The following is a 72089-nucleotide window of genomic DNA, read 5'->3' as shown; positions in this document are numbered from 1 at the left end:
AAAATAAATTCTCATTGTTTTGTGTATGAGTTGCTTATGACTTTTTAAAAAAAATCATCTTTAATTTACTTTTTAAAAGAAAAGGAAGTAGATTTTATTCCAAAGAGTAGAAAGTCAATTTCAGTTTTTTCGGTTATTGAAGCAGAGATTAAACATTTGGAGGAGGAAGTCGTGTGTGGCACGGTGCTGGGTAAGCCTTGGTGCTGACCGGGCAGGCCTGCAAGGCGTCTGTAGTTGCTTCTTCATAATTTCTGATGACGTAGCTTGATATTTCCTTTAATAGCAATGATCACACAGGCTGTTTTGATGATTTTCCACCAGACCCTTTACAGACAGGTTTTCATCTGATATAATACAGCCTTGTGTGGGTGCCTGATCTTTATCAAACGATGATAGCGTGAACTTTTATTCGCTTTAACTCCGGACGCTACATAGTAATGAACGAAGGGGAGAGTCTAAAGGAGAAGCTCAGGACTGCATAGAGCATACAATGGAATCTGCCTTTAACCCTTAAGGGGAATATAGTCGGATGCGTCCTTTTCAGAATTGACTATAAACACTGATGTCTGCTTTGGTTGATTCATATCACCTGTGGTAGTGGGCACTGGGCAGCTGCTAAGGAAATGTGACTGGAATTGCATTAACAACATTTACTAGTATGTATGTATGTATGTATGTATGTATGTATGTATGTAAGTATTTAATGTGAGACAGGTTTCGTTGTGTACTCTTGCTAGCCTAAAGAATGACGCTTAAAACAAATCCCACACTAGCTCAGAATTGAGTATAATAGAGGGTTATTTATTTAGGGGTAGACTCACAGATCAGAATCCTCTGTTCCAATGGGGGACAGCAACCGAGTCCAGCAGCCGGGAAAGAGGCCGGATGTGCACTTTTCATTGGCGCTTACAGTATAAGAGGCCACGCCCAAGTGGGCGGGTAATTTAAAGGCTACTGGCAGTAGGGATTTCTACAGCCTTAGCCTGCAGCTTGCTTTATATATCTACCTGGCCTCGACTTTGTGGGGATCCTCCTGCCTCTGCTTCCCATGTATTTAGATTATGTAGGAACTGGGCCTTGAAACACGGCTTAGAGGTGCGGGGGCGGAAGGATTTCCACGTGGTGCTGCTGACTCACTTCCTCCCTCCCCCTCTCTCGCTTTCCTTTCCCTTTTCCCCCCCTTGAGACGGATATCACTATCTGGCTAGCTGGAACTCACTATATAGACCAGGCTGGCTTCAAACTCATGGAGATCCGCCTGCCTCTGCCTCCCAGTGCTAGGATTAAGGGCATGAGCCACCACTTAACCTAGATATTTCTTATGTTAGACAAGTTTTCTTGTAGGACGTTAGTATGGTTTTCCAACCATAGGGTAAAAATAAAAGTCAAAAGAAACAGAACCGCTTTTTTTCTTTTGTTTATTAGAAAAACAAGAAACACTTTTTTTTTTTTTTTTATTCAGGAGTATAATTTAGATTTATTTATTTGTTTCCCTTTGTTGAGGCAAAATCTCTCTCTGTAGCTCTGGATAGCTTTGAACTCAGCAATCCCCCTGTCTTAGCCTCCCAGGTGCTGGTATTATAACCATATGTTACCATTCTTGGCTTAAAAGTTTATTTTTAATTTGACAAATAATTGCATGTATTTATAGGGTACAATGGGATATACTGACAGAATGATCTTATCAAGCTAACTGACATACCTGTTACTTTGTATGCTTATTTATTTGCAGTGGGAACCTTTAAAATCTCTCCGGGTGTTTCTGAAGTATGTTATTGTCAACTGCACGGCAGGTCTCCTAAACTGACTCTTCCTCAATAGAATAGCTACCCTTGATTGACTTCTCCTTTGCCTCCCAAGCTCCCTGACTTTCAGTGAGTTTCTACTCTCTGAGAGTTGGACTTTTTTTTTTAAACTTATTTTATGTGTATTGATGTTTTGCCTGCATGTATATCTGTGTGAGGGTGTCAGATCTTGGAGTTATAGACAGTTGTTAGCTGCCATGTGGATGCTGGGAATTGAACTCTGGTCCTCTGGAAGAGCAGTCAGTGCTCTCTCTCTCTCTCTCTCTCTCTCTCTCTCTCTCTCTCTCTCAAGATTTATTTATGTATATGAGTGCTGTATCTATATGTACACCTTTATGCCAGAAAAGGGCATCAGATCCCAGTATAGATCAGAGCCACCATGTGGTTTCTAGGAATTGAACTCAGAACTTCTAGAAGAACAGCCAATGCTCTTAACCTCTGAACCATCTCTCCAGCCCTACAATCTGTGCTCTTAACCACTGAACCATCTCTCTAGCCCTCAGAGAGTTAAACTCTTAAAATTACTGCATATAATTAAGGTTATGGAATATTTATCTTTCTGTGTCTTGTTTATTTTACTTAGTGTGATATCCTTCCAGGCTTATACATGCTTTTGCAAATGGCAGAATTTTCCAAAAGATGTGTGTGGTTACTGAAATATGTTCATAAAATAGAAGCTACAGCCCCATCCTAGAAGATAGAATACTCATTTATTATAAGGATAACATATGAACGTCAACTTCATTCTTAAATATTCTATGAGCTGTGAAAATAACAAGATTTCTTGGCTTAATGGAGGTAATCATCTTAGACATATCAGACTCTCTCACTGATAATATTGCTTCTTATGTGATGTTTTGGAGTGATTTGAATAATTAGGGCACTAGACTAAAGGTCCACTGATTCAAAATGGGACACGGAGAATGGGTATTCCTTTTATACTTACATTGAGCCTCTTTGTTGTACTGCCATTTTAAAAAATATGGTGGTACACGCCTTTAATCCCAGCACTCGGGAGGCAGAGGCAGGATCTCTGTGAGTTCGAGACCAGCCTGGTCTACAAGAGCTAGTTCCAGGACAGGCTCCACAGCCACAGAGAAACCCTGTCTTGAAAAACCAAAAAAAAAAAAAAAAAATTGGCAAAACCACTTAACTATTCAGAATGTATGTGTTTAGATTGAAATTTTTTCATTAATTTGATGTTTTCCTTGTTTCAGATTTAGTGGAGTTTAATTTGGGTAGTCCCAAGAACGTTGGTCCCTTCCTTGCAGTGGACCAGAAACACAACATCTTGCTCAAATATCGCTGCCATGGTCCACCCATCCGCTTCACGAGTGTCTTCAGTAGTGAGCTTCACTATGTGGCCAATGAGCTGAATGGGATTGTGGGAGGGAAGAACACAGTGGTTGCCATAGCCGTGTGGTCTCACTTTAGCACATTCCCCTTGGAAGTATATATCCGGAGACTCAGGAACATCCGACGAGCCGTCGTCCAGCTCCTGGATCGAAGCCCTAAGACTGTGGTTGTCATCCGGACAGGCAATGCCCAAGAGCTGGGGCCTGAGGTCAGCCTTTTCAACAGTGACTGGTACAACTTTCAGTTGGACACTATCCTTCGGAGGATGTTCTCAGGGGTTGGAGTCTATCTTGTTGATGCCTGGGAGATGACCTTGGCTCATCACCTACCCCACAAGCTGCATCCAGATGAAGTGATTGTGAAGAACCAACTGGACATGTTCTTATCTTACGTGTGCCCCTTGGAGACCTAAGTGTCTACTAAAGGACTCCCATTCAGGGACCTTTCCAGTTGACTTGTAGGATAGAAAGTTTGTAATCGGCTCCATCGTGAGATGGATGCGATCAGTACGTTTGACATTTCAAAAAAAAAAAAAAAGAGCTGTACTTTGCATAGTGACTTGTAAAGAACTTAGGCAGTGTAGACTGCACTTGTGTGTCTACCTGTAGGATTTTTCCGTCTTGACATAGCCATTGTAGAGCTCTTATTAACAGCGTCTACACACTGTATTGCCCTGTAACCAAAGATGCTAACGAGTGTATTTGAGCTAGCTTCTCCCGGGGCGGAGATTTCTGTGCTAATGCCGACCTGAAGTGTTTCGAGTAAACAGAACGGATAGATTTGGTTGGCAGTGCTAGGTCTTCCATTTGCCTGGTAAAGGAAATGGAACATGTCTTCATGAACAGCACAAGGATCCCTCCTCAGGAACAGAGCATTTCTCGTCAGAGGTTCTCATGGCCACGCTGAAGACTGCTGTATCTCAGGAGTTTCTGTTGACTTTTTTCCCCCCTGAATCACTTGGAAAGGCCAATATGTGTGGTCAGAATTTTATAATAAGAATATTAACAATTTCCTGCTTTTGTCTAGGGAAGAAGCTAAACAGAAGAGCAGAAATCTGTGCTTTGGATTGGTATTCGCGTTTGATAATTATTTCTTACTTGATTCAGCTACGTTTTAGGTGATGAATAGTTATTCTAGAATGACTGCTTTTGGAAACAAATATGGAAACAGAAGTTTATTTTCATGTTCTGGAGCGTGTGCTTTTTGAGAACTGATTCTTATGTAAAGAATGCTGCTGAATGTCATAACATTGTAGACTTTCTCCAATCAGAAGTTCCTAGTGTTTCTCTTTCCTTTTAGCTGTCATGAAGCGTATGCTGAATTAGACATCAAACCAGATCAGAAATTAATAAAATTAGATATTAAAGTCCATGGTAGCTATTTTTTGATTTGGGCGTAAATTATACATGCACATTATCTCATGCTTGGAAGTAAAAAGCTACTATTTAGCTATCTGTTATTCCTGCTAGCTTTTCGTCTTTTTGGACTGTGGCTCAAACCCAAGACCTTGACCATACTAGGCAGGCACTCTATGGAGTTACATTCCTAACCCATTTCTGAACATCCAAAAATAAAAGGATTGGCCATTTTTATTGGACTTTGTCTTAATGAAATTAAAATTAGGATATTTAATAAGTAGTTTTCACATTACAAGAGGTTATAATTTACTTTTGCTTTCCCTAAACAGACATATATGAACATTGGGGTGTCTTAGGAGAGAAAGACAAATGCTTAAAGCAAGAAAAAAATGCACCCTCCAAAGAATGAAAAATTGGGGCTTGTAATGTAGAGGATTCAAGTTCTTCCTTTTCTACTCTCGAGGAGAGCAGTAAGTTTATAAAATATTTTGTGGGGAAAGTTTTATAATTGTTTTTGGAATCTGAGCAGGCCAGTGAAGCTAAACGTTTATGACAGCTTAGTTTTTGCAGAACTGAGCAAGAAACTACTGGGGCCTTGAGCATGCTAGGCAAGCTTTCTGACCCTGCACCAAACACCCAGTTCTGTTATTTTTTATAATTACAGAAGTCTCAGTAAGTTCACAGGTCGGTCTTGAGTTTGGTTTGTGGCTTTCATAGATAGGCTTTGAATCTGCTACCTTCCTGCCTTAGCCTCTCCAGTAACTGGACCTATATAGGCTTTGCCACTGGCCTGCTTGCTTTAAATGGTCCTTCAGCTTACAGTGTTTGATAAAAATGAATGAGAGGCTCTACCTCCAGGAATTATGGAATTAATCTTTGTGATAAATGCCCAGAGATTCTGATGCAGTTGTAGGGTTCCATATTTTGAGAAACAGTGACAAAGAAAAGATTGATCTAGAGAAGTAACATTGCTTTATCAACTTCTTAATTCTGGTCATGATTCAGAAATATAGGTGATAAACTAGGTGGCGGTGGTGATACACACCTTTAATCCCAGCACTCGGGAGGTAGAGGCAGGTAGATCTCTGTGAGTTCGAGGCCAGACTGGTCTACAAGAGCTAGTTCCAGGACAGGCTCCATAGCTACAGAGAAACCCTGTCTCAAAAAAACCCAGACCAAACTAAACCAAGCAAAACAGAAATATAGATGATATTAGCTCATTTTTTTATAGGAAGAACTCAAATTTGAATTGGACTAAGGTATGTGGAGTCCATGGCCCTGTTTAGCTACAACTTGTTTGACTTCTGTGAAGAGATTTTATGTTCGAGAACTTTTGTACATTTCCTTAGGGAGGATTTTGGGAGGAAGCCAAAGAATCCCTTTCCCAGTGAAGCTTCAAGGACTGTCCACCAGTGGTTTAGAGTGATTTCTATGGCTGGTTTCTTGTGACCTTGTTCAGTTTCTGCTTTTCAGTTTGCTGCACGAGGCCGTAGTGGGTTTGATGGCACAGTTTCTTGAAGCCCCTTTAGCGCTTCCGTCCCCTGTTTATCTTCACCCACTCTGGTGTGGGAATGTTTATCCAAATTAGAATGTCGCTTAGATATTTCCCAGCACAGTTAGATACAGGCTGAGCATTTCTAACCTGATTATCCAGAACTCTCCAAAATCTAAAGCTTTCTGAATCAATGAGTCACACAATGAGTCAGACAGATGTGGGGCTGGAGACGTGGCTCAGATTTTGGAGTATTTGCTGCTCTTCCAGAGGACTGAGCCTGAATCCCAGCACCCATGCCAAGTGACTCACAAACCACCAGTAACTGACGCTACAGGTGGGTCCGATGCCTAGTTTTTGTCTAGCTGCGTTCGTGTGGCATTCACTCACACCAAAACACACAGAAACAGACAGACCCACACACAGGCATAGACTAATAGACAGACAGACAGATGGACGGATGACCTCCCCCCCCCCCACAGGAACACACACATACACAGATAAAATACTAAAAACCAGGCGTAGCATATGCTTTTAATCCCAGTTCTTGGAAGGCAGAAGCAGGCAGATGCCTGTGGATTCAAGGTCAGCCCGGTTTACTAGTGAGTTCCACACTTTAACCAGAGTAACTTGATGAAACATTGTCTCAAAACAAACGCAAAACAAACAAACCAACTAAACCAAATGCGTACATACAATAAGAATATAAAAAGTCTTAAAAATAATCTTACATACAATAAGAATATAAAAAGTCTTAAAAATAATCTTTAGAAAGCAGACATGCTAAATGTTACATAAGATTTCCTTAAAGATATATATGTAAAGTATATGTGAGACCTACATTTCCTATTTAGGCTCGTGATACATTAATGTGTTATATACACATAGGTGTGTGAATATATATATCATACACACACATTTATATTCCCAAATCTAAAATAATTTAAAATCTAACAATTATGGTCTCAAGGACTTCAGATAAGGGCTTCTTAACCTTATAAACATTTTATAGGTCAGTTAGTCCCACATAGTTGTGAATTTCAGCATGCCAGATGACAATGTTTAAGTACACATTTCTCTTGATAAATACAAAGGTGATCATAGTTTTAAAGAACTACAAAATTTTAATTAAGGACCCAATCCATAAATCAGTTAAACATTAGCTAATTCAGTTGAATTCAAATGAACACTAGACATGCTTTCTTGTTTTTTTTTTTTTTAAACCATATACAATTGATCATCTTTATTTCTAGGTTCCATATCACTGGCTTAAGCGAACTTCACATAAAAATATCTGGGAAAATATTGCATCTATACTAAATGTATACACTTTTCCTGTCATTATTATATATAACCAATAAAGTGTAGCATCAATTTATATAACATTTACATTCTATTATGTATTATAAGTAAATTAGAGATGATTTAAAGTATGAGGGAGGATGTTTGTTAGACACGGATTCTCTGCCATTTTCTATAAAGGAGCTGAGCACCCACAGATTTTAGTTTAATTAAGCCTGAGTCGAGTATTCTCAGACTATAGTATCATTGATCCTAGCGCCCAAATCCTGAGTGATCGCTGGAGTTGGAATCACAGAGTACATGTCATTTGGGCCTTTACAAAATTAACCTATAGTATAAATATTTTTATATGTTGAATAGCCTTAATAATTACAAAAGTCTGCCTAAAATTGTGCTATCCAGTAACAGTTTTATTATGTCAGTTGGTCATTATGGTCGGATGTTTGGGATTGTAATAAAATACTGAAACTTGTTTATATACAGTTTTGTTGAAATAAAATATGAATTTGTGGGACTGGAAAGATGGGACAGCAGTTAAGAGCACTTGCTGCTCTCACAGAGGTTTGTGGGTTTGATTCCCAGCACCCACATGGTGGCTCACAACCATCTGTAATTCCAGTTATGGGGGAGAGGGGTTTCTGACCTTTTCTGGCCTCTGTGGGCACTGAATGCATGTGGACTACATACATACACACAAGGAAAACACTCACACACATGCAAATAACATTTATATTTGAAGTGACAGTATTCATATTACTGAGCGACCCATACTCCTGAACTGAAATGATTAATTTGCTGGTATTGTGAAAGGAAAAGCCCATAATAAGAACATTCTATGGGAATTATACTTCTAGAAGGTATTCTATTAAGAATAAGTTTTCTTGAGTTGGAGCAATGGCTCAGCACTTTTCTTGGGCTGGAGCAATGGCTCACCACATAAGAGTTTGGCGGTTCTTGAAGCGGGACTGGCTTGGTTCCCAGCATTCCATCAGGAGGCTCTCAGCGGCCTGCAGCTCCAGCTTCAGGAGATCTGGCCCCTCCACTTCTATCTTAGGCACTAGCACTCACTTGTACATACTCCTTCGCATGTATACATGAAATTAAAACAATCCAGCGGATACAGAACCGATCCTAGGTATTCCAATGTATGTCAACCATTTTCCCACCCAGTATATTAATACCACCTGACAGACTTTCTTGTCTAGATAAGTTTCAGATGGATAAATCAGAGTCCTTGGCAAGAACAAATACGGTCAGCCTTTTCATATTCCTGGGATACATATAAAAGTGAGTCTCCTGTTTCTGGACCCAGATGAAAAAAAAAATGACAGCCACTGAGTGGGGACAGGGAAACACACTCTGAAGGGAGGTAACAAGACGTCTTAATTCTCCTTCACAATGCAGTTAGGATTATTTTACAATGCAGGGTCAGTGTACTCAGAATAGCTGCTACACAGGTGGACAATAAATACGATTTTGGAATTGCTTTTCCTCTTTCAAAGTGAGTCTGCAGTGCCTGGTGCACTTTGGGAATCCTGGGGCAGTTGAGAGGCAGCGAAGGACCAGAAAGCTGTTGAGGCAGAAGTTTAAGGTACAGAAACCAGGGTAGCAATAATGTACTTCATCAGTTCTGCTTAACCCATCCTTTTAAAATGCACCTACCTTTAAAATTTTAAAATAATTTTTATTAAATGGTGTCTTAAATATAGAGTTGAAGCATGAGGATTAAAAGAAAAAGAAGCACTCAGAAAGAGAGAGAGAGAGAGAGAGAGAGAGAGAGAGAGAGAGAGAGAGAGACCTATTGGTGTGGGCATCTCTGAGACAGAACTGCCAGAAACTCACTTTAGGATATTTATCTCTTTAAAGAATGCTAACCAGGCCAGGTGGTGGTGGCACACGCCTTTAATCCGAGTACTTGGGAGTCAGAGGCAGGCGGATCTCTGTGAGTTCAAGGCCAGCCTGGTCTACAAGAGCTAGTTCCAGGACAGGCTCCAAACCTACAGAGAAACCCTGTCTTGAAAAACCAAAAAATTAAACCAAAAAAGAAGAAGAATGCTAACCAGGTACTGGGACTGGAGAGATGGCTCAGTGGTTAAGAGCACTGGCTGCTCTTTCAGTGGTCCTGAGTTCAATTCCCAGCACCCGCATGGTGGTTCAAAACCATCTACAATCAGATCTTATGTCTTCTTCTGGCATAAAGATGTACATGCACTAGAGCACCCATATACATAAAATGAATAAATCTTTAAAAAAAAAAAAGAATGCTAAGGGGGCTAAAGAGATGGCTCAGCTGTTAGGAGCACTGAGGACCTGGGTTCGGTTTCCAGCACCCACAGAGCTCACAACTGTCCGTGACTACAATTTCAGAAGAACCGACACCCTTATACACGCATACACACAGGCAAAAAGCCAATGCACATAGAAACAAATAAATTCTAAAAATGCTAACTGAAATGCATCACATACACACAGAATTTCCTTTTTAATTATTTTTTTTTAAACAAACGAGAGCTGGTCAGGCCTCCTGAACTCTAAGCAGCTGAAGTCATAATATGGATGAGCATTCTTACTGCCCCTATAGGACCCTGGGTGTTTCCGCTGTAATCACAAAACTAAACTGTAACAAGGATGCCTGGAGATGATGAAAGAGAAGAACAGAACCGAAACCACCGCAGTGAGTGTCCCAAAACTGAGCAGTGAAACTGGATGTCGGCAGAAACCCCTTGGGTGTTGTGCAATGACTCGCCCGCAGTTAAGCCCACTTCCCCCATCACCTGTACCAGCATTTTCATCCAGCTAGCGAGCCCTGTTTCATTTGTGTTGCAGATTATGAACACACAGCAGAGATGCCCCTTTCTGAGTGCCATGCTCACAAAGCTGAACTGGGGAAACTAATCCTCCAGACAATTCCATTTCCACGCCTAAGAAGCAACAGTGATGAAGTGACGTTCGGGTACTCAACTTCATATGGAAAAGCAAAAACCCAGGGTAGCCAAAACAATCCTGTATAATAAAAAGAACTTCAGGAGGCATCACAATTCCTGACTCCAAACTCTACTACAGAGTTACAGTACTGAAAACAGCCTGGTATTGGCATAAAAAACCAGACAGGAGGACCAGTGGAATTGAATCAAAGACCCGATGATAATCCACACACTTTCAAGCACCTGATTTTTGACAAAGAAGCAAAAAAAAAAAATTCAAATGGAAAAAAAGAAAGCATATTTAACAAATGGTGCTGGTATAACTGGCTATCAACATGTAGAAGAATGAAAATAGATCCATATCTATCACCACGCACAAAACTCAAGTCCAAATGGATCAAAGACCTCAACATAAAGCCAACCACGCTGAACCTCATAGAAGAGAAAGTGGGAAGTACACTTGAACGCATTGGCATATATATATATACATATATATGTATATATATATATATATATCCCCAGCAGCACAGACACTGAGAGAAACAATTAATAAATGGGACCTCCTAAACTGAAAGCTTCTGTAAAGCAAAGGACACAGTTATCAAGACAAAACAACAGCCTACAGAATGGGTCCTGGATGGATGGCTGAAATTTCATCTTACACCCGTAAGAATGGCCAAGATCAAAAACACTGACGACAACTTATCCTGAAGAGGTTGTGGGGTAAAGGGAACACTTCTGCATTGCTGGTGGAAATGCAAGCTGGTACAGCCCCTTTGGATATCAGTGTGGTGATTTCTCAGAAAATTAGGAAACAACCTTCCTTAAAACCCAGCAATACCACTTTTGGGTATATATCCAAAGAATGCTCAACCGTGCCACAAGGACATGTGCTCAACTATGTTCATAGCAGCATTCTTTGTCATAGCCAGAACCTGGAAACAACCTAAATGCCCCTGGGCTGAAGAATGGATAAGGAAAATGTGGTACATTTACACAATAGAGTACTACACACAGAAAAAAAAATAAATAACGACGCCTTGAATTTTGCAGGAAAATGGATGGAGCTAGAAAACATCATTTTGAGTGAGGTAACCCAGACCCAGAAAGACAATTATATTATGAGTGAGTACTCATAAGTAGTTTTTAAACATAAAGCAAAGAAAACCAGACTACAAATCACAATCCCAGAGAACCTAGACAACAATGAGGACACTAAGAGAGACTTACATAGATCCAATCTACATGGGAAGTAGAAAGTAGAAAAAGACAAGATCTCCTGAGTAAATTGGGAGCATGGGGACCAATGGGAAAGGGTTGAAGGGGAGGGGAGAGGCAGGGAGGGGAGCAGAGAAAAATGTAGAGTTCAATAAAAATCAATAAAAGATATATAAAAAGAAAAAGTGACGTTCGGAGAGAGGGCTCTAAAGAGGAGGCTTAATCCCCTAGATTTCCCGGACACTGGGACAGGCACCGGGAAAACCACTAGCGAGGCCACTCGTTCCTCAGTGAGGCTCCAGTCCAGGTCTTGGAGCTGGCCCTCGCGGGGGAATGTCCCGGACTCGGGTCGGTACCTTTTTGGCCTGGGAATTTCCAGCTTGCGGAAAAAAGTCCACAAACTTAGTCCTCGCTGTCCCCTTCGCCTCCTCTGGCCCTTCTCGGTGCCCACGCACCCCCCGATCGAACCCGAGGATGAGCATAGGGTGTATTTTAGGCGAGCTTGGGCTTCCCCGCCCCCTCTGCCCGCTTAGCTGGCAAGAAGAAAGCCAGCGCTATAAAGGAGGCCGAGGTCTAGGGCTGGCTCCTCCTGCCACGAGGTCAGACGGCGAGCTCTAGAGAAAGGGGCTGCTTAACTGCTCCTTATCATGTAACCTCAAAAGGAAGCCGATCAACCTTCTGATGCTCTCACGTACTGGGGCATTATCGCTGCTTACAGTTGGAAACGGTTGATTTGCTTTTACGTATTTGTGTGACTTGAATCTTCAAACACAAAGGTATACTTTCATTATTTGACATTTAATATGAAAGGGTATTTGTTTTAGGATTTATTTGTTCAATGTTTATGAGTGCTATATCTAAACGTATGCTTTTATAAGCCAGAAGAGGGCGTCAGATACTACTAGGGATGGTTGTGAGCCACCATATAGTTACTAGGACTTGAACTCAGGACCTCTGGAAGAGCAGGCAGTGTTCTAACAGCTGAACCATCTCTCCAGCCCATGAAAAGGTTTCTTAAGTGATAAACTGCCCTCGACCAGTTCCTTTTCCTTATTCTTTCTTTGGGAGCTGTCTGCTGTTTAAATAATAATATTTGCTTTGTGGCAAAATATTTTAGGACAGTTTTTTTTTTGTTTGTTTTTGGAGGGTGGGCTCCAGGATGTTTTAATATTTTGGTAATAGCGTAAATTATGTCTGTTTGCCTTCAAGGCGCACAAAGAACTAAGATTCTGGGGGAGGGAGCATATGATGGGTGATGAAGACCTTGGAACTCTAATGTATGAATTTATCTTTAGCCAGTGATGGAGAATGTTGGTACCCTAAGGTGGAAACTTCCCAGGAAGTTTGATGGGTGGGTTTAAAGGTATATTTTCTCACCAAGGGAAAACATGAAACTGCATCTTTATAAAAAAAATTTATATGAGTAGATTGAAATATTTTTATAGCATACCCTAGGTAATTCTTACATGACTTCTATATATCTAAATTTTATGAATGAGAGAAACCATTGATTTGATGGTGTGGTGGAACCTGCAGGTTCATAATAATCTATCTGAAGTGTTTAAAAAGTTTCGTTCAAGTGACGGCAGGTTTCTAGATGGAACGGATTAGAGATTCTTACGTGGGCCTTAGTGAACTGGCTATAACAGACAAAGGGGTTGGCTCAAAGAGGATGTGACATTCATTATGTAAATCTTCCGCACTTGGCAATATATACATTCAGCTGGATCTAGTATCTAAAGAAATACAGTGCCTGGGTGGGTGGAATGGTTTCTGCTTCTCTTAGTCCAGGGGTTCTCAAATGTGGGTTGAAACCCCTTTGCGGGAGTCGAATGGCCCTTTCACGGGGGCCGCATATCAGATACTCACATATGAGATGTTTACATTCTGATTCATAACAGTAGTAAAACTACAGTTATGAAGCAGCAAAGAAAATAATTTCATGGTTGGGGGGTCACCACAACATGAGAACTGTATTAAAGGGCCACAGCATTAGGAAAGTTGGGAAACACTGTTTGGATAACACAATAGAAGCATTTCTAATCCCAGTCACTGCCCTTAGTTATCCCTGATACAGAAAAGCTTAAACCACGTGCCATGAAAACATGTTTTATTTGGCTCGAGAATACCGTGTACCTTCTACTCCCTCCACCATCTCTCTAACATTGCGTGGGCGAGGGACACAGCTGGGCAGGGGACAGGTGACAAGCTCCGAAGGGCCAGAGTCATTGTAGGATGAGTCAGTGTAGGAGGTCAGTGCACAGCACAGAGTGGTTGTGCACTGGGTGGCATTCTGCCTTGCGTACATGTAGGGCCAGGGTCAGCATAACAGTGAGTAAGATGGTTTGTTTATAAAGGGAAAGAGGGAAACCTGTTCTTTACTTTGTCCCCAAAAGAGATCCTGTTCATAGAACACAGAAACCAGTCTTCCCAAAAGCTGTAGGCTCCCGGGAGCATGGTCTCCAGGAAGGCTTTCTGGTTGTTCAGAGAGCAACCGCCAATCACTCCTAAAGACTATTCCCTCTTGGTTAATGATTGACACTCACCGGTGGCTTCTTGAACTGTCCCCTCAGCTTACTAAGAAGATTCAGAGGTCCATGTTGAACTTCATCTTTCGATCTCCTTGGCCTGATGCTGAACTCCTGAGGGTGAGAGGGTGACCGTTTTTCTAAGTGGGATCTATACCTTACTTGTGCCTTTGGATGGTGTTCTCAGAAGGGGAAATAGGGAGTTTTATTCAGAGCTGAGGTCTGCACAGCTCTCAATTTAACCAGTGTTTGAAGTTTACATACACGTAGGTCGCTGTGATTTATGAATCAAAAGTTTTTGGTGGTTTGGCATTGCTTTGAAACAACAAATTGAATTTCCATTGCTTTTCATGGAAGGAGGCTATGGGCCCATCTAAGAGGGAATACAGCCCTCTTCTGATGGACAGCTTCAAGATTATGAAATCTTTCTTGGGCTCGGACAGCATCATGTCTGCCCTGGGTGGGTGAAGAGGCTCATTTGAGCTCTCATCTGTGGCTTCTGATTAAAGAAAAACACTTCCTGTCCCTTCTGTTGAGGCCCCAAGTATTTGACTGAGAAAATACGGGACTTGAGATTAACATTTATAAACACTTGTTTGAGGAGGTGAACCTGCAAGAGCTCAGATTTTCCTCATATTTGCACTTGAGGTGCCTTGTACTTAGCCATATTTCATAGACTCGAGAGAACTGAGCAGTTGGCTCAGAGTCCCCCAGACAGTATTAAGTGGTAGAATCTAGATTTGCCATGAGACTAGTTATACAAATGTGCCAGCAAGAGAGGCCAGTTTCCTCCCAAGGATCCTTCTACATCTTGGGCTGAGTATGGGTTACGACTTACTCCCTGTTCGTAGTTAACTGATAGCTTTGCTTGATATCCACCACGATAATGCAGATTTGAAAAAGACCACAGCAAAGTGCTTTGAATTTCAAAGACTGGAGTCACAGGAGTAGCTGGTCTAAGGTTTTGGGAAGAGCTGGCCGTTTACTTTCTATGTCCTTTTTGGAAACAATAGCAGACGTAGGGATGGGTATCCTGTTACCCATTTCCTTTTGCCTACTCAGGACCTTTGCTCCATGTTGGAAAGATAAACTTTGGGAGAACATTTCCACCCCACCCCTCTAAAGGTTCGCTGCTGCCTCTGGAGAAGGGAGCCTTGTGGAAGCCCACTGACCATCCCCTATGTTTCAGAGTGAGCTAATAAGCTAGCTGAAATATCTGCTTTCATAGGTAGCTTCCAGAAAACTATATAAAAACGTTTGCATATTTGCTCTTCCTGATTATTTTGTAGAATGTCTCACAATCCCTTTCCAGCCTGCATTTCCTATAGGCCCTGTGGTATCCCTAGAGTGGAGGAGTAAAAATGAATCTACTTGGATAGCTAAGAATAAAAATGCATGGTGAAATTCAAGTCCACTCTGAGACCTGCTGCTTACTTTGGTTAATCTTTGCGTCTTGAATACCAGCACCCAGTGGAAAGGGGTTCATGCTATAAGTTGTGCATTCTCAGAGTGGGTAGCATCACCCCAAGAGGGCAAGTATTGGTTCTTGGCGGGGAAAACCTTAAGCTATTACAATGCACACTGATCCAGGTGCCTTGCAAGGGGCCATGGCATGCAGATCAATGCACAGAATGTCTGCAGTACCAAATGCTCCTGAAAGGATGTTTAGAAAAGAAATGTGTCAGAAACTTTCTACAGGCCATGCAGAGGTGCAAAAACCATCAAAACGCCCTGCTGTAAATGCTCTACGTGTACTCATTCTAGTGACGTTCACGGCTTTTCTCGGGTTGCTTGTCTCTTTGTGTCTTCTTTTCTCTCTCCGTCATTGCCAAGAATTTTAAAACTACTGGCTGCCAAAGAAGGAACTCTTTCTATTTGTCTTCTTTTTTTTCCCATAGGAAAATTTTACTTCTGTCTTTAAATATTTCAAAAATATTTTAAAACTATGATAAAATTATACATGACATCAAAGTTATGAGCTTTATGCTATGAGCCTGTGTAGACAAGTATGTGTTTAAGTCTTTGCTTTAAGCACTTTTGGTTGGCTACCCAGAAGTCAAATGGCTAGATCATATGGTAATTTTGTCTTTGACTTTTAAATCTGAACTTGAATTTTTATTTTCTGCCTGTGTGCATGTTTAGTTTTTCAAGACAAGGTTTTCTATGACAACCACTGGGGCAATGTGCTGGATTTCATATATGGATCCTTTAAAACATTTGGATTACTGGTCACGAAATTTCAAATTCCTAAGAACCCTTGGGAGGTTTCCCCAAGATTTAAAAGGGTCAGAGCTACAAGGCAACTCACAGATGGTGGTGACTTGGCCTGTGACTGAAGATGAACGAAGAAGTCCCATCCTAGAGGATGGAAATTGGGTGGCCCTGACTTCACCTTCCTTCATTCTTTGCCTCCAACCCCTCATCTCCACATCATAACACACAGTTGCTCCAGGAGCTTTTGTTTAATAAATACTCTGTAATGTAAAAGGCAGTGGAAACGACTCGCTGCCTGGAAAGCCATCAGGAAAGCTGTAAAGACCTTTAGTTTCTTACCTCTGCTAAGGGCCAGAAGGCGACTCCAATCCGAGATGGAAGCAAGGGTTACAGGAAACTAAATTGCAGTTTTCTGGGCCAGGCTACTGAATTTACCCTTGAAATAACCAGTTTGGCATCAGAGGAGCTTGATCCAAGATGGCGGAGGTGGGAGGAGCAAAGCCCACTAAGCTCGTCCTTGGCCAGAGTTCTCTAGCTCTTGGACAACCAAGGAAAACAGTTTTGTTTGTTTACTCGTGGTGTTGAACAGCATCCAGCATTAAGATAAGAGGGATCCTTACACGCAACCCTAATTAAATATCTAGGGCATGGTGACAGATAACAGCTGGCTTGTCACTCAGGAGGTACAATGTGGCAGCAATATTCAGGGGCCACATTCTATACTTCCTTTGTCTAAGTTCCAAAGGTTTTGGTATTTCACTCTGGGGCAGCCCCTTTTAGACTGTAAGTAACCTTTTGTAAAGGTTCCTGTTTATGCCTGGCGAGCGGATTGTGGGATGCCTCCTTGAGGTTGGTGGGGTGGTGAGTGACTGAAGAGGTGAGATGCAGGCCAGCAACAGAACAGGAAACCCAGACTCCTCCCGTTCTCCCACTGGCTTCCTTAATTCTGTTCATGACGTCCCCTACGCTGTCAGCCCTGCAGTGCTCTGTCTCTGCCCGTTCTCTGGTTTTTGGTTCATTTCTAGCCCTATGGGTTATATTCTGAGTCATTTCCCTGAATAGCACCCCCTTTTCATTCTGTGGGTACCACTACAGGCCAGCTGTTCATGACCTTGACTGTTGCAGTGTCCCACTTACCCACATGCACACGGCTGGCACCTCTGATATTTCACTTTGCTTAGAAACTCCCATGGCTTATCACACCAACTCTTCATTCTTCTCAGGCAGCTGAAGCCTTATGGGAAGGGGGCTCCAAACCTGCCTTCAAGATGTCCTCTTTCCTTATGCTTTCTTCAAGGTAGGTTGGTGAGCCAAAGATGTCAGAATATTTAACTATCAAGTATCAAATATTTAACTATCAAGTCTTAAGTACAGATTTGAATAATAATAATGATGATAATAATAATAATGATAATAAAATTACCATCATTGGTGTGCTAAGCATGTCATGAATATCAACACATTGACCAAAAATAGTTAAGTACCCATTTTGAGGTGAGGAAAAGAGTCTGAGAGGAGACAGTCAATGGTAGATGGCTACTAAGTGTCTGGATGGGATTTGGAACAAAGTTTGCTTTACCTGAACACCCTGTGATTTCAAAGGATGAAAAGTATCACAGGCAAGAACGTTAGCATGGATAAAAGCTTGCAGCAAGAACTAATGTGCCTTTCCCAACGCGGACCATGAGGATATTAAATATACTGAAATCAAGTATTAGTTTGCTAGAGCTGTTACAGTGATGTATTCCCCAACTTAGCTGCATAAAAAAATAGAAATTTAGGGTTCCAGAGATAGCTCAGTTGGTAAAACACTTGCTGCATAAGCATGTGGACCTGTGTTTGATCCCCAGAACCCATGCTTAAAAAAAGAAAAGAAAAAGAAAAAAAAAACCCGGGCATGATAGTGTAGGCGGAGATTTTGTCGAGACCGCTGACTCCAAAATAAATGCACAGAGACTTAATATTAATTATAAATGCTTGGCAGATAGCTCAGGCTTGTTACTAGCTAACTCTTACATTTTAAATTAACCTGTATTTTTTTCTTTGTCCACCCTCTGCCACATGGCGGTATGTTCTTTCAACATGGCACGTTCATCTTGTTTCTGCTGCGGCTCTCCACTCCTCAGACTCCACCCTTCTTCCTCCCAGCATCCTCTGTCTGGTTCTGCTGCCTAACCTTATCCTGTCTAGCTATTGGCCAGCCAGCTTCTTTATTAAACCAATCACAGCAACATATATTCAAACAGTGTAAAGGAATCTTCCACATGGCGGTCATGACTGTAATCCTATCATGAAGAGGTAGAGGTAGGTCGATCCCTGAGACTTACTGGTCAGCTGGCCTAACCCATTCTGTGAGCTCTAGGCCAAAGAGAGCTCCTATCTCAAAATACAAAACAAAACAAACAAAAAACTCAAGGTGTATGGTGCCTGAAGAATGATACCAAGACTGAGCCTCTGGCCTCTGTATTCTGTATATCTGTATATTCATAGGTGCATTCATACATATGTATACACACACACACACACACACACACAGAGGCCCAACAAGTTTGACTTCTCTCGTGGCTTCTTTCCTGAACTTGTACATGGACCCTTCTGGATGTGTACACACAGGGGCATTGCTCCTTGCATATCCCGTGTACCAGTTAGGAAACCAGTTAAATGAACTGCAGCAGGTCTCCTTTTGACCTCACTTTAGCTCCTCTCTTGCAAGGCCTACCTCCAAATGTAGTTTCGTTTTGAAGTCCCAGTGTTTAGGGCATCCACATTCTCTGGTGGTTGGGGGCATAGTTTAGACTATGAACGGCTGGACTGGTAGGTTTGATAGGGCTACAGGCTCAGGTGATTGGTTTGACCTCGACTCCGTCATTGGGTTCAGCAATTGAACAGGAGACATGTCTTCCAAATCTTTCTGTTGTTTTTGTTTGTTGATTCATTTATTTGTGTGTAGGGGTGCTTCCTCAGTCACGGCTCTGTGTTGAGGGCTCAGTAGGGGGTCACTCACTTGACCCGGAGCACACCATTTCTATTAGACTGGCTAGCCAAGAGGTCCAGGATTGGCCTGTCTTTGCCTCCTTTGCTGGGTGTATAATATACATACATACATACATACACACATACATACATATAATATGCATATACGTGTATGCCGTGTCCTATCTTTTACATGACTGCTGGGGATCTGAACTCAGCACCTTATGCTTGAATAGGAAGCACTATACCCACTGATGCATCCCCACACCCTCTCTAGTTGCTGTTATTAGTATTTAAAATTACATTTTTTATTGTGTGTGCATGTGTGTTTGAGAGTGTGAACATGTGTGTGTCATGGTGTGCGCATAAAGGTCAGGAGACAACTTTTGAGAGTCTGTTCTTCCCCGTAGCATGTGGGTTCTGGGATTGAATCATGTCCTCGAGGACAGCAGGCGCCTTTTCACTCTGAGTCACTTCCTGAGTCCTGGAGCCCTTTGTAAATAAGATGATAGGGAGAATGAGGCACGGGGTGGGTAGGGACCACTTCGGAGAAAAGAACTATCGGAACTCTCCTATGCTGAAGTGAAGGAGCAGAAGCACCAAAGGGTTAAGTTGTTTAGAAATTTCTGGAAACCTGGTGTGAGCGTGTGATGAATGCATTTGGATGTGCACACCCAGAGGCCAGAGTATGACTTTAGGTGTCTTCCTTTGGATGTCGGTCAAAATGCCTTCTGTCAGGGTTTCTCAGTCAATCAGAACTGGTCATTTCTGCTAGGCTGGCTAGCCAGCATGCTCTCAGGATGTCCCTCCCTTTACCTCCCAATGCCAGGGCTGCAGGTACATGCCGCTGGACCTGACTTTTTTTATGAGCACTGTGGATGTGGACTCAGGTCTTTGTACTTGCACAAGTGTTCTCAGCAAACCAGGCAATCTCTGAAGGTCGCAAAGAGAGTCGTTTGATGTGTATACTGGTGCAAAGAGGGAAGATAAGTTTGATGTTCTTCCTTCCTTCTTTTGTTCCTGCATGCATATATGTGTGAGGTGTGCATGTATGTGCATGTGGCAACTTGAGGATAGCCTTGGGTAGCCTGTCTCAGGTGCTATTCACCTGTGTGTGTGTGTGTGTGTGTGTGGTGTGCATTTGCATGCGTGTGTGTTCACATGTCTGTGCTACTGCAGTTGGCATTTCATTACACATGTTCTAGGAATTGAATTCAGGTCTTCATGTCTTTACTGGCTGAGTTGTCTCCCGTAGGTTTTGTTTTTGAACTATCAGTCATGCTTGTGGCAACAGGGAGTAGAATTTCGAGGTAAGGCCGACACCGCAACCTGGAGACCTCACTCAGGGCAGAGCTGAGCTTGTGGGACTGGGCGATGTTCTTTATTAAGTTCAGAAAGAATGAGATAAAAAGTCTCAGGTCTGACCCACACCTTTAATCTCAGCACTCTGAAGGCAGAAGCAGGCGACTCTCTGTGGGTCAGAGTCCAGCCTAGTCTACATAGTGAGTTCCAGGACAGCCAAGGCTACAGTGAGACTCTACTTCAGATAAAACAAACAACAACCAAAGACTAAACTAAACAAAATAGAAACCTCAAGTGTTAAAAGGGCCGGTGGTCATACAGGAGTGGAAGGGCAGTGGGAAGGCTTTCCAGTCTGTCTGGAATGGCGCTTCTTGCTCCCTTCACCTCGATTCCTGGCACATCACACTGCTTGCCCCCGTTAGACAGCAGTTCAGTTGCTGCCTCTCTCTGCTGTGAATGTGAGCTCCACGAGGGCACAGACCGCTCTTCTGCTCAGGGCTGTCCAGTAGACCATCTGGGCGAGTGTCGAGAGCACTGTGGATGCTCCTCAAGTATGTACTGAGCGAACCTAGGACTGGTGAGATGTGTGACTCATAGACTTCAGGTTGGTTTAAGTTGGCTATATTCCAGATATTGCCTTTTTCTTTAACAAATGCTGTTTGACAAGTGAGCAACAGGACAACCCAAAAGACTCAACCCGAGAAGTTAGTTTTGTTTTTGCTTGTGCCTTCCCCTGGCAAAGATCACCTTCGACCCCCCTCTGCTACTGCATTTCCTCGTAGGAAATTAGGTGTGATTCTGGATAAGAAATTCAGCTATTTCTACAATCTGGTTACTCTTAGATGATCTGTTTTCGTCTACGTTTTGTTGTTATTTGTTGAGGATTTTTTTTTTTGTTGCTGCTGGATCTCTTTCCCCTTTACTTGCTGTATTTGTACTTAGACTCCTAGCTTGTTGTAGCTGTGTGGTTGCAGCACCCCATTCACATATAACAAGTATGTCTGCCACCCTTGTCCACGTGTTTCTTCCGTAACGCTGCTGCTATGGAATGGTGCCATAGGGTTGCCGTGATACAGCCTTAGGTTGGCTAGGCCTTTGCATCAGCTCCATTAAGGAAGCATCCAAGATACTTTTGAGCCTGCTTTGAGTTCTCTTATCACAACATACCTTCTCTCTCAGCAGACTGAGTGGTATAATTGGGACCAAACTTACCGGATAAAGGAATTTAAATGAGGGTGCTCCAACAGACGGGCAATTTCTGGTTTTAGGAACTATTAAGATCCCTGGGGAAGTGTTTCAGGAACCACAGACCACTGTGAAGAACATATTAGGCACAGGGCTCCATTTGGTTAAGTCACACCCATCTGGGAACCTGGAGAAAAATGACCAAGAGTCACGATCAAGGATTCTGAGACTTTGGACATATAAAACCAAACCAAAACAAAAACTCCCCAAACACCTCATTTGTGTCCTTTGCTCCTTTATAGAGCCTTTTTCGTCCACCCCCGCCCCGACCCTGTTGGGCTTTACTGGAACGCCACACTGTAAAGGATGGTGCAGGCTGACGAAGATTTTATCTTGTAGGTAACGGGGGCAAGCCTGTAAAATCTAGAATGAGATTTAGGAGCGGGAATTTGACTTGACAGCCAGAAACAGGAAAGGTGGAAGGATGCAGAGAGGAGAGCCGATTTGCTGACACCCCTGGATTTGTCCATCATCGGGAACAGTATTTTAAATGACATCCAGCTTCTTCCTGACCAGTTTAGTGGCACAAACGTGAAAGAGCTTGGGGCGGGGGTGTTGGTGTGTGTGCTCTGCAGGCACAGACACAGGTATGACTAACAACAGGCCCTTTTTCTCCTGCCTGTCATCTGTTTCGCCCGCTGCAGCTTGAGATACAGAAGTAGAGAGTTTTCTCAATTTTTAGGGGCATAAACTGATACTCAGAGATCAAGGAAGTTGCCCAAGGTCACACAGCTGGAAATTGCTAGAACTGGGTTTGCAGGCTTTATGGTCAACTAAACACCTTTGCTTGAACCAGAGAGTAGAATTTTTTTTTTTACCTTTGTGAACCAAGTAGAAATATTTGAGGTTTTGAGGGCCACGAGAGAATATTAACATAGGTACTTAAATAGGCACTTAAAATGAATGATTCAAAAGTGTAAAAGCCATTCTTAGGTAGCAATTTGCACAAAGGGTTGTCTAACTTAGAGCCAGTGGTCCCCAGTTTCTGACTTAAGGTACACTGGAAGTGTAAGCAGTTTGGAGGGGAGGGGAGGGGGTTGTTCAGGTGACTGTGATTAACTATTAAATCCACTTATCTCTTGGTCACAGAAAGTTCAGACCTCATTGTCGATATCAGGGTTGCAGTCTTGCCAGCCGTAGCTAGGCATGCTTGTATTTCTATCTGCTCACATGTGCTGAGCTTGGCCAGATCGCATGAACTGCCGCCTCAGTTTCTGACCATTGACTCTGTTGATTCCGCTCCAGTCTTTGACCATTCCTCGGTCAGCACTTACACTAGAGATAATGTCAATAACCCAACACAGCGATTAGTGTACGGTGGACTTTCGGTAGCTGCTAGCATTAACATTATCAGGGTGCCAAAGTATAGATTGTATCCTGTGGCTCTCATTTTCAATGATTTTAATTATTTCATTGGTGATGTCTGTTTTGTACATGATCTAGGCTGGTTTCTTTTTCAGCTCTCAACCAGTTCTAGAATTGGTGTTTTTATCTGGCATACACCACTACCTTACTTGTAGAAATTCAGAAGGAAGTCTCTATAAAAACCAACGACTACAACAAATTCCTCTCCCTAACCAAAAACGTCAAGTTTTAGATTCTGAATTAGGGGCTGTACAATGAAGAATATCCTTAGATAACGTTGTGGATTAAAATTGTGTCGTATAAGGCATTCATGTCTTTGTATACTCAGTGAGCGACAGCTGTGCTTTATCTGTATCTAAAAGGAAGTGGGGTTAAAGGTGGCACATGCCAGGGTAGGCAAAGTGCCTGAGCTGGAAATGGTGCTTGTTGCCAAGCCTGGTGACTTGGGTTCCATCCCCCAGTCCCATATAATGAAATGAGAGGCCTTATCACTTTAAGGTGCTCTCTGTTCTACACACCTTTGATGTGGAAGGAGCATGCTACTCCACAAACATATAAAATATTTTTTTTAAAAAAAGATGGTGCATGCCTCTAAACCCAGCACTAGAGAGGCAGGGGCACTAGGATGGTGTAAGTTTGAATTTACCTCCGTCTACATGGTGAGTTCGAGGGCAGCCTTGGCTACTGGGCGAGACGTGCACCACCTCCACTCCACAAAAGGAGACTCTGAGTGTGAAATTTGTTTTGTGACACTTATTTTTTTATTTTATGTGTATGAGTATTTTGCTTGTATGTACTTATGTATGTATGTGCACCACGCGTGTGCCTGGAGCCCTTGGAGCCCAGAAGAGTGTGTCAGATCCCTTGGAATTGGCGTTCCAGGTGGTCGCAAGCTGGCATGTGGGTTCTGGGAACTGAATCTGGGTTCTCTGCAAGAGCAGCAGGTATTTTTAACCCATGCATCTTATTTTGAGTCCTCAAATGGGAAAGTTTTGAAAAATACCAATTGATAAATCAACATTTTTGTTTCTGAGATATTATTACGCAGCTGAGGCTAGCTAAGATCTCACCATGTAGTCAGGCTGGATCTTGAATTCCACATCTTCCTTTGCCTTCTTGGCACTGGAACTGCAGGTATGCAACACCATGTTCTTAGAAATTCATGTGTGTGTGTGTTTCCGGGGACTGAACCCAAGGCCTTTCTCATGCTAGGCAAGTACTTTACTGCTAAGTTATACTAGACCCCAGCTAACTTTTATGTCTGCTCCGTTAAATCCACTGGTCTGTCTTGCACTCCAATGGCTCTTTTACCTATAGGTGATTTTTGTAATATCTTGCATTGTTCATCTTGGAACATACAGTTTGTTGAGTGAGGCATATTTTCTAATGCTTTATTATGGTTATAATGATATGTGTGTGTGTGTGTTTCATTATTTAAAATCTGTTGATAACATCACCCCTGTCCTGGTCACAAGTCTTTAACTATTGGGAGGCTGTCCAACTCAAGAGGTCTGACAGAGAGTGCCTCAAATTCTGAGTCTTCATTAAAAACTTGAATTCTCTCATTGCCAACAAATACTGATAGTTATTCCTTTTGATACAGCAGATTTCTTTGGTAATTAAAAGTCTGAATATCCAGTTTGTCACTTACATGAAAGTGGTATTTTGTGACAAACAATGGTCAGCTCACCAGTGTTCGATGAGAACAAATGGCACTCAGCAAAATCAGGGAGCAGACACTAGTGACTTCTGCCTGTTCACTTCTTCAGTCAACATCAGGGAGCAGACACTAGCGACTTCTGCCTGTTCACTTCTTCAGTCAACATCAGGGAGCAGACACTAGCGACTTCTGCCTGTTCACTTCTTCAGTCAACACAGTGCAATCACTCACCCTCTTAGTCACTGGCGTTTCCGTGTCAGGTATTAAATGCTGTTCTAAATTATTTATGGTATTAGGAAAATTCATTACATTTACATTTAAAAATTCTGTTTCCATTTTTAGAACTCTTGAGTTATTGGTCTGATGATGGTATTACAACATAATTGGTACCATAGAACTGTTCAAACTGTTCTCTTGTATAAAGCACCATAAAGTAAATTATTAACACCTATAAAGTCAAGCGAAAGGATTTCCTCAGGTCACTTTGGAGTAGAGTTCTCCTTTCCACAAGTCACACAGCTCTCTGACAGGTTATTTTCGCCTTTCCCATTGTCCTTAAGATGCAGAGAGGGCATCCAAGCCTTGAGGAGACAGGTCTTCTAATCTCCCCTTTACAACACAGCATCAGAGCCATGTTAGACAAATGGGGATTTTAATCACTGTGACAACTCTGTGTGTGTGTGTGTGTGTGTGTGTGTGTGTGTGTAATGGAGCTAGAAAAAGGGGTCATGAGATTTAAAGGTAGAGAGGGTGATGGAATCAGAAGGGGTACATCCTAGAGGAAGGTGTCTAGCCAGTGGCAACATAGTGATTGAGTGTGTGTGTGGGGGGGTTAGAACAGAGTGCCATAACAGGTATGTATCAAATGGCAGCAATGAAACCCATTGCTTTTGTATGCTAACTTAGGAATTCATCATAAAAAGGCAACACCATTTAAGAGCCTTTAGTTGGGCCTGTTGTAACAATGGGAAGAACCAAAGGGTGTCTGCTGGTGGCCCCTCAGATTGAGCTGGGCAGTCTGTTTATAAACTAGAAAAGGAGTGTTTGTACTGGTCACCTACAGCCTTCCTGCAAAGGAAGGATTGTATTTCACCGATCACAGCGTTGTCCCTTCTGCACTGGTCACAGCAGTCCCTCTGGTCGGCTACCACCAGGGGACATGCCCTCAATCTGGCCCGTGCTGAAGTGGTTCCAGGAAAAGTCTGCTGTGAGCTGTTTGAGACGGACCTGACCTGCACCTTTACAAGCCAGAGCTGTGTTTTCGCAGCCGGTGACTCCAGCTGGCATGTAGCTCTGGGCCGTGTTTAAAGCGGTTTGACAGTTCTTTTCTCCAGCCTGGGCACAGAGCAGGGGCCTAACAGCTGTCTGGCTGGGAATCACATCTCCTCGTTTCCCCATCTTTATTTCCAGAAAACGAGCAGGAGTGTCAGCTCCAAGAACTCAGTGATAGTAACTTCAGCAATGCTCACCCCCACTTAATCCTTATAGAGCTGTGGCTGGTCTTCTGCCTTATAGACCCCAGCTGGTCTCAGCATTTAGGCTGTGCCAGGGGTTGTGGATTCGGCCTTCGCAGTTTGTTTGTTTCCCTGTTTATTTTCACCTTCCCCCTGGCCACTGTTTCTTCCTCTAGCTTGGGTCATCCTTCTTGGAGCATGTCAATTAATTCTTACTGGCCACGGACTTCCTCAGTATCCTCTAAAACTGTCTCTAGATTCATTTCGTCTGCGTAAAGATCCAGTGAGCATTCAAGTTCCAGCCCCTTCACCAGCCCCTGAAGGGGCTCTTCTTAAAGTTACCTTTTACATTTAGTGCTGTCTTCCCCTTGGCAGTCCGAAGAGGCAGGTAAATTCTTTTCTGATTCCTAGCCGCAATTCTTGGCTGATGAATTTCCTGCAAACCCCTGAGGGCCCATCCTTCTGGGCCCATCTCAAAGCCTCATTCTTTGCGAAGACTTTCCCCTTGACCTCCTGTCTCCACGGGAAAATCCTCTCTTTAGACTGTGCACTGTGAACTTTGTTATCGCTCATAATGCTTATCACAGTAATTTTTTTTTAAACATGTTTGCTTGCTTACCTTATTCTCCGGGTTAAAAAATGTACTTGAAAGGATAGACTTAATCATTCATCCCGCTTCCCCACCTCCGAAACTTTCCTTGTTTTGCCAGTTGGATTCGCAGCAATAGTTATATAAACATTGAAAAAGGTATTCCAGACAGAAACATCAATTCTTGTGTTTATCAGACACAAGGTAAAGTTGTGCAGAATAAAACATTACACACACACACAAATATAAAAAATATAAGCGTGTATATGTATTCATCATTCATATTCCTGACAAGGAAGACTTTATTATAGGATTGAGGGAGACAAAAGGGTGGACATTGCTTTTTATTCCAACACTGCACCTAAAAATAATGATTAGTTATGGCCCACATATAAAGTTGGAAAAACTTAAAGCGCTCTGAAATGGAGACCTGGCCAGAAAGAACGCGGGCAAAAGCTTCCAGGTTTGGAGGCGGGTAAAGTGCTGGGAGGCACGGGAGGAGACCGAACTCCGAGGGCGGAGGGCTGCGTGCACGCACGGCTCGGTCTTCCCACTCCCGGAACCGGGCGGACCCGTTCCCGCAGCGGCCCGGGGCTCCCCGCAGGCATCCGGGGTTCGCAGTCCTTGCACACACGGTCTGTTGAGGGGCTCCGACCTGTGGGGGTGCGGCTAGCCGGCCTGGGAGGCTTGGAGCTGGCACGGGCTAGGGTCCGGGGTGCGAGTGCTCCCCGGGGTTTCCAGGTGAGCCGCCGGAAAACAACCGGTTGGGCAGGGCGGGGCGAGGGCGGAGGGCGCATTGCCTCATCCCGGGCATTTTACTGGAAACTAGACGCATCCGGAGGCGGGGCGGGAGGCGGACCAGGAGCCGCCAATGGCCGGGCGGGCTACGGAGGGTGGGGGAAAGGGGTGGGGGTGTCGGCGATCGCGGCTCGTTAAATAGCCCGGCAGCCTCGGGCCGCGCACGTACGAGCCGCCCAGCAGCAGCCAGCCGCGCAGCCCGTTGGTGGCGCAGGTGTCTGGGGACCCCGAGCGCCTAGCCTGGGAGCATGATCGTGGACAAGCTGCTGGACGACAGCCGCGGCGGAGAGGGGCTGCTGGACGCGGCCGGCGACTGCGGCCTCATGACCAGCCCGCTCAACCTGGCCTACTTCTACGGCAACTCGCCGCCCTCCGCCCCCGGTGCCGGCGACGCGGGCTACCTGTCCACGGTACCCTCGGCGCCCGGCTCGCCCGGCTCCGACTCCTCTGACTTCTCCTCCCCCTCCTCCGTGTCCTCCTGCGGGGCCGTGGAGTCCCGTCCGAGAGGAGGCGCCCGCGCCGAGCGCCCACAAGGTACTCACCCGCGGAACCCCGTGCCCCTCTATTCGGGGCTCACACGCCTGGGAGAACGGGGCATGGCTCTCCAGACTAGGGGGCGCCTAGACGTTAAGCGGCTCCGGCGACTTCCTTAGCAGCGGCACAGACACGGAGTAGTCCTGAGTGACTGCTAAAATGTCTTGATTATTCGGGCACGATGTCCTTGACTGTCTGTGGAGTCAGGCGACTTGGGGGCTCGAGCTCCGACCACCCCGCTGGCTGGAGCCCAGGAATCTGGGGGAAATAACTTGAGAGTCTCGGATTCTCCTTTTCGCTCATATCATAACCCATTACTTTTTCACTTTTCTCTCCGACCCCCCCTCCCTCCCGAGCTCGACAACCTTTGAGAAAGAGTTACACTGAGATTTGGGTCTGATGGAGACATAGATTTTCCTCTGGAGCTCTGTTAGCGAGAAGCAGTGGTGGAGGGTAAAACTTTGGGAACTGGGTTTAAAGCCACGACTTATTCCTAGTATATTTATAGGAATAAATAAAGGAAAAACACTTATCAAGATGTAAGGGAAACGCTGGGGTCGAAAAAGTGATTCAGGTTGTGCGCTTACTTTAGAAAATTGGAATTTGAGAGGCCTGCTCAGAATTCTGCAGTCTTGTTTTTCCGTGTGCCTTAGAATGGAAAAGTTACAGCTACTGAAGCCCTTTCTTTCGCGGTGGCGAGTTGCATGGTTTCCTTTCTTCATAAACCGAGTTGCATAATTTGGGGGAAAACAGGATGCCGCTGTGGGTAGATTTAAAGACTGCCTAGATTTTCTCATCTGTGGCTCTAATCGAAAATACTTTAAAGACTGCCTCCTTGCTGTTCCTTATTGCTGTCCTCTCAAACTTTGGTTGTCTTTTATTTAAAAAAAAATACTTTTAATTTAGAATGGCATGCCTTAAGCCACAGTGCCGCGTATACTGTATATAAAAAGTTTGGTGCACATGCATTTCCAGCCCTTTTTGGGTTCCTTGGGTTCTTTGTGACATTGGCTGATCCGTTTTTTTGCGAGTTCTTGGTGTACCACACAAGCCACGGGGGATTCCTGAAACTGCATTTTTTTTCTCCCTGTGACGTGGGCATGGAATTTTTAACTCTGTCACTCCAGAGGAATGCTGTTAGATTTTGACTATTTGGGCGTTTGTTGAATTCCCTGAATGTAAAAAGAAAGACTATCCATCCGATCATTTCAGTTGGCCCATCACTGAGATGTTTGTCTCATATGCTTGTGATATAGAGGGTCAAATTATGCGTTGTTCTCCATTTTATTTTTCCTGTTCTGAGTAATGGACCAGCTATTCTTTTCCTGAGTTTCGGAATATTGTGTTCAATTCCTATTCAAGAGCTTGTTACATACTTGCGGCCAGGAGCAGAATACTGTACTCACAGTGAATTTTAAACTGCCTTCTGAAGTTTTAAAGTGAATTGCCTGTTTCCTTTTTACTGAGAATGCCCATGTACGTAATTCTAGGAGCGGTCAGTGAGGGGGAAATCCTGTGTGTGTATGTGGAAATGGGCTCAGCGAACTTAAGCAGCTTTCTTGAAGAAAATACTAAGAAGTCTTTGGTACCTTGAGCTCTTTAGAGGAAGTTTTGTTCCTTCTTAGGTGAATGAAGTGAAGGTGCTTTATGCTTTCTTTAGAAACATAAAAGACTTTGTTTTAGAAACTACAAATACCTCATTTATACCCTGCTCCTCCAAGGATTTCCTCAAAGTCAGGAATAATTAAAAGCCTACAATCTTGGCAAAACCTCTGATCCTATTTGACGAGTAAATAGCTCACAGAGACAGAGAGGCTTTTCTTGGGTATATCTGTCTTTTGGCTCCAAGAATCCTGGACCACATTTGATAGTGCTTTAATTTCCTTAGGGTGCCTGGTGGGAAAATCTGCCAGATGACACCGACTCCTTGAGCAGTACTGGATACTGCTGCTGAGAATCCATTGACTGAGATGTTGGAAAGGCTTTGAGTTTGCTGTTGGAGGACTTTGTCCGTCAGCCAGCAGTCTTTGGGGGGGGTGGGGGGGAGTGCTGTCGTGATTCTTGACTGAAGAGATGGAATTGAGACGGTCCCCTTTCTTTTGAACAGTCGAGCCCCATATGGGGGTTGGCAGGCAGCAGAAAGGACCTTTCCAAGGCGTTCGTGTGAAGAACTCGGTGAAGGAGCTCCTGCTGCATATCCGAAGCCAGAAGTCTTCCAGCCTGTCTGCGGATGAGCTGAAGGTGCCAGTCTGCTCTTGGCTTTGAGCGAGTGGGAGACTAGTCTGCCGGGGTTACTGGTGTTTGCTAACCTAGGTCCCATGAGTCACTTGCAGTTTTTCAGAAATGACCCGAGTTCATAGGACAGGATGTCGCTGTTTAATTATTTGCTGTAGTCCTTGCACTTGGCTCAGTGCAAAGGGTGTAAGAGAAACTTAATTAGCGGACAAAGTGAAAGCAGTTTAGGGACAAGGAAGTTCATAGGCGGCAGTAAAAATAGAACATTTTGATTAGAGAGGAAAGAATCAGATGGTCTTATTAATTTCATCTTGGCCAGGATTGACTAGGCTAGAAGTGAAAATGGAGGGGGGGGGGAGAGAGAAAGAGAGAGAGAGAGAGAGAGAGAGAGAGAGAGAGAGAGAGAGAGAGAGAGAGAGAGAGAGAGAGAAGACAAACCTGGAGATAGCTGATCTGTCAGTATTTATTTTTTCAGAGAGTATGGTGTGTTGTAGAGGGTAGTGGAGAGAAATCCTTTACTAAGTGAGAAACCATTTTATACGGACTAAATTGGAATCTTTTCCCTTATAGACACGGAGTGTGAATATTGAGCAACTCACAGGTAAGAGCTACTACTCTGGTTCTTCCTAATTTTATTGGTATTTTTTTACAGTAAAATGACTCAGTGTGGATATAGGTGGAATTTGTAGAGTGGAATGATGACAGACTGCATACTCTCTCTCTCTAGGAACAGAACTGAAGAGCGCAGTGTCCGCTGCGGGGAAAAGGAAGGGGACTGACACCCTGTCTGATGGACCGGCTTGCAAGAGGCCTGCGCTGCTGGCCACTCAGTTTGTGGTAAGTGTCTCGCTGTTTTCCTCTGAACGCTCTGTGGAACCATTCCTGGGATGGTGCTGCTGTTTAAGAAAGTTATTTTCGGCGCTCGTGATTGAAGCTAGTCATGTACTCTACCTCTGAGCCTACGTCTAGCGGTTGTGAAACTTGTTTTCTTTTCGTTCTTTCCAGACACCACCTCAAACGCCTGCACCGGGGGAGAGCATGGAAGATGTCCGTCGAGGTGAATCCAAGCTGGACAGCAGCACTGACCTGCTTCAGAATATTATAAACATCAAGAACGAGTGCAGCCCAGTTTCCCTAAACACTGTCCAGGTTAGCTGGATGAGCCCCGTGCTGCCCCAGAACTCTCCAAGAGACCAGTGCCAGGATTTCCATGGAGGGTCCGTCTTTTCTGCATCTCAGAAGTACCAACCATTCCGAGTTGGTGGCTCTCCACAAATGATGGACCAGGCTTCTATGTACCAGTATTCGCCCCAAACCCAGAACATGCAGCAGCCGCCGCCACAGCAACAGCAGCAGCAACAGCAGCACCAGAACTATCCACACAACCCAGCTCTGCAGTTCGGTTCTTATTCCAGAACATCCCAGTCTCCCAAGTATGAATCGAACCTCTTTGATCATCAAGAGCCACAGTTCTGCACGAGCCAGAGTTTTGTTTCTCTTCTGAGTGGCCACGGGGAATCTGAGACTATCGCTGCTCCCATTCAGCCTCCCCCCAGCATCCCACAACAAAGCGAGACTCCACTGCAGAACTTCAGCCTGATGCCAAACAGTGCCTGCGAGGCAGTCGGGGTGCCTGATGCTGGCTCGCCCTCCTTAGGCTCTTCCCTGTCGCTCCAGAACATCATGGGAAGCCCAATGAGCACCACACAGCTAGGGAAGTCATTTTTTCAGTGGCAAGTAGAGCAGGAAGAAAGCAAACTGGCAAATATTTCCCAAGACCAGTTTCTCTATAAGGATGCAGATGGTGACACGTGAGTATCCTTTCATCTCACGTCTTTGCACAGTTGAACCTTAATGGTTGGCACAATAGTAGCACATATTCATACAAAGGATGTTCCTTTTACCTTTCTTTTCTTCTTTTATCTTTCTTTTCTTTTTATTAAAAATAGGTGTGCTTTCTATGAATAAATAACCTGTTCTGAGGACTGATGTAGATTCTGTCTTTAGAGCAGAAACAGATGATGACTGGGCATCAATTAAAAGTTCATCTGTAGGTGGAGCCCACTCTGTCCTGATGTCTTTATGACTCTGGTCAAGTAACTTAAAATTTCCATGCCTGTATTTTCTTTACACATAAAATACTAATGTTACTGTCATAGAATTATATATGAGTATTTGTACTCATGAGTATTAAGAAAATAAGAGAGCTTAAATGTTCAGCATGGCGTTCAGCTTTGCCTCCTCTTATCTTCTCTCTGTTGCAGTTCAGATGGACTTCCGATGTGTCAGAAAAGCCAGATTCTTCTCTGTAACATTTCGTTTGAGTGTATCAATACATCAGAAATAGGGTGAAGGAAGGTTTTGTCTTCTTAGCTCAACTTAATGAAGTCACAAGCGATTCCTCTCTTTTCCTTGCCTCTTCTCCAGGTTTCTCCACATTGCTGTTGCCCAAGGGAGGCGAGCACTCTCCTATGTTCTCGCAAGGAAGATGAATGCGCTTCACATGCTGGACGTGAAAGAGCACAATGGGCAGGTGAGGAGGGCGTTGCCATGGCAAAGATGTGCTTGTACCCAAGTGGGGGGAGAGGCAGTCTCAGGTGCAGACTGTTTAAGAGCCCCAAATCAAGAGACTTCGGTTAATATTAACTTTGAGATATTGACCCTTGCCACCGTCAGCCTACAAGTTATTAATGTTCTCTTTGTAGTTGTTTGGCCAAAGATTGCGTGTAATTAAGCCACGCCCTAAGCTTATTTTAGTTTCCTTATCTTGCTGCATTTGGTTGTTTATTAATAGGATTTGTTTTCTTGGTGTGGACATTCCCCTCAGCCATCGTTCAGTTTCCTAGTCCTTGTTTTGATAGTGTTTTAGTTTAGTTTCCTATTCCTTGTTATGATAGTGTTAATAGGTTTCAAAAACATCTTTCTTTAAACGTCCACAGAGTGCCTTTCAGGTGGCCGTAGCTGCCAACCAGCACCTCATTGTGCAGGATCTGGTGAACCTTGGTGCCCAGGTGAACACCACAGACTGCTGGGGAAGAACACCTCTGCACGTCTGCGCAGAGAAGGGCCACTCCCAGGTGCTCCAGGTAAGAGGCCAGAAAGCCGGCTTCCATCTTTGCATCACCAAAGGCTTGGCTGTAAGAAGTTGTGTGTAGGCTGCTTGCTAAAATTATCTGTTTGGAGTTCATTTATTTATCTCTTAGCACGCTAGTAGGTGACTATTTGTGTGCCTTGCCCTTGGATAACAGGTGTGTGTCTTACAAATTTGCAGGCAATCCAGAAGGGAGCAATGAGGAGCAATCAGTTTGTGGATCTTGAGGCAACTAACTATGATGGTAAGCACCAGATGCTTTTTCGGATAAAGGACCACATGGAAATTGGGGTGCAGGGATACTGAGAATATTCAGTATCACACTAAGAAAGGAGGAGGTAAATAAAACTAAATGCTTCATAGGCAAAACTGGCATTTAAACTGCCTAGCTACATAGAATCGCACTAGGTTCTAGAGACACCATTTGAGGTGAAACAGGGAGCCATCTTTAGAGTAATTGTAGTCACTAAGAGACTTGATGGAGGGTTTGACTTCTTGTGTACCCTTCTCCCAGGCCTGACTCCCCTCCATTGTGCCGTGGTTGCTCACAACGCTGTGGTGCATGAGCTGCAGAGGAACCAACAGCCTCATTCACCAGAAGTGCAGGATCTTTTACTAAAGAATAAGAGTCTGGTTGACACCATTAAGTGTCTGATTCAGATGGGAGCTTCAGTGGAGGCGAAGGTAACGTCACAGTAGAGGGCAGGGTGGGGGAGGCGTGTGTGTGTGTGTGTGTGTGTGTGTGTGTGTGTGTGTGGTCCAGGCCTGGCTTATAAGCGCAAGGAAGCAGTTTGAAACTACTTCCTCACCCCCCTCTCATTTTTAACTCGACGGAATAAAGAAGTTTAGCCTTGAAAAGATCCCTTATTCCGCTTTCTCGATTTCTTTTTAATCTGCGGGTTACCCAAACAAACAAACAAACAAACAAGCAAACAAGTCATTTAGGGCTGTGAAATGAATTAGTCTTCGTTTAAAAATTCAACGAAGTTGGAGATTGATATTACTTTGGCTTCTGTTTTCATGTGCTGACCTTAAAGATGGTGCTTTGGGGAATGGGGAATTTGCCTTTTTAAAGTTTGCTTTTTTTTTTTTTTAATAGTTTTGTTAGATTTTTGTTTTGTGGACTCATGTGTATGGGTCCACGTGGAGGTCAGAGGACAGTCCATAGGAGTTGTTCTCTCCTTCCGCTGTGAGCCCTGGGACTCAGCTCAGCTCTTAGGGTCAGCAGCAGGCACCATACACCCTGACCCATTTCCCTGGCCCATGTTAAACTGGAAAGCAGTTCCAGTCTTTTTAAGTCTGGGGATTATTTCCTGATTATTATCTTCTGTGTCATAAAACACTGTGTTAAGTATGTTGGGGATACAGATGCCCACATGAGTCCCTGTGGAGCTTGCTATTCCCCCCATAGCTCTACATGGTGGCCACTAAGTCTGGAAGCACAGGAATATGTAATACGTGGACTTTGATATAGCACATAAAAAGTAGTCTTTTATATTTCTACATTTTAATGACTCCATTAATACATTTAATACATTTAATGAGTAGACTGTGATAAGAATCAGATAAATTAACTGGGAATACAAGAGGAACAGGCAATTCCATTAAACTTGGGCTTCAGGGAGGCTGGAGAAGGACGCATCCGAAGCAGTCTTTAAAGCCTCTTCAGACATTTGAGAGGACGCAGAGCAGAGACTGTCTAAATCATGGCATCTGGATTCTTACTCTTCCTTTCTTGCCTTCACAAGGATCGGAAAAGTGGCCGCACAGCCCTGCATTTGGCAGCCGAAGAAGCAAATCTGGAGCTCATTCGCCTCTTTTTGGAGCTGCCCAGTTGCCTGTCTTTTGTGAATGCGAAGGTAATTTTAGAAAGCCTCAGTTCTGCCGGGCGGGCGTTGGAATGACCTTCCCACCTTCAAGTTCTCAGCTCCTTTCTCGGAGTTTCCCCTTCCTGGCGAGTGTCATTTTGCTTCTTTGTTTTCAGGCTTACAATGGAAACACCGCCCTCCACGTCGCTGCCAGCCTGCAGTATCGGGTGACACAGTTGGACGCGGTCCGTCTGCTGATGCGGAAGGGAGCAGACCCGAGTACTCGGAACTTGGAGAACGAGCAGCCTGTGCATTTGGTTCCTGATGGCCCTGTGGGAGAACAGGTGAGGGCCATAGGAGGCGTGGAAATGCCTTTAGGCCCTTTGGTCTGAAATATAAAGAAGGAGGAGGTTGTGCAGGGCAAAGGCCAGTTAGCCGATGCCCTGCAAGTAGGTTGTTCTGATATGGAGTGTTTGAAGTTCAGGCTCATGTAATAAATACTTAGCTTTTATAATTCTGCCTATTAACTGGTCCTCCATAGGAAATTGAACCTAGAACGTGTTAAAATTATGCTATGCTTATTAAGCATGGTTTTATTTTATCCTTAGGGGTTGGATAGTTTCCCATGAGTAAACTTTCCTCCGATAAGAACTTAATCACTTAAGAAATTATTTCTTATGATCATCTCGTCGCCCAGAGGGAATCAGAGCGATTGGTAGCTGTGGATAGGTGATTGCATACATTATTAATTATAAATTAATTTATGCAGGTTAGCCTTTTCTTTGATTCCTAGCTGTCATCAGAACCAAATTTTCTAGGAACTCTTGTCTGTGGAGCTCTTTGGAGCATAGACACTTGATAGTTTGTAGAAGTCCTCATGTATGTCATTTAAAAATACAAAAACTTTTCGATAAGGCGTAACAGAAAAAAGAAATCAGTGCTTGGAAAGGACACAATTAGTTGGTTAATGGCAGCTCCCAGGCCCAGTATTTGCTGCTTATTGTGACATACTGTCACACAGCGATGTTCCGGGTCATTGCTGGAGGCTCTTGACTTATTGTTCTTGGAGTGCCGTCATTGTTCCTTCAGTATTGTGTGTGCTGTCGTGGAGAGGGCTTCTCTCCTTCATCGTTAGGCTGTGGTCACTGGGCAGGCTTCCTTTTCGCACCTATAAGCAGCCACCACAAGCTTTTCTTCTAAGTCACTGCTTCTAATCTGTTGTGGACTGACAGGTGGATACCGCAGTTTGTCTAGCTGAAATACAAAGTCAGCCCCTCTAGATGAGTGTTGGCGCCTTCCTCGGACCCATAGAGTTACACACAGTTGCTTTAACTCTTGGGTATCCTGGCCACTGTCTTGACGGGGAAGTCATTGAGATGTCCTTGAGTGTGCAATGGGGACTTTGCTGTTCTTGTTACTGCGAGGTGGCTTCATGATAAGTGAGGTTATCTAATTCGCCACTGTTCCTGCCACGTCGTGGATAGATCTTCTCACAGGCACCAGTGGCAGAGATTAGCAGAGAATACAGACCTACTTCAGTTGCTGACTTTCAGTTCTAATGGAAATGCTCTTCTGTCTTGCCCTCAACAGTCATTACAAGAAACTCGAAAAAAGCTCTGAAAGTTGTCATTTTAAAACCCTTGGGGCTGGCGAGCTGACTCAGCTATGCTTACAAGTTAGGGACGCTGTAGCGGGTGTGTGAGAGGAGAGAAACTCTGGAGGAAGTAGTGTAACACTTTGATCGTGAGAAATAAACTCCACCTTCTGTCTCTCTTCCAGATCCGACGTATCCTGAAGGGGAAGTCCATTCAGCAGCGAACACCACCTTACTAGCTCCCTTGGCATGGAGCCTGGCCAGCAACACTCACTGTCAGTTAGGCAGTCCTGATGTATCTGTACATAGACCATTTGCCCTGTACTGGCAAATGTAAGTTGTTTCTATGAAACAAGCACATTTAGTTCACTATTATATAGTGGATTACATTAAAAGAAAAGAAGACAAATATTTAATTTTCTTGGCAGATTTGCATATTTCATACCCAGGTATCTGGGATCTATACATCTGAATTTGATCTGAATGGTAAAACTGCGTTCAATAAACAGTAGATTTGGGGTAGGAAAAGACTCATGGGAAAAGACTTGATTTGTGGCATAAAGCATTGCCCGCGTGGCTATTGCCAGTTTCGTGGACTGGAAACGTGGAAAGAAAAATGAAAGCGTTTGAAAGGGGACAAGAACTTTGGAGGTACCGTTGATGCTTCTTTGGTCTGATGCGGGGTCTGGTGGTTAATACACTCACCCTTGCACTAGATGAGAGAGGCCTCTGTGGTTGGGATGTTCTCTTTGCAGCTGTATATAATCGTTATGTTCACCTTTAATATGCTATACATACTTGATTGGTAGCATGGACATTTGAAGTGTGTAAGTCAATAAAACAGAGAAGAGCTAGTGAATCCTTACCACCTTTAAAATTTTGCACACTCAGAGCAATTTTTATTGTGTGATCACCCAACTGTTGTTTTCACAGGTAAAGCACTTGGGGAGTGGGTCCCAAAGTTGCTGTGGTGTGCATTGGAAAGAGACATGTTTGTATGTCATCTCATGTTCTTAGACCCTTTTTATGAATCACCTCTTAGAATTTGTGATTTGTACAAGTTGTTGAAGTTTTTATTTGTCCTTAATAGAAATTATAGAAATTAAACATCGAAGCAAAGCTTCTTGTTTTTTTTGTTGTCAAATAGTAAAAATGTGCTGTGGTGTATATTATACTCTTCATAAAAATGTTTTACCTTTTAGGAATGCCAGTTCTTTTAACGTTACTTTGCTTATGTTTGATATACCTGGAAGAATTTAGCTTTGATTGTACACTGATTCTTTATGATAAATATGACCCATTAAAATGATGTCTTTTAATTGACTAACTTATCTTTGTAGCTAAATATTCATGTTCTTTTTTGTAAAAAGAGATTTTTTGAATTGGATTGTTCATATTGTTTGATTCAGCATATCTTGTGGACAGAAGTTTGATTCAGTCACTTGGCATCTGTAAGGTGGAATGACTCAGGCCTCTCACTGATAGAACTCATGCATAGGTTTAAATGAACATTAATAAACTCATGTTGTCTTATAATATGCATTTCCTTTTCTTGGTGCCTTATTTGTGTGTGTTGGTTGAAAACTACTATTTTTTTTTTCCACTGTTAAAGATTGACTCTAGGGCCTTGTGCATGCTAGGCAAACTCTTTAACTACTAAGCTATATTCCCAGCCTAGAAAAAGTACTATTAATGGCACACATTACCTGTCTTTCATATCTTTGAATTACTTTATTTTGAGAACATGCTTCCTGAAGTTATATGCCTTTTCATATCAAAATGGCTTGCTGTGTTCATGAGTAAAAGTTTAAGCTCTGAAAATACAAAATTTAATAATAGATGTTGTTGGCGACTCAGGAGCTTATATAGTAAGCTTATATATATAGAGAGAGAGATGAGTGGGCATTGCCAGGGTCATCCTGAGAGTACGTCAGTCTCAGGACAGTTCTGATGGAAGTCGTGAGTTCTCTTCCTGGGAAATGTATGGAAGCACATATTGCACAGGACTGCCTGCCCTCTGATCAGCTGTGACCATCTTCATGAATTCAGCTGTGCCTGTTTGTCATAAAAGATGGTCACAGCTGAGCTTATTGACTTGACCTCCCCTCACAGAAGCGGGTAGTAGGAGTGTCAATGAAACTTCACGCAACTATTCAATCATTTCTCCCAACCAGTTGTATTTCTGCCCCCATTGCATGTGGCCTCAGGGTCTTTGGAAGGGGCTAGTGTATTAGGTTGGGGAAGACGAGGAGAACGGGTCCCATCTGTGTAGCATCATGGGCAGTTCATGCTGGGGGGTACATTTATTTTATTTATTGTGTATGTGTGTGTGTGTGTGTGTGTGTGTGTGTGTGTGTGTGTGACTAATTTGGGTTCACCAATGCTCTTGTTAGTAACCCCTTACTCTGTAAGTTATTTCCAATGAACTTGTTGGATTCCCCAAGGAGAGCTTAGATGGGCATTGCTTAGGCCTTCCCAGAGTGCAATTCTCAAGACAGGATGTATACAGTATTAGGTGCTTCAGAGCCCCAGAAGAATTTTCTTCACAGGCCAAGTCTTTCTCCCTTTGCAGTTTTTCTTTTAGATAAATTCATTAGCATAGATTTCAAATGCACCTGGACAGATAACTGGAGCAGTAGAAACAATACAGCCTACTGAACATACCTACACAGTGAGTGTTTCTAGGTGAGCCAAAGTGTTCTCAGCTTCCAATTCTTTCAACAACCAACTTAGTGTTTAGCAAGGGCGTGTGTGTGTGTGTGTGTGTGTGTGTGTGTTGTACACATGTATGTATATGCACATGTATGGGGGATACTATGAGGCAAGGATGTAAGAGGTGTGATATGAAACTGGCCATAGTGGTACCTGCCTTTAAACCCAGCACTCAGGAAGCAGAGGCAGTTGGATCTCTGTAGTTTGAGGCCAGCCTGGTCTACAGAATGAGTTCCAGGACAGTCAGGGCTACATAGTGAAAGCCTGTCTTGAAACAAACAAACAAACAAACAAACAAACAAACAAACAAACGGAGGCATGGCGAGCACTTGTTTGAGGGTAGACTAGTTGAAACACCCTTAAAAACAAAACAAAACAAAAAGGGATGACTGTGGGAGATTCCAAAGAGAACTTTACATTTTGGAGGATCCAAGGTAGGATATTTGGGCTAGATATGAAAGAGTTGATCCTGTTGCGCAGAAAGGGAAGAGGAAAGTGAAGAAATGGAAAACTGCAAAAACTCAGGCACAGTATTTTGTGGGAAGAGGAGGTGATTTCAGTGTAGTTTGGTACATGCCAGGGGTGGTTAGAACCACTGGTTATGGAGAGTGGGTGGTACTGTGAACAAAAGTTCACCATTAATGAATCGATGTTTAGTGTCTCTAGCTACGTAATTTTGTGTCAATCATAGGTTAAGGATGAGGCCTAGTTGGACTCTTAAAAATTATTGTGTGCATCAGTATGACCCTCTTTGTAAACAACATTAGTTTGGCTAGGCTATAGAATCCCCACAAGTCAGACACCAACTTTTCCAACTTCATTGTTAGTTAGATCAGTAGCATTTAGCACGGCAAGTGGAGAACTTTCTCAAATTCTTTAGTTTTAGAAGATATCAGCTTCTTAAACATAACACCAATGGTTTCCCTTTTCCAATAGCATCAGTTACTCTATTATTGAGTAGAGTATTATTATAAGTTACTTTATATTGAAAGTGTCCTCAGAGAGACATCAACTTCAGACCCTGGCAAAGCTCTGAGTCACTGAACAAGGTTTGAGCTTCATTAGAATTGTACTGCTGGGGTCTGGGTTTTCATGCTAGAGCCCTGGCTTAGGCATCGAGAAGGAAAGGAGCGTCTGTCTTATCACTAGAGGCCCTGTGCCTTGCATATATCAGCCACACAGTAGATGTTCAGTAATTGGTTTTTAATTGAACCTGTGGTTTTCCAGTGCATTTCCCCCTGCCATATTGTATTCAAAGTGTATTTTATTTTTGAGATGGAGCTCATGTTTTAATCCATAACTGTTTCTCCTTATCCACTATGCACAAATCCACGTTCATGGTCCATCTTAGAGCTCACACTGCAGGGTTGAGTCTGTAGCATTGCCTGGGTTGTAGGTGAACGTGAATAGAGTAGTCCCACACTAGCTCAGAACTGAGTATAATAAAGAACTCTTTATTTAGGGAGTGGACTCAGAGATCACAGTCTTCTGCATGAGCAGGGAACAGGAACTGAATCCAGCAGCCAAGAGAGAGCAAGTGTGCATTTTTTTTTTTTTTTGGTAACCAAGACCACACCAACCTGGTCCAGCATCTCAAAGGCCATTGGCTGAAGGAGTTTCCCTAGCACCTCCCCTTTTATCTAAATAAGAGAGTTCCAAACCCAATACAAAACTATATACAATAAGAACAGATATCAAGTATAACATTAGAATTACAACAGCATAAACATTATTAAGCAACAAACACATTCTAAATGTTTTAATAATTATTTTATTCTAAGAAGTCTAAATCTTGTATTAGAAATGGCTTGACTAAGTCATGAAAGGAACATTAACTATGACTATCTAGTCTTCAACCCTATTGAAGACCTGAGAAGGGAGATAATATTTGAATAGATAGGAAGTGCAACCAAGCAACTTCCAAAATGCAATAAATGACAGAGATAACTGGATACCTGGGCAATCATCCAAAGTCTTGCAATGTTGGGGCAACCAACTTTGGCTAAGGCCTAGAGTAACTGACAGCCCATTTCAGAGGCAGGAATGTTTCAAAACCATTTTACCCTGTCTTGACAAGGTTTGTGGTCTTTTTTTCTTGTATCCTGCTTGTTCTGTTCAGACACTATGTATTTTGTCAGTGTTTGAGGCATGGGCAGTTCTGTGCCCAAAGGCCAGTTTTCCCAAGAAGAAAACAAGCTTCAAGTAGAGTGTCTTTGGTGCTCTGTCTCAGGAATAGATCAATGATACCAGGAGCAATCATGTCTTATGTCAACAGAACCCTAAGTTATTTAAATGCCATATTCTACAGTTCTTTGAAGTGGTTGAAGATTACCTATCTATGCAGAATACAATCTTTATGTATCTAAAGAACCTGATTAGTCTAACTATAAGTCTGACAAACATGGATAACTATTGACCTATAATATTTAATACCTGTATAACTTAAAGACTAGGACTTTATATTAGAATATTAAACAATCTTTAAATGACTGTGCAGCAAATGAGGACAATGATCTCAAAATGTAAACAATGTATAAGTATCTTGATCTGAGGTAGAAATGTATAGCACAGTATTGGTGTGGGAAGTCCTTCTGTATATGTGATTCTTTTATTGGTTAATGAATAAAGAAACTGCTTTGAGCCTATAGCAGGGCAGAAGAGAGCTAGGTGGGGGAAAGCTAAACTGAATGCTGGGAGAAGAAAAATAGGTATGGAGAGAAGTAAAATTTTTTGTAAATTCTTTCTTTTTTTCTGTTCCATACCAGATGGCTTCTGACATATGACAGGAACTTTGAATTTTTATTTTAACAACATGCATGGATTTAGAGGATAGTCATTGTCCAACTACAAAGTCAGCTTTGATTTTTAAGTGAGTTCACGACTATTATTGTATTGATATATACACATGTAGTCAGGTAATTAAATTTTACCCTGTAGATGACCTGTCCTCATAAATCATATTTCTCTTTGCTTGGTGATCCTTTCTGGATAGTTATCTTTTCTTCTTTAGGCATCTAGATCTTCTCTTGACTTTTTGAAGATGAGTAATTTCCTGCAAAGACAAGAATAGAATCCTGCCCCAAACCTAATGAGGTTTCCTTACCACTTGTATGATTGTCACCTCTGTGGATGAGCTGTCATTTCTCTTTCTCAAGAGGTTTCTCCTTTTCAAACCGGACCTTTATTAATTTTGATTTTGATGGAATTCATAGCTTTTCTTTGCCTGTGGAAACAAGAGAGAAACCCCTTCCCCAACATAGCACATCTTCTGGTTTCCATTGTGAGGTCAACAAATCCTTAAAATACACCAGCTGATTTAATTTAGAAGTTTTTTTTCTATTATCCAATGTCTCTCTGCTGTTGTAGTTTCCTTTTCATTAGCACTAAAAAATTCAAGGTTAATAAAGCATTATGCAATCTATTTCTTGGGGTATTTTCAGTCCCTTTCTGTTTGTTTAACAAATCATTTATAATTCAATTTGATCAATATAGTTTTCTATAACTGTCTGACTTGTAGGATTGTGTGGTGTACCTGTAAATGTTTTATATTATATTAAGGCAGGTCTGGGCGGCCAGGAAATAATGAACAAGCAATCTTTGTCTGCAATGAGTCTTGAATTTCTAGGTGCAGTGAGGTAGTAGATTGCTCTCAAAACATATCTTGTGTGTGTGTGTATACATATATATATATATATATTCCTCTTGCACATTATCACAACAGAGTTGGAGCATGAGCATAGCTCAGTGATTATAATGATTAAAAGAGATTTACTTTTTAACACTACAAAAAATAAATTTTTTTGACTATTATTAGTTATTTTGTTTTCTGATTCACCTATAAATAAGCCTGGTATTTTTCATGTTGGATCAGAGCAGCTAAAGTTGTCCATTGGTGAATTAATATGATCATAAATTAAGCACCAATTTTCTGCTTGGATGACTTGACTTTGTGAAGATAGCAGTACATTGGGTACTCAGTGGCAATTTCGAATGTTTGAATGTGAAGGTTAGGCAGTTGGTGCCGACTCTACCTGGCCCAAACTCCAGTTGATACATGATTTTTCATTAAGTGACTGGTGTGGGATGTTTACAGAGAAACCTTGTCTCAAAAAACCAAAACCCCCGAAATCCAACCAACCAAGCAAACAAACAAAAAAGACACTTACTTAGAGTTCTTAGAAAGGGGAGAACTGTGGTTCTAAGCCCTTCTGCAGCCTAAGTCAGAAACTATGGGCATCTCTTTTCCAGCTATGAATATATAATGCAAATGGATAGACATTCACAAAAGGTACCTGGGTGTAATTCATAAAGAATTTATTTCTTAAAATTTTTTTTTCTGAATGAGTCCTCATAGATGAATGATGAAGATAATACTCCCAATTTAAAGAGACTACTATCCTTAAAAAATGAACTTTTTTGAATTAAAACATTTGGGTTGTAATTTCATATATAAATACTTAATGAGTTTGTCAAATGCTTTTTCAGCATCTAATGAAATGACCATATGGTGTTTTCTTTCAGTTTATTTATATGATAAATTACATTGATAGATTTTCATATGTTGAACCAGCCCTGTATCTCTGGGATGAAACCTACTTGATCATGATGGATTTTTTTTTGATGTGTTCTTGGATTCGGTTTGCCAGTATTTTATTGAGAATTTTTGCATCTATGTTCATGAGTGAGATTGGCCTGTAATTCTCTTTCTTGGTTGAGTCTTTGTGCAGTTTTGGTATCAGAGTGACTGTAGCCTCGTAAAGAGAGTTTGGCAATGACCCTTCTGTTTCTATTATGTGGAACACTTTCAGGAGCATAGGTATTAGCTCTTCTTGAAAGTTTTGGCAAAATTCTGTACTAAAACCATCTGGCCCTGGGATTTTCTTGTTTGGGAGGTTTTTGATGACAGCTTCTATCTCCTTGCAGCTTATAGGTCTATTTAGATTGCTCACCTGGTCTTGATTTAATTTTGGCATATGATATCTATCTAAAAATTTGTCAATTTCTTTTATGTTTTCCAATTTTGTGGAGTACAGGTTTTTGTAGTAGGACCTAATGATTCTTTGAATTTCCTCAGTGTTTGCTGTTATGTCCCCCTTTTCATTTCTGATTTTGTTAGTTTTGATGTTCTCCTCTCTGCCTTTTGCAACCCCACATCAGACAAAGGACTGATCTCCAAAATATATAAAGAACTCAAGAAATTAGACATTAAAATTCTAAATAACCCAATTAAAAAATGGGGTAACTGAATTAAACAGAGAATTCTCAACATAAGAATTTCAAATGTCCAAAAGATACCTAAGGACATGTTCAACTCCTTAGCTATCAGGGAAATGCACATCAAAAGAACTCTGAGATACCATCTTACACCTGTCAGAATGGCTAAGATCAAAAACACTAATGATAGCTTATACTGGAGAGGATGTGGAGTAAGGGGAACACACATCCATTGCTGATGGGAATGCAAATTCGTGAAATCATTTTGGAAATCAGTGTGGTGGTTTCTCAGAAAAGTGGGAGTCAACTTCCCTCAGGATCCAACAATACCATTCTTGGGAATATACCCAAAAGATGCTCAATTATACTACAAAAACATTTGTTCAACTATGCTCATAGCAGCATTATCTGTAATAGCCAGAACCTGGAAACAACTTAGATGTCCCTCAACTGAAGAATGGATAAAGAAAGTGTGGGTCATCTACACATTAGAGTACTACACAGCTGTAAAAACAATGACATCTTGAATTTTGCACGCAAATGAATAGAATTAGAAAACACTATCCTGAGTGAGTTAACCCAGACCCCCCAAAATGAATATGCTATGTACTCACTCATAAGTGGATACATTGAGCCTATAGTTCATGATCCTAGAGAATCTAAGTAATAACATGAACTCAACCTGGAAACTGGAAACAGACAATATCGTCAGACAAAATTTGGGAGCATGGGGATAGGAGGTAGAAGGAAAGAGAGAAGGGGAGGGTTGAGGAGAACTTGAGGGAATGGGATAGTTGAGATGGAGGAAGGACAGATATGAGAACAAGGAAAGAGATATCCTGATTGAGGAAGCCATTATGGGGTTAGCAAGAAATCTGGTTCTTGAAAAATATTGAGATGACCCCAGCTAAGACCATAAGCAATAGAGGAAAGGGTGTCTGAACTGGCTTTGCCCTGTAGTCAGACTGATAATTATCTTAAATATCACCATAGAACATTCCTCCAACAACCGATGGAAACTGAGGCAAAGACCCACATTGGAGCACTGGACTGAGCTGCCAAGATCCAGTTGAAGAGTGGAAGGAGTGAGAGTATGAGCAAGGAAGTCAAGACCATGAGGGGTCACTGAGACAGTGTGCCTGAGCTAATGGTAGCTCACCAATTCCAACTGGACTGGGAATGAACAAGCATGGAAATAAACTAGTCCCTCTGAATGTGGTTGACAATTGGGGAAGACTGAGGGGCCACTGATAGTGACACTAGGATTTGTCTCTACTGCATGTACTGGCTTCATGGGATCTTATTCTCTTTGGATGTATACCTTGCCCAACCTAGATTTAGTAGGGAGGGCCTTGGACTTTCCACAGGGCAGGGTGCATTGCCCTCTTTTAGGATTGGAGGGGGTGGGGTGGGAGGGTATGTGCAAGGAATGGGAGGGGACTGGGAGGAGGGGAGGGAGTGGGAATTTGGATTGGTATTTTTAAAAAGTAATAAAATAAAAAATAAATACTTAATGATGCAATACATAATAAGTACATAAATGATATAGTTACATCATTTCATGTTTTGATCTATCCTCCAACTCTTTCCATGTCCCTGCTCTCAAATTTATGACCTTGTTATCTACAATTATTATTCAGAAATGAATATGTGTATATATTGTTTTGCATATATATTTATGTATATATGTTTTATCATAAAGTAGCCTTAAATTAAGCAAAATCATATTTGTGGGGTATAGTTAATTTTCAGTAAAATGGATGCATCTTAAGTGTACAGTTGAATAATGTGTATACCCATATAATCACTTCTCAAGTCAAGATAGAAACATATCCATCTCCCCAGAAAGTCATCTCACAGCCCCTCCACACACTGTTCAAGGTGATTATTAATCTGTCACTACAAGTTGGCCTTGCTTCTTCTAGTCTTCATGGAAATGGTATAACACAGCGTATATATCCTTTCTGTTCAGCATCTCTCGCTCACCTTGGTGTTCTGGAAAGTCATTGGCATTGACACAGTTATTGGTAGTATATTTTTATTGTTTACTGGTGTTTGAATATCTTTCTGTTAGTCATCTATTGGTGGCCATTTGGGTTTCTTTTCCTCTCAGTTTTGGCTTTGATGAATAAAGTTGCTACTACAGACAGCCTTTGTGTGGGTGCTTCTCATTTCATTTTGCTACTACCCAGGTGTAGAGTTTATATCTGTGGATGTTTAATCTTTCAGAAACTGCTGAGCTGTTTTATGAACCTTCTTTGCCACTTGTCTCTTCCATCTGACTTACTTCATCCTCCTGAAAGGTTAGCATTGCCAGTCTTTTCAGTCTTCGCCCATCAGGGCGAAAATACCCTCAGGGTATTTTCATGTGTTATTTTATTTTATTCATAGCCAGTTAAACTTCAGTGGATTTAACAGATACATCAAGAGTTTTGCTTCAATACCTACTTCAGGGGACCTCGTTGCATGCTTTCTCAATAGGCTGCTCTTCAGTTTTCAATCACACTTATAATCTAATTAATATAAATATTTACCTACTAGATGACTGTTTTTGTAGACCATAAGCTCTACTGGACCCAGCAGGTAGGTACAGTTTTTGGGATGGAGTACTTAATAAGTATTTGCTAAATGGATATGGATAGATAGATACATACTCAAGTGTGAGTAGGTTCTCACTCTTCCCAGCCTATATAAACTTAATGTATCACTGATGGTTTTCTTTTTCTCCTATTAAAAATCATATAGTAAAATTTACTCAATGATGTAGCCACTACCACAATCATGAGACAGAATAGTTTTTAATCTTCCCACCAAAAATTCCCTCTTGTTAACTGTTTGCGGTTAAACTCTACTCACCCAGCCTTTACTCAATAGCAACCACTGAGAACTGTTCACTTTACATTAGCCTGAGATCTTTCCTCATTTTCCATTTTGGTTTCTCTGTACTGTAGCTGTCTTAGTGGTCAGTTGCGCTCGCATAGTTAAATGATTTATACCTTTAAAGCAATTAATTAATTACCAATTTATGCCTCACATGAAACCATTTGAGCCAATGACTTGACCACTAAAAAGAAGAAGAAGAAAAAGAAGAAGGAGAAGGAGAAGGAGGAGGAGGAGAAAAAGAGGAGGAGGAGGAGGAGGGGCATGAGATCAGCTGGGTTTTGTTAGCAGCCTATTGTTTCTACTCTTCTATGAGCTCTAAACTGAATGGCCCTCTTTGCTTCTCTTTGCCTGAACTCAAGCACCAAGGTCTTGTGTAGGCCATTGTCACGACCTCCATATTGGGTCCACATTTCTGATACTTTCATCCTGAGCAGTCTCTCATTCCCCATCTAGAGAAACTTCTAAGACTTAAGACCTCCAAATCCCCTCTCATGGGCACACTACTGAGTCATGGTGTCAGTACAACATTCACACTTCTTCACAAGGCCCTTGTTCACTTCTGAGTCATCTTTACAGAGTCTGTTTACTGCACTGTATGACGTTCCAGTGTTCCCAAGCTAGGTGGCATTTCCAAAGGTGTTCTGTGTTTGTTCAGCTGTCCTGAAGGCTTTTCTTCACTTTGTCTGCCAGTGAGCATCTATTATTAAAGACAACACACATGTTACCTCTTGCTTGCTTTCTAAACAGCACATGACTGTTTTTCCTTTTGTCCCCACAGTTAAATCTCTATCTACCTGTCATAAAACCTGTCTAATAGCATCTTATGCTCACATGCTTATCTTTCACCCAGTAGAAATTCTCTCTGAGCTAAGTCTGTCTCTTGTTTCTTCGAATGCTAGAACAGCACCCGTTTGTATAGGTGTGCAACAACCATTCTTATAACTGATTAATATATAATTACCACATTTCATCCTCCTCTCCCCCTCCTTTCCCTTGTATGTCTGCCATTTCCTAGCTCCTTCCAAAATTCATGATCTCCTATTCTTTAGCCATTGTCGCTATATATAAGTATAAATGTAAATGAAGAGTCACATACATACAACCTGCCAAATCTATTCAATGCTGCCTGCATGCATAGAGCTGACCACTTGGTGTTGGGTAATCAATCCAGGGGCTCATTGCTGGGGAAGATTAATTCTCCCTCCTCAGCAGTTGTTAATTTCTTGTAGTTCTTCATCTAGGGGTGGAGTCTGTGGGGTTTTTCCCATCTATGTTGGGATGTCCAGCTGGCATTAGAATTGTTTGGGTCTTGTTTAGGCAGCCATGCTGTGTGCTCAGGAAACATTTGATGAATGTACCAATGAATAAAGTTTTTTTACTGTACTGCTCATTGAGCGTTTTAATACATTTTATAGTGTGCTTAAATATATCTAGTTATTGATATATTAGATTCCTATTTAGATACTAACTATTCTCTTTCTGTATATGTCTGTTTGTGCATGTGCGTGTGTGTATGTACATGCATGCATGTGTGTGTGTGCCTATGCAGATGTGAACTCACATGTGTGGAGGCCAGAATTTGGCATCAGGTGTCTTCCTCAGTCACTCTTCATTGATGTTTTTGAGACAGGATCTCTCATTGATCCTGGATCTTGCTGATTGGGCTACATGGGTTGACCAGCAAAGCCCCAGTGACTTTCATGCTTCCATTTCCCCAGCAAAGATAAGAAACACTTGTCCACTCCTCCTGGCTTTTTATGTGGGTTTAGGAGGCTTGAACTCAGGTCCTCACGCTTGCATACCAAGTTAGTGGACTGGGCTGTTTTCCCAGCCACTGATCATCCTGTTTTGACATTTTCTTTAGACTTCTGTCAGACAGCATGCATCTATGTGCGGCTTTGCCATTTGCCATTATTTCAACCAGGCTTACCCAGAGCTGTTTGCTTGCGTATAGAAACTCAGTTTGCAACCATGGAAATGAAAAAGGGAAAAGCAAGAGATGTCGAAAGTGAACACGAATTTCCCGCTGGTGTCTAACTGGCTTTGAACTTCCTCTATGCTGGAGCTCAGAGTAAGACCTACCACTGTGCTTGGACCTGGACGAACTCAACTCACACAACTTTTATCTCATGCTTTTATCTCAGGGTGGTGCTCAGAGATCTGCTTACTTTATGAATTCTCACCGAGACTCTCATGGGGTCCTGGTGCTGAAGTGTTTGGGTTGAACATAGTAACGTATTTGCTGTGGAAGTGAAGATTTAGTCTTTCAGTTTTTAATGAAAGCAAAAGCATTGAATTTATTCCCAGTGTCATAGCTAATGTCATTTCATTATAACAAACAAACCAAACCAAAAACAAACCAAAAACAAACCAAAAACAAACCAAACACAACTGGGACTTTCTTCTTCAAACCCCATCTCATTCCAGTATATGGAATTTAAAAATGATTTTTGTGGAAAACACCTAGAAGTTCAAAGTGAAGAGGTTTTTTTTTTTTAATTTTTTTTTTTTTTTTGAGATTTTACAAGCATAGCCCAGTCTCGAACTTGCCATTTTCTGACTTCTGCTTCCGGAGCTGAGGGATGACAGACAGGGATCACCACCCCCAGCTGAAAGTGAAGAGCTGTAGTCTTGGTCAGTGGTATACTTAAATGCAGATTTTTCCAGTTCACTCCTGATGTTTCTCTTTGACAGCATTGCAGAATCAGCTGAATTTGCATTCCCAGACCCTCCTGCTGTAGATGTTAGAAGGACGGTGTCAACTTGGAATTTGGGAATAGTTGACCTGGTAGGGCAAGTGGGAACGGGGAGGAAGGTTGCAGGACACACAGCTGCTGCAGGATGCAAGAGATGCACCAGCTCTTAACCTGCTTTCAGCTGTGACTCAAAAAGCTGGCTCAGGTCTCCAGGTTTGGTGCAGGTTTCCAGAATATAGGCTTGGTCTCACTGGTGGCCTTTTTTTCTGCTATTAGACCCTGGAATTAGACGTGACTAGCGGAGGAACAGCAGGGAATTCTACATGAGTTTCACAGAACTCTAAGTTGTGTAAATTCCTGAGACACAAGGTGTTTTCAGAGAGAACCTTAACTCAGCCATTTCTCAAATGTTGCTTTGATCTTGAATTTGAGGTGAGAGGGCACATCAAAACATCACAGCAGACTCCAGCAACACTTCCACATGTCTCAGTGATATAAACGATGTGTGTACCTAAGGACAGGCTTCTTTCTTTCTTTCCTTCCTTCCTTCCTTCCTTCCTTCCTTCCTTCCTTCCTTCCTTTCTTTCGGTGTCTTCTTGAAGAAAAGCTACTGTAACAAGCAATTTTCTATCTATACAGTGCTAGTTCTAGACCTGAGGAATTGGAAGTTGTACGTTCTTACTGTTGGAATCTGGATCTTAAATGTCTCCTGAAGGCTTAAGTGTTGGAAAAAGGCTTGGTCAATGAATTGTGGCCTTTGAGGGGAGATGCTTCAACCTTTAGGACAGCAGTTTCACAGGGGTCACGTATCAGATATCCTGCATATCAGATATTTATGTTACAATTCGCAACAGTAGTAAAATGACAGTTATGAAGTAGCAGTGACAATTATTTTATGGTTGGGCTCACCATAGCATGAGAACCTGGCAGCAACAGGAAGGCTGAGAACCGCTGCTTTGGGAGGTAGCACCTAGTTGGAGGAGGTGGGTTTCTGTGATGTGTCCTTGAGGATTGTATAAGGTGGACTTTCTTTCCTAGTCTATCCTCACCCCATTTTCTGATCATTGAGTTGAGCAACTTTACTTTACTGCAACTTCAGGCCTTGATGTTCATTGTAGTGATGAGGTGAGCAGACCTGCTTTTTGTCCCGCCCGGCTCCCACATGGCTAGCTTAACCCCTGGAAATAATAACACAGAAACTGTATTCATTTTAAACACTGCCTGGCCCAGTAGTTCTAACTTCTTATTGGCTAGCTCTTACATATTGATTCAACCCATTTCTAATAATCTGTATCACCACTTGACTGTGGCTCACCGGGATGAGTCTAACTGGTGTTGGTCTTGGAGAGGAGAGCCATGGTGTCTGCCACACTGCCTTCTACCCAGCATCCTGTTCTGTCTACTCTGTCTACCTAATTTTCTGCCCTATCAAAAAGCCAAGGCAGTTTCTTTATTTAACCAATGAAATCAACACAAAACAGAAGACCCTCTTGCCAAGAGCCCATTGTCAAACACACCAAACGAACTTGGACTCAAGTGTGAGCCCAGATGTGTCTCTCTTCTTTCAGTTTAATTTTCTTAACTGCTTTGTCACAGCAAGGGAAGGCTGACCAACACCTTTATGATAATTAGACAAATCTTCCGAGTTAGAAAACTAGACAGTGGTGCTCACAACCTGAATATGGAATAGAGGAGTGAAGGGACCTTAGACACATTGGGGCCAACTCCCTGGAATTACTTTCATCCCTATAAGTCAGGCAGTTGTCTGGCTTCCTAATGACAAAACAATGTTAGCCAAGACTGTTTTTCCTTGATGTCATTGACGTTCACAGGGGCTGGCAAGGATCAATGAGCTGCCTGTGCCACTCTGGGGTGGAGTGCTCCAGCACCTGCTGTTCCCAAACCCAGAAAGTTTAATTCAAACTTTTGGACAAAGATTCATTTGGATGGAACATAAAGTCCTGATGCAATTTTTCTTGCTGTCAAATTTCTTTGACCAGAAAGTCAGAGTGAGCTTTGCATGTTTGTATGACTTTCGTCATGGATTCCACCTGTCAAGCCCCTGTGTTTCCATCTGTATGATATTACCCCCTATAACTTACATAGACTGAACAATAATTTAAGTGTTGTAAAATGCTTGGTATAAAATGGACACATAAATTATACACCCTTTCTTGGATCAAATAACATTTTATGATAATTTGAAATTATTCTCCTTGATGACTACATTTTTCTAAAGTGGGATCATCAAGACAAGACCTAAAGAAGGAAAGTATACACACACACACACCCCACACAGAGCGGGGGGAGGTTGGGGAAGGACAACAATCTGAGGTGATTCTCTTTCACATAAGCAGCTTGCATCCTATTTGCACTCTGGGAATAGTGCACACAAGCACACAAATCTTCTTTGATGTTGCCCTAAGAAGAATAGGCTCCAACAATGTTTGCACCTATGGCAAACAGTCTCAAAAGGAAAGTCCTTTGAAATGTGCTACTGAAGATTGTCGTGTTTTGTGCAAACAAATTTTTAATGAGTACATTTTACTTCTTCGATTTCCTCACAATTTTGTGTTGGTCTATCATATTGCCTCCTCTGTCACTTTGCCCAGCCCAGTTTTTATCCTTCCTTGACTGCCCTCCTTGCTTCCATTTTTTCACTACTTGTTTCCCTGACTCCCCCCAGCCCCCACACTTCTAGGCTCCCATCCTTTGCTCATTTTCTTGGGTAAGCTATCCAAAGTTGGCAACTTGCCACCGTAATGTACTTTGAGTTCAGAGACTTCCCTCCTTTCTAACAGCCTTGTGAGGTAGTTGGTCTCACTTTGAAGAGTGGAGAAATCATTGTTGAAAGAAGTGTCACAGCAAATAATACCAGAGCATGGCACAGCTCATCCTATATTTAATTAATCATATGCTTCATCTGTTTCACAACACTGTCTCCTTTCGTGAGAAGAAGTCGGCGTTGGCTAGTAGTTTCTCTATTCCTAATTCAAAAACATTATAAATCTTGGCATGGTCTATTAGGGTGTACTTTATGGAGATTCCTATATTTATGGACTTCTATGTTAGGCAGATCAAAGGGAAGTTGTCATGGTAGCTAAACTGCTGACAATAAAAAAAAGGCAAGATCTGGGTGGCTGATGCCATGGAGGCATCTGGGCCCAGGCTGCTGCTTAGGACCATGTGGCCCTGCAGCGACCAGGGTCTGGGGTGATGTCCATGGCTCTTGTTACCGCCAAGGGCTCTGCAGATAGCCCGGATCTGGTCAGTTCCCTGAGACAATGTTGATGCCCGAGGGCTAAGCTGCTGCCAGACCATACTGATCTGGGTGACCTGCGATGCCATGGGGGCCTTGGCAATGCCTGGGCTCAAGTTGCTGCTAAGCACCACGTCTGGGTCCATGGACCTGCTGCAGCTGGGTCTGTGATGATGTCTGTGGCCTGTGTTAGTGCAGAGGGTCATTGGAACCACGCTGCTCTGAGCCAACCCTGCCCTCACTGGCCTTGAGAAAACTGACCCTGCCCCTCTGAGAAGATCGCTTGTGTCTCTCCTCTCCCACTCATGAAAGATGTCCCCCACCCCTCACCACAGGTGTGCACCTCACCTAGGCAGAACCCTAGAGCTGACCATGTGGTCAGGGATGCAGGTGAGCCGACTCTGAGGGTATGAGAGCAACAGAGGGGCCCCTGCCCCACCGCCCGTTCCCCTAGCCATTACGACCTGGAGCAGGTGAGAGAGTTGGCCCTGGCGTCTCAAGTGTTAGAGAACTAGCCCTGCCTTTCCCCAGCAGCATCTGCAGCACACAGAAGAGTAGACCCTGCACCCTGCGTGGGGCACACGCCAGTACTGAACTGGTCAGGCTCTGAGGAAATGATAGCAGGAGAGATGGCTTCACTTCCCAATCTGAAGAGCCCTCTGCGTGTCGCCTGGGCAAGACTGCAGCGCTGACCCTGGCGGTGACAGTGTGGGTGAGACCTGAGAACAGGACAACCGGCCCCGCCCCTTTGCCGTAGGCTGCATTGGGTAAGCTAGCCCAGGCAGTGCTGGATAGCTGGCCTGAAAGCTGGCAAGCTCATCAACTCCGTTGCCCCCAGGCCCAGAACTAGGGCTTTGAGTTGGCCCATCCCAACATCCACCTCATCTATGAACTGTTGGAGCATGTGAAGAACTTCGAGGTACAAAACAGTAGGATCTCCATGACACAGAATAGCAGCAGGATATCTGAGAGGAAGCCTCAGTGAGAGCCCAGTATCCCTGGGGTGGTGTAGCAGAAATCAGATGCCTGAGCCAGACCAATGACTCGAGGCAAGTAAGGATGAATGGACTAAAGGGTCAACTGTGTGACTCAATGGGCCACACAACAGCTCCCACAAGATTCTCCTTCTTTTCTCCCTCCCTCCCTCCCTCCCTCCCTCCCTCCTTCCCTCCCTTTATTTTATTTTTAAAGTTTGGTTTTGCTTTTTGGGAGGGGTTGCAAGGACTGAGGGCAGATGCAAGGGATGGAGAGGTGAGTGGGATGGGAATACATGACGTGAAATCCACAAAGAATCAGTAACAGTTAAACATAAAAAAGAATATGGACTTTTGGAGTGTATTCAATCCTCTAGTACACCAAGGATAAGACAATTCCTGAAATAATAATAATAAAAAAAAAGAATCAGGAAACCTGTTGTTTACATGAAAAGAGAGAACATTTGAGTGATTAACATAAAACAAAATTTGAATAACTGTGAGTCTATAGCCTACACGTGTTTGCCTTCTTGCTACTGAGAGATTTCCTGAAGGCTATTTTAGAACCTTACTCAGCAACCAGAGGGATAAAAATGGCTGGAAAAAACCAGACTCTTCTGCCAGTTCCCTGTAGTGGTTGTGAGATGAATTTTACGCAAGAAAGTGCTATTTAAAGTGCGAGGGGGGCAGTTTTATACAGCTGACATAATTCTAAAGGAAGAACATGAACACTTAGGATGCATCTATGAGGCTGTAGCTTTAGCTTCGAGTTTACTTAAATTTTACAATGCCCCCTTGAAGTTGGTAAATGTTTTACTCTATATCATTGAAGCCAAGATATAAATAAGGTATTATAATCTTAATTGTACTCTATAAAATATATAATCTTAATTGTTCTTTAAAAATTGCATCTCTTTCACAGTGGTTTTTACAATTTAAACCTATGCCTAGTCTTATTCATCTTTTTATGCCAAGTTTGGTTGCTATCACTGGGAGGCCTGCTCTTTTCAGAAGGGAAATGGAGGAATGGTGGATCTGGGGAAGAAGGGAGATTGGGGGGATTAGGAGACAGTGAGGGAGGGGAGGCTGTGGTTGGGATGTATTGTACGAAAGAATAAAAAATAGATAAAATAGAACCACTTCTTTTTATTTTTATTTATATGTATGTATGTGTGTCTCTGTGTGTCTGTGTATAGGTATGTGCACATGGGTACAGGGACCCACGGTGGCCGGAAGAGGGCATTGGATCCCCCGGAGTTAGAATTTGAGCTGCTTAACCTGGGTGCTGGGCAGTATACATTCTGAGCTGCTGAGCTGTTTATCCCAGAAATTTAATGTTTTATATTAATTGAATTGATCTGAAGTAGTAGGGAGGGAAAAGGCAAACTCTAAAAGTGCTTCAGGACTAGTTTGCCTTTGTATTGGTTGGTGACTTAATGACAGACATTCCTCTTTTAAAGCTTCCTTTCCTTTCCTTTCCTTTCCTTTCCTTTCCTTTCCTTTTTCCAGGCTCTGGTTCCTGGTCCTTCAGGCAATGTCTGGCATGGGCTCCGTTCATGATGTGGACCTCAAATTAGACTAATCATTGGTTGGCCACTCACCATATTCTGTGCCTCTATTGCCCCAGCACATCTAGCAGGCAGGAAGGTTGTAGGTTGAGATTTTGTGGCTGAATTGTTGTCCTAATCCTACCACTCGGAACCTTGAGTGGCATATACTCTTATCTGAAATATAAGAAGCTACAGTAGCCAACGGATGGCTATGAAATCCTTAGCACTCTATGCATTCCATGTTTTATCTGTGTTAGACATGTATGCCTTTTCACATACTTTCACGTGCATTTTAAACCCCCTGCTGTCAGTAAGGTGATTTTCCTTTTGATAAACACATCTGAACTTTCATATCTTCAAATACAGCCAATGTCCTGCAAAATGCCGTATTTCTAGACTCTGATTTGGAAGCTTTTGGGATTTAAGTTTTGGGGAACATTTTTTTTTGTTTCTTTGAGTGGACTTGACTTTTGGACTGAACACCATCTGATGCCAATGAGCTGACGATTTATTGAGTAACTCAAATTGTGGCAAAGCATGCACAATACTGATGGGAGATGCCGCTCTTGTAGCTCTCATCTCCTTTTTAAGGAGCTTTCAGAGCAGACATTAAAAAACTGGGTCTGAGACACTTTCTGATTCTACTGCTGCCCCTGCAAAACTCAACCTCACATCGCAGACTCTGCGACACTGTCGTTATCTTTGGTTACCTGTCCCAAACAACTTCACTGTCGATATCTACCAACTATGTACCATTATTTATGGTACAGGTTTGCCATATTCTCAGTGATTTGTATTTATTATTCCTCATTTGTTCTAGAAGAGTTTTATTGATTCCTGATGAATGCCTGCTAGTCTTTAAGCACTCACACAATGAGAGCTCCCATATCTTCCTGATTGTGAATGAATTGCTGTTAAGCTCTATAGCATTCTGTGATTCCATCTGGTTTATTGTATTGACACTGGATTCTAAGTTTTTGGTTTAAGTGAGTTTGATTTCCTAGAACTAGCATCTGTTAGTGACTTGTGCATGATATTCAATATTGTTTTGTTGACAAAGAAGATAATTTCAAAGGAACTTACAAAGATAATTTTCATACACAGAAAAAGCTGTCAAGATACTTCAAAGAGAGTATTCACTGGGTATATGTGTTATATATTCATTTTTTTCTTTAACAGAATTTAGGGGTCCTGGAGAATTAGCTCAGTGGTTAAGAGCTCTGACTGTTCTTCTGGAGTACTTTTGTTCCACTCCCAGAACTCACATGGTGCTTTACAAATTTACATAACTCTAGTCTCAGGGCTTTGAACATTCTCTTCTGGCAATTGCAGGCACCAGACACATACGTGGTACACAGACATACATGTAGGCAAAACACCCATACATATAAAAATAAATAAAATTTAAAAATGTGTCATACTTTTAGACACCATCTAGTGGCATATTGCTTGTTCATTAGCCCTTCTCGCAACATCTTTGGAAATCCTTCTATCAGGAGGTTGGATCTCTATCTCCTTCTTTGGAATCAGGATGGAGGAGTGACGCTGTGTGATGATCCTTCCCAGTTTTCTTGAGACGCCTGGGAACATTTACTGCTTCTGTTCAGAAGCTTAGCTGACTCTGGAAGGAACAATATGAAGAGCAGTTGAGGCACTTAATCCGCAGTCCTGGCTAAATTCCCAGTTGACCTCTACAACCCTGAATGTGCCATTGTGAAAACGGATCTTCTGACGTGTTGCCTTGATGTACCGTGAAGCAGAGGTGGCTGTTTCTACCAAACAGGCTCACACTACACACATTTGAGCCCATTACATCATGTTTCCCTTATGATGCTCATTTTGGGCAATATGTTCATAAATAAGCAGTCTGTTTTGCACATAAATTACAGATCACAAAGTTTCAATTTATAGATCATGGTATCATCTTTGCTTCAGAGATGAGACTATAGAGTTCAGGCTGATCTCAGGTGTACGTTACTGTGCGCAGTCAGCTGGGAGGAGATAGTTGGAAGAGACCTCTGGGTCTAACATGAATATACGTTGGTTTGAGGTCTGTTCCTGCAACTTAGTACTAGGTAAATCTGAGCAAAAGGCTTAGCTTCCCTGAATCTGGCTCATTTCCCCTTTAAGTCTGACTAGAATTAATAACCCTATGTTAACCCTTCTTTTCTCCCCATTTGCTCGCTTGTCACTTATTTAACAATGATTTATAGAGTAGCTGTATCAAACTGTGTAAGCAGTTAGAAGGTAAAAGATGCGCTATTAGTTCTCTTCATGGAGTCTTCATGGTTTACTAGGATTGCAAAACAGTTCCATAACTACCTTATGAGTAAGTGCAGGGTTGTGACAGAGGCAGAGAGCAGGCAGATCTGCCTGTGGGTAGTGGGGAAGAGTTCGCAGAATGGGAGACAGCAGATCTGTGTCTCTAAAGGCAAGTAGACACCAGCAAGGGGATAAAGATGAGCAAGGCATTTCGGAACCGGAGAGCTACACAGAGTCATATGCACATAAGAAAGCATGTATCTGTAGCTAACCGTACACACTTGAGATCTGGAGAGTGACGAACAAGATTAAAAGCAGCCAAAAGGGCAGCTTTTGGACAGTGTTGGGCATTATGTAGAGGAGTTTGGACCTTCTGTATCCTGGTAAAGGGACCCACCCATGTATTTGGTCCGTACCAGTAACAGGCTTGAGTTGAGATTTAGAAAGCTCAGGAGCAAGAGAGAATAGGGAGGACAGGAGGGGGATGCAAGAACTCTATGCCAGCACTCTGTTGAGCACGCAGATTCAGAAGCTCAGTAGAGTGCTGATAGAGGTCTGAGCTTAGTTAGAAGCAAAGGCTAATGGGAGAGTTGTTTGTGTCAGGCACATCTCAGGGACAGAAAAAATAGAATTTAAAACCAGGCCTTTGAACAGACAAAGATCCAGAGCAACAAAGATCCTCTACGTTCAATGATAGAGTACACACTCTGCAAAGGTGAGGACCAAATGCTTAACTCTGAGATTTGCTTTATAAAATAACTTAGATACCACGCCCAAAGAAAGGATACAACATTTGCTTTCAGAAATCTGTATGTGACTTGTGCTAGGTTTCTGTCACTGGGACAAAATGCCCAAGGAAATCAACTCAGGAGAAAAAGATTTGTTTTGGTTTAGGCATTCAAAATTCTGGTCCATAGTTGCTTGACTTCATCACCATAGGCCTGTGGCAAGGTGGAACCCCACAAACAAGGCAGAGGTCATTGTGGGGGTGGGGTCATCGTGGGGGTTAGGTCATAGTAAGGGTGGGATCATCATAGGGGTGGGTCATTGTGGGGGTTGGGTCATAGTAAGGGTGGGATCATCATGGGGGTGGGATCATTGTGGGGGTTGGGTCATAGTAAGGGTGGGATCATCATGGGGGTGGGATCATTGTGGGAGTAAGAGTGGGATGCAGTAGAACAAAGCTGCTGACATCATGGTAGCCATGGAGTGAAGACCCACTCTTGTCAGCTACACCTTCCCTCCCAAGTTTTTCCCACCCCTCAATAGCTGATCATTATGAAACCTCATGACTCATCTCCCTTGCAAAGGCCCCCGCCTCTCATCATTGCTATTTAAAGAAAAAAAAAAAACATCATTACAAAGGCCTTTGGGAAATTTTATCCAAATTCTAACTTGATTTTTTTAAAGAGGGAAATATTTGAAGTAATAATCATTTGAATTAATTACTTATTGCTTGCTGAATCTTTTTTCCTAGAACGATGTGAACCCAGGCTTGTTCACCCTGGATAAGGCTTCAGTGGAGGACCGAGGTAATGGTTCTACTCAAGTGTGACTTGGTGACTGAGTGGATTTAGTGGATACACTTACAAAAGTATGGGTTAGCTGGTACTTGCAGAATCATGGGTCCTGTCTTAACACAGGCGACATTCTTTTCAAAGCTTCACTACTCATATGCCAGCTTCATTCAACTTTCCGCCTCCTCTACTCCAGAAGTTCCCCTAAGACTGTGTGCATCTGGCGGTAAGGAGGGAGCAATGGCTGGGCTTGCCATGAGGATCCTGTGGTCCTCCCTTCCCTTCTCTTCATAGGGAGTGTTTACAGTGTCATTACTATTGTCATGACTTAGATATTACTGTTGTGTTATGATTCATTGTCTGGACTCTGGGACTAAGCAGTCTGTAGGTCACCCCAACAACTTCTGATGGCCATGCAAATCACTTATAAACTGCCTCGAGGAAATCTCTTTTCCATAACAGCAGCTAAATCATTAATGCAAGTCTAGTGACCAGAAAGCACTGAACTTAGTGGAAATGGAGAGAAGTGTGGAGAGATGCTGAGAGGACGGGAGCAATACTAGGTAGGACTCTCAGGTCCAAGTCCTTGATTCCGCCGCGAGCGTGTGAGCCTTTGCTTCATGGGGCTGTCTCAGAAACGTAGGGAAAATCATCATCTTGTTTTCCTCTATCATCTTCCTTTTTGGTGTGGAGGGCTGAGCCCAAAGAGGTTGCTGCTTGGTCATTTTTCACAAATAGTGAGATCTGGGGGAGTCTAGTTAAGCTGGTTGCACGTGGCAAGTCAACTTGAGCATGAATCCTTGCTTGTTCCTCACGGCTTCAGTTACATTATGCCCCAGGGAGTGGCCATTATTTGCTCAGGAAAAATTGAGAACTGACCACATCTTCAGATACTTTTGAGTTCAGGAAATGTCAGTCCAACTTTGTAAAGAGGGAAAGACATATTCAAAAGTGTGCATGGAGAATAGACTTTTGCTTTAACTCTGTTGCAAGGATTTGAGAGCTGGAACATTAGGATGTTGAGTCTAGAGGGAGAGGCCAGGGCTGCAGAGTTTACTTTTTCTTTTTCTTTTTTTCATTTTTAAAGATGTAGTCTCATATAGCCCAAGCTGACCTTTAACTTATGTAGCTGAAGATAAATTTGGACCTTCCAATCTTCCTGCCTCTTCCTTTCAAGTGTCAGGACTGCAGGTATCTGTGACCGTGCCTGGCTTCAGGGCTAGCTACTGAAGGGATTTATTGTTTGAGTTAGACTATGGCTGAGAAAGGTCTCTAGAAACCACTCAGTCATTTAAGACCAAGTTTTTGGTTGCAACTTTTGGTGTCCTGAAGTTGTGCAGAGAGGTGGTCTATGGTCCAGGACAAGCATGGGAAAGGCATGATTTCAATCCACTGTTACTTTAGCAAGAACACACAGATCTGCTGTGGGTATTTCCACATAATACTGTAAGGGGTTGAGAGTCCTTAACTCGGGTTTCTCACTCTAATTAGGCGTCAGACTTAATTATTTTGCCACATTTTACCATTTCTCTTAGCTAGCCCGGGAATCCTTGCTTCTTGCCCCTGGCAGGGGTAGGAGGAGAGAACAGGAAGTTCCTATGGGGCAGCATTAATCACTAAGGAGAGGCAACTGGCAATAAAACCTACACGGAGCCTGGGCTAGGCTAGGTTTTTAAGTGTGGCTGAGGCCCAGCAAATAACTCACTCTGACTTTGCCACCCAGCCCTTGGGTGAAAATGAGTCAATCCAGGGAGCATCCAGGCAAAATCCTGGAGCAGCTGGGCTCTCTACAGAGGAAGAGGACCCCATTGCATTATTAGGGAGGAAGAAAGATTTCCAGCGGTTTTGGGACTTCCTGAGTTTTCTGTTTTCTTTCCTCTTCTTTAGTTTTCTTCCTAATAAAACTCTCACATTTTCTTTTTCAGGAAACCTATACCTGTGCTGTGAACTTGTTGACTCCAAATACTTGTCAATAAACTTATTTTAAAGGCTATGCAGAAAGAGGAAGTGGGACTTAGATGCAGTTGCACTGGTCATCGACAATTTTTTTTTTATTGAGAAAAGGAAAAAAAAGTTTCCGCCTCCTCCCAGCCTCCCATTTCCCTCCCCTTCCTCCCATCCTTCTCCTCCCCCCCTCCCTCTCCAATCCAAAGAGCAGTCAGGGTTCCCTGCCCTGTGGAAAGTCCAAGGTCCTCCCCCCTCTGTCCATGTCTAGGAAGGTGAACATCCAAACTGGCTAGGCTCCCACCAAGCCAGAACATGAAGTAGGATCAAAACCCCGTGCCATTGTCCTTGGCTTCTCATCAGCCCTAATTGTTCGCCATGATCAGAGAGTCCGGTTTTATCCCATGCTTTTCAGTCACAGTCCAGATGGCCTTGGTGAGCTCCCAATAGATCAGCCCCACTGTCTCAGTGGGTGGGTGCACCCCTCGTGGTCCTGACATCCTTGCTCGTGTTCAATTTTGAAAATCTGTGTTGTTGCAATCACTAAGTCCCTGGACCCTGACTTAATCCTCCCCTGTAACCTTACCCTGCTGGCGAATGTGACCCATTGGCAGTCTAAACTCCTTCTCCTGGTGCTTGCTCTCTACCCATAATTCCACTTTCTTACACGAAACAACCTTGACTTTTGGTAAACAGGGAGACAAACCGTGGTGCAGAAATCACAACCACAGCCATCGTCGTCCGGTACAAAACACCATGTTTTGTAGTAATCACTCTTTGACTTTCTTTCCTTGGCAGGCGGGCTGTTCTTCCTCTGTTCCCACTTTTCCCTGTTCTGTCGTTCCTTTGAGTCCACTTTGTCCAGAATATAAAATACATAGACCTCATCTTTACCAACATTAACATAAATTTGGCTACGTACTTCTTTTATTTTGTTACTTTTTAAGTCATTGTGTATGTGCATATGTGTGTGAGCGTGTGAGTGTGGTTCCGTGCTTCCCATGGTGCACACATGGAGGTCACAGGACAATCTTTGGTGTCAGTCCTTGCCTTCCACCTCGTCTGAGGCAGAGTCTGTTCAGTACTGTGTACCCCAAGCCAGCTGGTCCATGAGCTACTGGGGATGCTGTTGCTTCCAACTCCCATCTCACTAGGAGCATCGTTGTGTTCAGCTTTATGTGAGTTCTGGGGATCCGAACTCAAGCCCTCCTGTTTGCATGACAAGTGCTTTACCCAGTGTGTTTGCTTCTGAAGCCATTTCCCATATGGATCAGTGTGTGTTTCTATCACTCTGAGCGTCACATCAACAGTTGGGTTTCTACTAATTCACTTTGGAAGACATACTCCTCCCAGGTCCTCAGTGCAACACGGCAGCGTTGCCAAGAGGATGCAATGGAGATGCAATCCAGACTTCCTGTCTCCCAGCCACAAGATTCCTAGACTTTCCCACAACCCCTGTGAAGTCTTTAGGTCTTAATTTCCTTTCTACTAAGGTGTTTGTTCAAATTATCTTAAAACAACTCGGATTAGTCATGACTCGGAGGTGCCGTTTTGAAGCATCGCTTCTCTCTCTGGCCTCCCTTCCTCTTCCTCTAGCATGGGTGTTGGGTGGTTGTGTAGCGAAGCAGGAGGAAGAGGGGGGCTGCGGAACGGAGTCATTTTTGTGTGGTTGAGTCTCACAGCCTTTTCTAGTCATTTTGCTTGTCCTCCCGTAGCCTTCTCTTAACCCACTCCTTCCCACCTCTTTACCCTCAACCCCACCCCCACAAACCACAACCACAGTTAAATAATTAAGTGCACGAAACAAATAAAACTGTCTGTGTGAGTATGTCTCTCTGGTCACGCTATCCCCCTGAGAGACACCACCCTGCCAACAGTGAGCGGCAGAACTGTCTAGTGAGGCAGGTTCGTAATGGACTGGGAAAAGAAGGCCAGCGAGTCTGGGCAAGGACCTGTAGGCTCTTGGAAGCTGGAGGAGGGTGGGGCAGAGGCACTCCCAAGAACTCAGACAAACTTAGAAGGGAGAGGAAGAACAATCTCACCCTCACAGCCATTAGGACCATTTATTCTTTCAACACGATTTATGACTTGGTTTGTGTTTGGGCTCCTGGCTGAAAGAGTGTCCGAAGAGTCTCTTGGCCCTACAGCTCTGTATGTGAATAAGCCCATTTTAAACACTTTTTTTTTTTCTGATGCAATCTTTTAAGGAGACTTTTAAAGTTGCTGTCTCAGAATCCCAAAGTTCTACTTAAAACATCTAACTCAAGGGTCGAGTTTGAGAACGATAAAACCCTTTTCAACTTTCCTATCTTTAGATTTCTGGCAGGAAGCAACAAGGTTGTCTGTGAGGCCCTAAACCCAGGAGGGAAACTTTTAGAAAATACTGACCTCTGAGTTTCATCCAAGAATGACTGCGAAATCGGAACTATTTCCAATGAGTTGAAAACTCCCCAGTGAGTTTAACGCGAAGCTAGGTTGATGTTCCTGAGTCCACCAACCAGCGTATCGTGGCATTTAACAAACACCACGGTGCTGCGTCTTGAGTCTAGAGATAAAGGGGTGATGTGCACCCCCTCCCCATCCACAGTGAGAGGGACTGAGAGTGGGCTTCCAAGTCTAAGGAGGGCTCAGTTTGAGGACGGGGGAAAGCCCAGTCCAGAACATGCAGGGACGACGACTGTGTCAAGGGCCCTGGAAGACAGGGCCTGTACTGCAGAGCAGAGCTATACGGTCATGTTCTACAACTTTCTACTGATGACAGAATGATTACTGATGGCAGTGGGGAGATCGGTTGCAACCGGATTTCGGTTAGCAGAGGCAAGAAGGAAAAACAAACATGATTAAGGACTAGACCTGTTTCTTCCCCTTCTGTCAGAACGTGGCCATCACCGACTGTATTGTTTTTTTGTCATTTTATGTTACCAAACACTGAAAATATGATAGTCAGCCAACACTACTACTTAGCCAGTGGGTCCTTTCCTTCCATGAGGCTGGCTGTTTGATTGAGGGTGTTGGAAAATAGCAAATGCTGAAGCATTTACTGTCTTCACCAAAATGAAGTCCCAGGGAGATTATGAAGGGTCAGGTTTCAGGGGTAGTGAGCTGACATCTTCATATTACTGCTTCATATGTATTTTTCAAAGCTCAAGCCTGGGAAATTTTGGTGAAGGCCCTGAGAGATAAGTTAAAAAAATGTATCAGCTTTTAAAGTCAGCCACAGGCCTGGCTCACTTGGTTCAACATCCTGTTTGAATCAGGCAGTCCTGAGCTCACATTCTACCAGGAGCTTCATCCCCGGTCTACCCTTTCCTCTGCACCCTTTTAACCTTTTGTTTTGAGATAGGGTCTGGTTATTTTGTCCAGGATGGCTTTGAACTTTTATTTTAGCTCAGGTAGGTCTTGAACTTGCCATTCTCCTGTCTCAGCTTCCAGAGTAGCTTAGATTACAATAATCTGACAAGTTGGTTTTTTTCCTTTTAAAATTATTTATTTATTTTATGTGTGTGGATGTTTTGCCTGTATTTGAGTCTGTACACCACGTATATGTCTTATACTCATGAAGGCCGGAAGAGAATATCCTATCCCCTGTAATTGGAATTATAGATGGTTGTGGGCTACCATGTAGATGCTGGGAATTGAACCTGAGAATACTGGAAGAGCAGCCAGTGAGTATTCTTAATCACTAAGCAAACTCTCCAACCCCCAGATGATTTTTCTTATGAAGAAATTTATAGTAATATAAAATGTAGAATTACGGCATATTACAAAAAAATTTAAAAATTAAAAAATTATTTATGGTAAGATACATGTAAAATTTCTTACCTTCCCATTTTAAAATGCACAATTTATTTGTGTTAAGAAGTCTCACTTTTTTGTGTAATTACCTCCAGATCACTTTTCGAAGCTCCAAAGTTAAATAGCTCTCCTTGCCTGACTCCTAGAAACTACCATTCTACGTTTTGTGTGTATTAATTAATCTGATGACTCTAGGCACCTCTCAGAAGTGGAACTAGACAATATTTGCCTTCTTTTGATGAACTTATTTCACTGGCTACAATGTTCTGAACGTCTTTCCACGTTGTAGCACAAGTCAGAATTCCCTTCTTGTAAAGTGCCGAGTAACACTAACCTGCGAGAACATGCGTGCCACGCTTTGTTTATTCCGTATCCTGCTATGGGGCATGAGTGGGCACCACCCCCTGTCTGTTATGAATTATGTGTCTATAAATATGGATGCAGGGATATCTGCTGCATAGAATTTTAAGGAACAGCAGGACTCTGACTGTAGTTGAATCATTCCTTATCCTTCTTGGCAATGCACAAGAAATTCCAATTTCCCTCCTTCCATGCCAACACTTGTTACTTTCTCTCTGGTTTTTTTTTTTTTTAAATTATTATTGTAGACATCCTTGCAGGCATAAAGCAGAATCTCACTGTGGCTATGATTTGCATTTATTTAGTATTTGGTCATGCTGAACTCTTTTTCTCACACGCTTACAAGCCATCAGTGTGCTTTCCTTAGAGCAAGGCTTGTGCAAGTCCTTTACTCATTTTGAATCAGCTTTTGTTGTTGTCAGGAGAAAGAATACACATTTTGCAGCATAGATTTTGAGCAGCATTGCCAGGTCTTTTTTTTATGGTGTGTGTGTGTGTGTGTGTGTGTGTGTGTGTGATCATACAGAATGCTGTGAAATAGTGGGCTCCTTAGGGGTCGATCCCAACTTTAAATGTCAATGAGTGTTGTCCAAGTATTTCCTTAATTTTAACAGATGAAATGTGCTCCATTTTTACCTAAGTCAGGTCCTCCCTCCCTCCCTCCCTCCCTCCCTCCCTCCCTCCCTCCCTCTTCCTTTCACCCCTTCTTCCCACCCTTTCCTTTTCAGTACTAGGGATTGCAGCCAGTGAGCTGAACTATATCCCAGCCCCTTCCCCGCCTTTAGTTGTTTATTTTGAGCCAGGCAAGCTTTGACTGTCCCACTCTCCTGCCTCATCTTCTTTCCTCATCCATCCTGCCAAGTGGTTGAGATCACAGGCCTGTGTTTTCATGCTTGGTTAGATGCTGTGAATCTGGACCTACAGGAAGGTACCTGCTGTTCTCGTTGGCAGAGATGTGGTCCTGGATGGACGGCTGGTTTCCATCAGGACTGTCAAGTGTGGCATTCAATGAGAGCTACACAGCTCTGCTGAACATGTAAGCTTATTATGGTTTAGGATCTCAGGGTATTGAAGTAAGATGTATATACCACAAACCCAGCCATATATGCTGTCCAATTCGAGGACTTTTAGTAAATTCAGAGTTTGGTTGTTATCATCACAATTCTCTCTCAAAATATTTTTTTCCATGCTCCAAAGAATCCTTCTTTTAGTCTCAGTCGTCCCCAGTCTATTCTCTGTCTCTAGATCTGCCAATTTGGGATGCTATGTCCGGTATGGAGCCTTTTTTGATTGGCTTGTTTCATTGAGCCCCATGTCAGACAAGAACCATCTAATAGTCTAACACGTGGATAACTAGTTTGCAGTTCATCTTTCACGGGCAGCTGGAGCGTTTTCAGGTTTGGACATTATCAGCAATGTTTCCATGAACTCAGGTCTTTCTGTTGATATATGACCTACCTCTCCATTTCTTTGTCTCTTATTACTTTTTCCAGTTTTGAGTGGCTGTGCTGTACAATCATGTGTGCACACCTCTATTTGCATGTGTCTTGGCGCATGTGTGTGTGTGTGTGGGTGTACTTACACCTGTGTGGAGACCTGGTATTAATGTCAGTAATTTTCCTCCACCATTCTTTGACATTATTCATTGAGGCAGGGCCTCCCAGTCTAGCCCAGAGCTGGTCCGTGCAGCTAGTTTTGTAGCAAGCTTGCTTGTTTATTTTTAGTTTTGGTTTCTTGAGACAGGGTTTCTCTGGATAGCCCTGAGCTGTCTTGGAACTTGTTTTGTAGACCAGGCTGGCCTTGAACTGAGAAATCCACCTGCCTCTGCCTCCTGAGTGCTGGACTTCAGAGCTTGCGCCACCACTGATTGGCTGTAGCCAGCTGGCCAGCCTGCTCTGATGGCCCCTTGTCTCTGCCTTCTGAGACCGAAATGTAGGTAGGTCACCACACATAGCTGACATTTCATGTGGTTCTGGTTTTAACCACTGGGCCATTTCCTCAGCACTCTTTCTGGTTTTTTTGATACAGGGTCATGCAACCCAGGCTGGATTTGAACTTGCTGTGGCTGAGGAAGTAGCTGAGGATGACAGAGTTGCCTTGGGTATTTTTTGTATATTTTCTTCTTCTTTGGAGCCTAGGACCAAACTTAGTGCGAGCGTTCTACCACTGAGCTAAATCCCTAAACCCTGAGAATAACCTTGGAAGTCTGATGGTCTTGCCTCCATCTCTGGAGTTCAGGGATTTTTAAGAATGTGCCAATTTACCTGGTTACCAAAGAAAAACATATAGGCATCCTCCTGAATATTAACCTTCATCAAGCTATGAAAGGAGACAGAGACCCGCATTGGAGCACCGGACTGAAATCTCAAGGTCCAAATCAGGAGCAGAAGGAGAGAGAGCACGAGCAAGGAACTCAGGACTGTGAGGGGTGCACCCACACACTGAGACAATGGGGATGTTCTATCGGGAACTCACCAAGGCCAGCTGGCCTGGGTCTGAAAAAGCCTGGGTTAAAACCGGTCTCGCTGAACATAGCGGATAATGAGGACTACTGAGACCTCAAGAACAATGGCAATGGGTTTTTGATCCTATTGCACGTATTGGCTTTGTGGGTGCCTAGGCAGTTTGGATGCTCACCTTACTAGACCTGGATGGAGGTGGGTGGTCCTTGGACTTCCCACAGGGCAGAGAACCCTGATTGCTCTTTGGGCTGACGAGGGAGAGGGACTTGATTGGGGGAGTGGGAGGGAAAGGGGAGGCAGCGGTGGGGAAGAGACAGAAATCTTTAATAAATAAATAAAATAAAAAAAAGTAAAAAAAACCCAGTATCATTTAAAATGTAAAACTACCATTTTGAAGCAGTCCAACTCATCAGTCTTTTTCTTTATGAATTATGTTTTAACTGAAAATTCTAGCTTAACCAAAGAGCATAAAGATTGTCTTCAAAAAAATTTTTTAATAGTTTTTTCCCTTCTTATATGCAGGTGAAAGCTCCTATTCATTTTGAGTTAACTTTGCATATGGTGTAAGGTAAGGGTTTCAATAAATCTTTATTCCTTGTCCATGTCTAATAGAGCCAACACCATTTGTTGAGAAGATGGCTTCCCTCATTCTGACCACGCTTTTATTTTTATTTTATTTGGGCCTCTAGAGTACCAGCAGAGTAGAAAGGGCACAAGGAGTTCATTTATAGGTGAGGCAGAAAATGTTCTGTGCTAGAATTCTAAACACTAACATGAGAGAGACTGAGCATCTGGCTGATGTTTTAAAGAATAACTTGGACCACCGTGCAATTCATTTCCTCCATCTCCCCCATTCCCTCCCCTCCCTGCATGGAACATCTGCTTCTCTCTTGTGAGAGGAAGTGAAAGATTTAGGTCAGGCATAAAAACAATCTCTAAGGCCTTCTTCCCGTTTAGAAGCCCCCACCCACCCATGAAACACCGAAGCCTACTGCTGTGAACAACTGCCCAGTGGATTTTATACATTGGCTTTTCCTGGGGAGGACAATTGCGGTTGCTGTGTCTGAGTACTGTGAATTAAAGGCTTGCCCCTTTCAAGGATGCTGACAAGAGCTAAGAGAGGCCATCTTTCAAGTGCCACAGGACTTTCTCTTATGTTTCCTACAAGAAACATCTAAAGAGGATTTGTGGAGCCAGGAATTTTCCATGCTCAGCTCTTATATGTGTGGGCTTCATAGAGTAGAGGGAGGGGCCAGTATTCTTGGGGAAGTATTATTATTATTATTATTGGTTTTTCGAGACAGGGTTTCGCTGTAGCTTTGGAGCCTCTCCTGGAACTAGACCTTGTAGACCACGTTGGCCTCAATCTCACAGACATCCTCCTGCCTCTGCCTCTCGAGTGCTGAGATTAAAGGCGTGCGCCACCACCACCTTCTTTATAAAGAACATAATGATCACATCCTCCTGTAGAAATGTGCCGGGCTCTTCTGTAGCAGCTGATGTAGTGGCTATGGCTTGGGTCTTCTCTTGCTTTGCGCTTGCTAAAGTCCCCCTGCAATCAGGGCTGTGCCATCGCCATTGCCTCCCTGTACAGTAATCGTTAGCATGTATGCATCACTTACCTACACGCTAGTGTGCTGCTTCCCTGTTTTAATTCATTCAACTGTGCCTTAAGTAAATAAAGGCATTATATATGGGAGAGCGGAAATGCAAAAGCAACTGAAGTGGTATCTGGAGAAGGAGAAACTCCTCCTCCAGAAAGAGTCCTGTACAAACCAAACCAAACCAAACCAAACCAAACCAAACCAAACCAAACCACTTAAGATGATCCTTGAGGGACACAACAGCAGAGCTCTTCTCTCAACCCTGCATCATTTTCTTTCTAGAATTCAGCAGCGGCAAAGAAACACTTATCTCTATCTTCTTGCTTTGGTTTAACACACACACACACACACACACACATACACACATATACACACGCACACATATATATGTATATATATATATAGCTCACAACCTTTGTAATTTTAAAATTAGGTTTTAAAGTGAACCCCCAAACTAATGGCATCATGGAACATAGGGGTGAGCTTGTTTTGGACAGTCGTGCCTAGTGGAGCAGCAGACGTTTTGCCATAGACGGGTGCCCCCTTCACTGATTGGTTAGTACACACCTGTAGGTTGAAGCCTAAATGTCCCCCAAGGGTCCACATGTGTGTTAAATGTATGATCTCCGGCCTGTGGTGTGACCTGGAGGGGTGGGGGCCTTCAAGAGGAAGTGAGGTCATCTGGGCTGTGTGCTATCTTAGCTTCTCTACTTGTGACGAAACACCCTGCCTGAATCACCTTAAGGGAGAAAGGGTTTGTTTTAGCTCACAGTCCACAGCATCATGGAATGGAAGTCAGGCGGGGATTACTATGGCTGGTCACTGGTATCCACAAGCAGGAGCAGAGAGCGCTGAGTGCAGGCTTGCTGAGGCTCAGCTAGCTCCATTTTCACACGGCTTAGGACTACGTGCCCGGGAAATGGTCCCAGTTGCAATTTGATGGGTCTAAATCAACTAAGTTCATCAAGAAAATAAGACAACCCCCATAGGCACACCCAGGGGTCTGACTCCCAGGTGACTTTCGACTCTGTCAAGATGATAATTAATACTAACTAGGACATGCCCTTCAGGGAGATATTGGGACCGAGGCCCTTTCTGCCTTTTCCTGACCACCATTAGGTCAACAGGCTTCCTGTGTCATGTGAGTCCTCCCTCTCATACTGTGAGTCCTCCCTCACACACTGTGCCACTACAGAACCAAACCAGCAGGGTTAAACACCGTGGATTGGAACCTCAGAAACTGTGAGTCAAAACAAACCTTCCTCCTTTGAAGCTGATTGGCTCAGATATTTTGTTACGGTGGTGGAGCTGACTGTGTATTTGCCAATCAGGATATGACTCCACAGCCCTATTGGAGTCCTCTTAGCTTATCTAAAATTTAGGCTTCGTTTTGACCGTTGGCGCCTGACCTCCCTTCTTAGAGTGCTTCAGAAAATTTCTCCTTAAGACACAAATCTTCTCCTGGCCTAATGCCAGTTTTATAAGCCAGTACTGTCTTTCTTCAGGGCCTGAGGGACTTCCATTTGAAATGCGATCATCAAGAAAAAGATGGGGCCTCTGTCTCTTGGTACCCGTGTGAGGATCAACTTCAGAGAGTGCCAATTGGCAAATAGATGGCCATTTTACTTTGACAAACCTCTCTCCAGTGTCCTTCTTTTAAGCTCCCCTCTGTGTTTCAAAACTCCCTCATGATGTATGTTTTGACATACACGCCAAAGCTGGAACAACCCAGCCAAAATTAACATGGCGCCTGCAAGAGGGTGATGTGCAAAGTCATGTAATGTTCCATGTTGTTTTTACTAAGTCAGCAATGTCTTTAACATCTTTCTAAATGTTGTCCTTATATCCACAGTTAAGTATAGCCCTCTCTCCTTATCTAGGAACAGGTGGAGGCCATTACTGAAAACCACAACCAATCAAAATGCAGAGTTGAGGAGGCCAGTCCCAGTGAATACATCCACAAAACAATTCCCTCATCTAAGGCCTAGGGAACATTGCCGAAGAAGGGGCAA

The 72089-nt window shown here is 43.0% G+C and overlaps 2 protein-coding genes across 3 annotated transcripts in view; both read left to right on the top strand.

The window, feature by feature from the left end:
* The window catches only part of Nxpe3 (neurexophilin and PC-esterase domain family member 3), a 53685-nt gene extending 45896 nt beyond the window's left edge, over positions 1-7789 (top strand). The window contains exon 5 of the mRNA XM_050122384.1: positions 3023-7789. Coding sequence (XP_049978341.1) covers positions 3023-3573 — 551 coding nt within the window. The 3' untranslated portion in view covers positions 3574-7789. The remainder of the gene's footprint in view (positions 1-3022) is intronic.
* Positions 7790-12067: 4278 nt separating this feature from the next.
* On the top strand, positions 12068-38385 carry Nfkbiz (NFKB inhibitor zeta). Of its 2 annotated transcripts, XM_050122380.1 has the most exons (13): positions 12068-12231; positions 14029-14103; positions 30225-30358; positions 30923-30953; positions 31080-31189; positions 31358-32163; positions 32780-32885; positions 33292-33438; positions 33624-33687; positions 33958-34127; positions 35192-35302; positions 35428-35595; positions 37031-38385. In XM_050122380.1, exons 3-13 carry the CDS (start codon positions 30236-30238, stop codon positions 37082-37084), a joined length of 1890 nt encoding a protein of 629 aa, XP_049978337.1. In that variant the 5' UTR covers positions 12068-12231; positions 14029-14103; positions 30225-30235; the 3' UTR covers positions 37085-38385. The 2 variants fall into 2 exon arrangements, with proteins under 2 accessions (XP_049978337.1, XP_049978336.1); XM_050122379.1 differs by lacking the exons at positions 12068-12231; positions 14029-14103 and adding an exon at positions 27721-28117.
* Positions 38386-72089: the final 33704 nt, after the last annotated feature.

Source organism: Alexandromys fortis, unplaced genomic scaffold, assembly GCF_014885135.2.
Source record: "Alexandromys fortis isolate MF-2015 unplaced genomic scaffold, M_Fortis_MF-2015_v1.1 scaffold_187, whole genome shotgun sequence".
Lineage (NCBI taxonomy): Eukaryota > Metazoa > Chordata > Mammalia > Rodentia > Cricetidae > Alexandromys > Alexandromys fortis.
The sequence above is the reverse complement of the archived record's forward strand: the minus strand, read 5'-3'. Positions and strand labels throughout refer to the sequence as shown.

Excerpts from the sequence above, each read along its gene's own strand:
- Nfkbiz (XM_050122379.1), top strand. The coding sequence starts at position 27,832 with ATGATCGTGGACAAGCTGCTGGACGACAGCCGCGGCGGAGAGGGGCTG. Across the intron at positions 32,164-32,779 it reads AAGGATGCAGATGGTGACAC|GTTTCTCCACATTGCTGTTG; the intron begins GTGAGTATCCTT and ends CCTCTTCTCCAG. Across the intron at positions 35,303-35,427 it reads TGTCTTTTGTGAATGCGAAG|GCTTACAATGGAAACACCGC; the intron begins GTAATTTTAGAA and ends CTTTGTTTTCAG.